The 59,667-nt window shown below is 32.9% G+C and overlaps 6 protein-coding genes and 2 pseudogenes across 9 annotated transcripts; 4 read left to right on the plus strand and 4 right to left on the minus strand.

Annotated features, from left to right (window-relative positions):
- Positions 1 to 929: 929 nt before the first annotated feature.
- On the plus strand, positions 930 to 4,719 carry LOC108333454 (ATP-dependent 6-phosphofructokinase 3-like; annotated as a pseudogene).
- Positions 4,650 to 18,472, minus strand: LOC108333452 (uncharacterized). Its single transcript, XM_017568901.2, has 15 exons — positions 17,559 to 18,472; positions 16,823 to 16,878; positions 16,507 to 16,565; positions 16,334 to 16,405; positions 15,373 to 15,453; positions 14,472 to 14,579; positions 12,828 to 12,890; positions 12,077 to 12,157; positions 11,236 to 11,301; positions 10,603 to 10,758; positions 9,396 to 9,476; positions 9,173 to 9,211; positions 6,145 to 6,227; positions 5,930 to 6,002; positions 4,650 to 4,986 (listed from the first exon to the last, which is right to left on the minus strand). Exons 1-15 carry the CDS (start codon positions 18,092 to 18,094, stop codon positions 4,807 to 4,809), a joined length of 1,734 nt encoding a protein of 577 aa, XP_017424390.1. The 5' UTR covers positions 18,095 to 18,472; the 3' UTR covers positions 4,650 to 4,806.
- A 4,157-nt stretch (positions 18,473 to 22,629) lies between these two features.
- On the plus strand, positions 22,630 to 25,954 carry LOC108333049 (protein CHUP1, chloroplastic). Of its 3 annotated transcripts, none has more exons than XM_017568372.2 (5): positions 22,630 to 22,786; positions 23,092 to 23,366; positions 23,463 to 23,551; positions 24,153 to 24,917; positions 25,002 to 25,954. In XM_017568372.2, the coding sequence occupies exons 2-5, from the start codon at positions 23,168 to 23,170 to the stop codon at positions 25,812 to 25,814; spliced, it is 1,866 nt and encodes a 621-aa protein (XP_017423861.1). In that variant the 5' UTR covers positions 22,630 to 22,786; positions 23,092 to 23,167; the 3' UTR covers positions 25,815 to 25,954. The 3 variants fall into 3 exon arrangements, with proteins under 3 accessions (XP_017423861.1, XP_017423862.1, XP_052726706.1); XM_017568373.2 differs by lacking the exon at positions 22,630 to 22,786 and adding an exon at positions 22,793 to 22,962; XM_052870746.1 differs by lacking the exon at positions 22,630 to 22,786 and having other exon boundaries at positions 22,793 to 23,366.
- A 358-nt stretch (positions 25,955 to 26,312) lies between these two features.
- On the minus strand, positions 26,313 to 28,145 carry LOC108333524 (GDSL esterase/lipase APG). The gene is made up of 5 exons (XM_017568990.2): positions 27,762 to 28,145; positions 27,544 to 27,674; positions 27,225 to 27,458; positions 26,857 to 27,112; positions 26,313 to 26,751 (listed from the first exon to the last, which is right to left on the minus strand). The coding sequence occupies exons 1-5, from the start codon at positions 28,039 to 28,041 to the stop codon at positions 26,555 to 26,557; spliced, it is 1,098 nt and encodes a 365-aa protein (XP_017424479.2). The 5' UTR covers positions 28,042 to 28,145; the 3' UTR covers positions 26,313 to 26,554.
- A 451-nt stretch (positions 28,146 to 28,596) lies between these two features.
- On the minus strand, positions 28,597 to 33,046 carry LOC108333152 (putative leucine-rich repeat receptor-like protein kinase At2g19210). Its single transcript, XM_017568502.2, has 13 exons — positions 32,811 to 33,046; positions 32,103 to 32,649; positions 31,546 to 32,021; positions 31,234 to 31,384; positions 31,085 to 31,156; positions 30,844 to 30,912; positions 30,686 to 30,766; positions 30,421 to 30,572; positions 30,039 to 30,262; positions 29,822 to 29,948; positions 29,650 to 29,712; positions 29,367 to 29,556; positions 28,597 to 29,267 (listed from the first exon to the last, which is right to left on the minus strand). The coding sequence occupies exons 1-13, from the start codon at positions 32,965 to 32,967 to the stop codon at positions 28,871 to 28,873; spliced, it is 2,706 nt and encodes a 901-aa protein (XP_017423991.1). The 5' UTR covers positions 32,968 to 33,046; the 3' UTR covers positions 28,597 to 28,870.
- Positions 33,047 to 37,178: 4,132 nt separating this feature from the next.
- Positions 37,179 to 45,498, plus strand: LOC108333107 (putative leucine-rich repeat receptor-like protein kinase At2g19210). Of its 2 annotated transcripts, none has more exons than XM_052871132.1 (14): positions 37,179 to 37,270; positions 40,410 to 40,552; positions 41,458 to 41,995; positions 42,066 to 42,556; positions 42,646 to 42,784; positions 42,870 to 42,941; positions 43,117 to 43,188; positions 43,269 to 43,349; positions 43,568 to 43,722; positions 43,807 to 44,069; positions 44,155 to 44,281; positions 44,405 to 44,473; positions 44,561 to 44,750; positions 44,884 to 45,498. In XM_052871132.1, exons 2-14 carry the CDS (start codon positions 40,489 to 40,491, stop codon positions 45,281 to 45,283), a joined length of 2,661 nt encoding a protein of 886 aa, XP_052727092.1. In that variant the 5' UTR covers positions 37,179 to 37,270; positions 40,410 to 40,488; the 3' UTR covers positions 45,284 to 45,498. The 2 variants fall into 2 exon arrangements, with proteins under 2 accessions (XP_052727092.1, XP_052727093.1); XM_052871133.1 differs by having other exon boundaries at positions 43,858 to 44,069.
- LOC108332965 (pentatricopeptide repeat-containing protein At1g10270) lies at positions 38,379 to 39,372 on the minus strand. The gene has a single exon (XM_017568264.2). It carries the CDS (start codon positions 39,268 to 39,270, stop codon positions 38,380 to 38,382), a length of 891 nt encoding a protein of 296 aa, XP_017423753.2. The 5' UTR covers positions 39,271 to 39,372; the 3' UTR covers position 38,379.
- A 6,262-nt stretch (positions 45,499 to 51,760) lies between the features above and the next one.
- On the plus strand, positions 51,761 to 57,206 carry LOC108332515 (LRR receptor-like serine/threonine-protein kinase IOS1; annotated as a pseudogene).
- Positions 57,207 to 59,667: the final 2,461 nt, after the last annotated feature.

Genomic DNA, 59,667 nt, shown 5'->3' on the forward strand with positions numbered 1-59,667 from the left:
CATATTTAGCCCGTGTATGCATGCATTTGTTTTTCAGATTGGAAATGATTTTGCTAGTATGAAGTTATTTTCTAAATTTTTATTTGATGATTGTTTATTTTTGGAATTATTCTATTTTTATCCAATGCAAATTTTGTTAATTCATAATATTTTTATGAATTTAATAGTTTTCTTATTATTTTGTTTGGTAAATTTTTAATTGAGATGTATTTTCATGAAACCAAAACAAAACAATAATTAATAAACAATAAATTTTTCCTAAATAGAGTTATTATTAATTCTATTTAAAATAGTAAGTGGACATATTCATCATAGGTATGAATACATAACATGAAAATTATTAGAAAGTAATTTATATATGTGTATTTTCAACTAATTATTACTTTATCTTAATAATAGGCCATTTCAATGAAAATATGTAATAATAAAATTTAGTAAAAACTTAATTAAATATATTGAAAATCACATAAACTTAAAATTTAATCAAACTTTCAAATTCGGACAGACAAAACTAAAGGCGAGAAAGAAGAAAGTTAAAGACTTGTTTTTTTAGTGGATTTAAGAAAACGAATTTTAGAGAATTTGAAAGGATTTAAAGATAAATTTTTTTATCATTTATTTAAATTAATTTAGAGATAAATGGAATAAATTTAAAAATAAAATTTTTAGTTTATCACGAGTAAATAAATGAAGTAGGGGTCTAGGATGGTCCAAATTGAACTCTTTCAGTTAGCACACATCAGTCGTATAAAAATTCAATCTTTGCACTTGACTCTTCACAGCTACTTTTTTCTCAGACTCCATACTTTTACTATTGGATTGGCTACGCAGTCGAAAAGGAAATAATCTTAATTTTCATTGAAGAGGCACGACAGCTGGTGACCTAATCTGTGGTTAAAAAATCAGCAGCCAAAAAACTTGGTTACGTTTATTTATTGCATAAATTATTGATCGATCATAATTTCTGTGGTGCCCTTTCGTCTCAAATAATCGTGAATCACTATTTACTTTTTAGTTCTGTTGTTGCGCCATTACCTATGTCTTATGGTACATACATAGTATTTTTGTTTTGATGTTCTGCTAGGATTTCAGGTCAGTAGCAGAAACCTCCGAGGCCCACAAAAACCTTGCAAATCCAATTGAGGTATATTATCATACAGAATCCGACAACACCATGCAGGATTCTACCACAGCTGCTTCTGGGTTCTTACTTGAAGATGTTCCTCATCTATCTGATTACATCCCTCACCTACCCGTAAGGCTCTTAATTCTCCCCATATTCATCCCCACCTAAAAGAACTTGGTTTCTGGTTTGAGTGGGCGTGTTTGTATTATGACTTTAACTTCTGAGCACTGACAGTGAACAGTTTCTTATATTGTCAATTAATATCTGCTGGGTATGATTTTTAATATAGTCATTATGAAAAAAAATTATATTCTGAATCTGTTAGAGATCATACTAGATATGATTTTTTAGATAATTACTATAAAAGTCAACAAATTTGGTGATTTCTGATCAAAGCTATGGACTATTTACTCTGTGTTTGATTTTTAGCATATGATTCCTTTTTTTAATCATGCAGTCATATCCAGACCCGTTACAAGACAATCCTTCCTATTCAGTTGTCGCGTAAGCCAATCTGTAGTAAACATTTTCAATATTCTTTCTGGTTGTTTACTGTGTTGTGTAGCCACTGTTGGAATGTTCCAGAATCGATTGGTGACTGAGTTGGATAATTTTTTATTCCGCAGGCAATATTATGTGAATGTGGATGATACAGTTGCGCAACAGGTTATTGAATTTTCACCTTTTAGTAGATGGAGTTCTGTTTCTATCATTGTTGCAGTGTTTCACAACTGGTTTCATTGTGCAGATAATTGTACACAAAAATAGTCCAAGAGGGACCCATTTTCGGTGTGCTGGGCAGCTCAGAAGGTTTTACCTTTTTTTTTTTTTTATATATCAAAAGTAAGACCTTGATTTCACCAATGTAATTCACGGTAAAACAACGGTGATTTGAATGTTTGGCAGGTGTATTTTGATTCAGAGGAAGTGTACGCTTGTATTGTCACTTGCGGTGGATTTTGTCCTGGTCTAAATACAGTTATAAGAGAAATAGTACGCGGCTTGTATCATATGTATTGGGTGCTCAGAGTTCTGGGAATACAGGTATCACTTATGGACCAATTGTAACATCACTCATGTATATGTATGTATTTATTATAACTGCACCAGATTAGGAGCTTTATTTGCAATTTTGACAGGTATTGAGTAGTTTCTAAAGTGTAAATCTTGTGTTTGGTTATATGTAGGGAGGATATCCAGGTTTTTATTCTCGAAATACAGTTCCTTTAACGCCAAAGGTTGTGAATGATATCCACAAACGTGGTGGAACCATCTTTGGGACATCATATGGTGGCCATGACACCTCAAAGATTGTTGATAGCATTGAGGACCGGGGCATTAATCAGGTTTATATACTTGGAGGATATGGAACTCAGTATGAAGCAGCTATGGTTTTTGAGGTAATTAATTTACAAACTAACTTGATGATTGCATATGCTTTAAAGTTTTGTGGGTATAATACTTTTCACTGATTAAATTTGTAGTCATAAGATTTAGTTATTCATGCAGGAAGTTAGAAGGCGTGGCTTGAAAGTTGCAGTAGTTGGAATTCCAAAAACTATTGACAATGATATCCCAGTAATGACACTTTAACTGTAAAATTGTACATGTTAAAATTGCTAAGTTTATTGCTGTTTTAATCAAAAGAAAAAGGGATTTGAGTTTAAGGAATCACCTATTTGATGTCATTCTGTATTTGAATTAGGTTATTGATAAGTCAATTGGCTTCGACACTGCTGTCGAAGAGGCACAGCGAGCTATCAGTTCTGCTCATGTGGAAGCAGAAAGCGCAGAGAATGGTATTGGTGATGTAAAATTAATGGGGCGTTACAGTGGTAAGTTTCGTTCATTTCTTTGATAGTATACAACTTTAGCTTAATGGTATCACTACAGTGTGGAAGATCATAAAATTGACTAGCTTAATGGCATCACTAAAGTTTGGAAGATCATAAAATTGACTAGTATGCAGCTATGGTGCTTGATTTTAATCCACAAACCCATGTCAAATTTCTTTTATTTTCCTTTCTGTGGCTACACCAGTATCATCTTGGGTAATTTTCATTCCAGCAAATTGCTTAGTGTCTCTTATCATTTGGCCAACATTTGATCGTCTTTAGTCTCTTATCATTTGACATGCATTTGGGTTATTTATTGATCTCCTCGTATTGTTTCTGAAATGTCGACCCTTTCTCATTTCTAGCATGTCTTTTGGAATACAAGTAAATATGCGATGTTTTATCCAGTACCTTGAAGCGTTATTACCACTACCAATCGTCTATTGAATGCTGACCTAGGCACTTACTCTTTTTTTTCATAACATCCTTCCAAGAATTTCCCTCAAGGGACCTGCCATATTGAATTATTGATTATTTACCATAAATCATGAAAGTTATTGTTTAGTAAAACAGGAAGAGATATTGTTCTTGTCATTCTTATATCTGGCCCTGTCTTGAATTAGTTGTTACAGTCACCAAATACTGAGATTTCATGCAGGATTTATAGCCATGTATGCCACTCTTGCTAGCCGAGATGTAGACTGCTGCCTGATCCCAGAATCGCCATTTTATATGGAGGGTCCAGGAGGACTGTTGGATTTCATTGAGAGAAGACTGAAAGAGAAAGGGCACATGGTTATAGTAATTGCTGAAGGTTCTGGTCAGGAGTTTCTTTCTGGCCACCCGCCCATTGTTAATAAGCAGGAGGCTTCTGCAGACCAATTACTTCCAGATGTTGGTCCGTGGTTATCCAAGAAAATTAAGGTAAAAGTTATGCAAGTTTGGCTTGCTTACGCAACGCATGCAACTGTGAATTCTCTGGAAACTCAACATTCCTTTGATTAATTTTCCATTTTTGGTTTTACATTTAAATGTTTATTTTTTGTAGGATCACTTTTGCTAAATGTCAAAAAATGCCTATTAATCTGGAGTACATTGGTGAGCTCTCTTCTCTAAACAGTATATTTACTAAAGAACAAACATGTGACTAACAAAAAATTGTCTCGCAGATTCTACCTACATGATCCGTGCTATACCAAGTAATGCATCTGATAATGTATTCTGCACCCTCCTTGCCCAAAGTGCAATTCAGTGTGCAATGGCAGGATACACAGGCTTCACCGTTGGTCCAGTCAATGGCAGAAATTGTTACATTCCATTTCATGTAAGTTCTTACGACTCTAACCAAATATATTTGCTACTGTGCCAATTGCTTGGTTCCTTTCATACGTGCCGCAAGAGTCTGTAAATATTGTGAACACCTTTTTTGTTGTTGTTGTAAATATGCTATTTTTTCCCTATATTACTTGCTTACCTTAAACAGAATGCTGTTTTTGTACGTGCAGCTGATAAACGAGGGAGAAAAGAGGGTTGTGATAACTGATAGGATGTGGGCAAGGTTACTATCTTCAACCCATCAGCCTAGCTTCTTGAATCCAAAAGATAGCACAGCAGTGAGAGCGGAAATAACTGAACCAGAGATAGCAGACTAAATTGTGCTGACCATGTTAATTAATGATCAAATTGAATTAGCGTAAGATCAAATTAGATAATTGAGGTCGGATAAAACCAAATCAGTACATCTTTTCCGGTATTTAAGCCACAATGTGTGCATCTACATTTACAAAATTTTGAATTACAGCTTAGATATCAAAAGAAAGTGAGATCTGCATAACACCTTTGGCATCAGTTAACTATTACTCTACTAAATACGGTGTTAATAACCTCTTTCAGATCCTTGCAACCTACAACTTTTATTTCTTCCAGACCTTCGGTTTCTAGAAGTTTTTCAGCTTCCTTTGGTACGACACACATTCTGTAACCCAACTTCGCCACTGTGTTAACCCTTTTATCAATTTTAGGAACCTGTATCAATAAATAAAGAAATTACCAGGCTAAGACATCGATGGAATAAACAAGCAATCTGTTTAATTTGGCTTAATGAACATAAGGATCTTTTCTTAGAAAACACAACAAAAAAGTGTTGTTTCAAATGGGAAGGATGTCTTTGAATTTACTCTATAGGTAACATGGTTTCAATAAACCTTAATCAACCGGCAGGAATCAAGTCCCATCTAACAAAGGAATATTGTATTATTAATGAAACACTCAGAAATAGAATTGCAAGAGTGATAGTACTAGCTAAGCAAACCGTTTGGCCAAAGCTACAGGCTGAAGACTGAAAGAAACATCACCGCTGCCATTGCAAACTCCCCTTTCTAGACATATCCGATCACAATTGTTTTGTCTTTTTTAAGCAAGCATGAATTCATTAATAAAGACAACCTAGAACTAAGCACACGCGTGTTCTCTCTCCTCTAACTGAATCTCACTCTGTAGATGCTTTACACAAGTTGTTCCCTCCTAATTTACCTTTTTGGGCCAACTACAGTAATTAGTAACAATTTAGGTCCATAGTCGTATCACAACCTCAAATATACATATTGTGGACAAAAGAGCAGAAAAATGCTTGACCTAGCCATATCATGTCATTGTTCATCAGAACTAAAAACCGACCAGTTAATTTAAATCTGCATTCCACAACAGAGTTCGACAAGACAATCCTTTCGACCACTTTCCTAACTATGTAGAAATCTGAAAATGCCACTTAATTCAAAACACATGAAACCTCAGGCAACAGATCTGAATTTTCACAAAAAAAGACTTCCATAGATTGAAACGCAAAGCAAATTTAACATCTACAAACCCTTCAATAATCAGCACATTGCTACGCTATTGAAAACTCTAAATTGATTTTCAATATCGTAGTAGTGAGTAGCAACCTTTAACATTCAATGTGCTTACTTACCATGCGAAGCTCTCCACCAAGGCCAATTTCACCAATGAACGCAGTCCGCTCTGGAATAGGGAACTCCAAGAAACTGGAAAAAAAAAAGACAACAAAGATGCTAAACAAAATCTACCAATTTCTAGAATATTGTACTGGAAAAAAAGAAAGCATTCATGCCAATAGTGCCAGACCAACAAGAACGAACATCATTTACAATAAATTAGAACACGAACCTGCTGCAAATTGCAGCTGCTATTGCAAGATCTCCAGCAGCCTCTGTCACTCGGAATCCACCAACAACATTCAAAAACACAGCCTGTTGAACAAGTGGCAAGATGAGAAAATACATATTAGAGATCTACTAGTTATAATTTTTATGTGTATTGTAATTTCATTTAACAGTCATCTGTGGCAGTATTAGTTTCCACGAGGCTTCTTATAGAAACTGGATCAGAAAACTCTTACAGAAAGGAATTCTCAATTGGAAACTGAGAATTATGTATAATTCTTGCAATTGTACAAAAAGTTTACAATACAACCACTAGCACTTTGAGGGCCCAGAAACCTCCCACAACACAGTTATTTCTCCTTATCCCCCACACAGACCCAAAAACACATATATGTATACATAACTTCCCCCTACACACAACTATATAACTAGTAACAGATTTCTCAGCTAAATAAATCAATTAGCTGTATTTATTTTTTCTCTTATTACTTCTTTCATAGACCTTCGTAATAGGGGATCGTATCCTAACAGCTTCCTGTTATGATTCAGTGTCCTGTTGGCTCAGCAATAAGTCATACAGATATGCTATATAAACTACACTACCACTGTGCATGAGGTATAATACAACTCTGACATATTCTCAAATTTCTCTCTTACTGTTTGACTATCTCATCCCTCTGATATCTCTTTTTGCTTCTCTAATATGGTATCATGAGCTTGTAGTTGATCCAAGCCACATATTCTACGCAAGATTCAGTTTTCAATCAGGAAAATTGGCATCCAACCTTTTCTCACCAAATTTAAATCAAACTGAGTTCCAAAATTTTCTGAGACGGTAACAGTAAGTGGAAGGATTCATTCATGGTCATAAACTCTACTGTTGTTTGGTTAAACTTGCCATCATCAGAACCTTACCTTTCTGAGTAGAGCCATGATTGTTATTTAGTAAACCCAGCATATTCAGATTGGGCGCAGTAAGATATTTTGCTGTTTATGTGGCTATTATCAATGCTGTCAGGGTCAATTCTTCCTAGGGTTGTCTGCTGCATTCATTCTTGCCATGTTTGGTAAGAATCCAAATTTTTTTCATTCAGAAATGAATGCAAAAATTGTATCAGATTTGATTGGAACTAAAAACCATCACTGAAGGCAACAAAACCAAGGAAGAATATCTTGCAACAATCCAAGCTAGTGTGGATACTCTCTTGTCAATTGGAAATCTCGTTTCTCAATCGTGACAATAGAAGTTATTCTATAAGGCCTCACTGCGGAATACAGTGCTCTAGCAGCTTTTTCTCAGGATAGATCAGATCCTCGTGATATTATTGATGTCAGATAAGATTGAAAAGAGTAAGAACACTCTCACACAAGGCATCCCAAGAAACATCATTCAGGCACCACCCTCATGGGGATTACCTATGTTTGATCAATCTTTTGACAATTACCACTCACAAGCTCCTTAATCCAGGGAAATGTTTCCCTGACCACTCTTAAGTTAATTGCAAGATTTGCCACGACAAAGGACCTGACATAAGTGTTTGCTACCAGCATCATATCATTGGTTCACACCCGACTTGATCTTTAGCCCAACAGTCCCTTGGGGATTTTCGATTTTCATTTAGTAGCCACGCTCAAATTAGACCGGGCCTTCTCAGTGGACAAACTCAGGTATTGGCCCAAACAAATACATGATCTTCCTATCCTTCTCCAGGCATTAGGGAGCCGACCCATGCTCATCCTCACACCAAAAGGCTCATGCCTTTCTAACTTTAAATATGCACAAAATTCTTACATTGCTTAAACAGTCAAGGTGAAGGATAATATATACCCTCCTCTCTTAACCAATGAGACATCATTTAAGGATAAAAACATAACAAAATCATTGAAGATAACATCTTGGATGTGATGATTGACCCAAACCACTACTACCCCTTAGCTCTCAACTGAAGAGCTTATTCTAAAACACCAAGGTGCTTTTCAATGACAAAAACACTAGGCTCTAAAACGAACAATACTTCAAATCTACTAATTGAGTTTGTATGCACCCCCTTCCCTTGACCCACCAAGACACCTTTGATGGACAAAATAGTGACGAAAACATCAAGCTTCAAAGTGAGCTATATCTTTAATGCAGTGCTTAATTCTAATGATACTATCTTAGCACACTTGAGGTCAGAGTGCTAAGTAATGTTGATTTGGTTACTCTGCTATTACTCAGCTCATTGTATGTTGATTCTGGATCTACCCATAATGAGTGAAATAGTCCTTTGGCAACATTGTATATATACCATATACTATGTAGCATTTTAGACTTTGAAATCCTCGTTACAAAGCCTTAAAAGTGTCTGTCTCATTGTGTAATATTGCTGTCCCTAATTTTTGTGATGAATTCTGTCTAGGTTGTTGAAATAAAAGAGAAAGAGGCTAAAGGGTAAGGAACACATAGGGTTATGTATTTATAAATAGGAAAATAAAAAAGAGATGGGCCAAAGCCTGATACATCTACAATAGTTTACACCGAATCTTTTGAGCTTCAATACTGTGACTTGTAGGGAACAACACCTGCCACTTAATATTGTGGCCACCTATACGAGCTTAGATGCTTTGATGCTTATACCAACTACACTTGTCCCTCTCACTTTAAGGAGCTAACTGAAGTGCAATTCAACACCAAGCTCAAGGCCATACAAACTGGTAGCAATGGAGAAATTCGATCTATAGGAACATAGTTTGCTAAATGCGGAATAGCTCATCACATCAATTTCCCACATACTAATCACTAAAATGATTCACGTTTGTTGGCTCCCCCATATTTACATTCGCACATCTGTTTATTCCCACATTTTTATTTTTATCATATTTGTTGAAAGAGATAAAAGAGATAAACATTGATGCAAGAGATGCTGAAATCGGTATGTATGGGTATACGTATATCATGAAGAAAAAACACATGAAACCTGGTCATAAACATTTCATAGAGATAGAAAGACAAGAAAGTCAAAAGGATATAACATATTTGTATATCAGCTTACATTATCCTGGAGATGAAGACCTGCTTGCTTAATAAGTACCTACAGATCACGTAATAGTGCAATAATCAATACACAACAAATTTCATTGCGGTAGGCTATATTTATAGAAAGAGAACTAATATCACCATCAAGCATCCCTTTCATTCATTTTCTCATTCAAATGAATTACCACATGGGAAGGTTATGAAATATAGTTAAAGAATTACCAAGAAGAGTGACTTACACATTTAATAATATTAGCTTTGGTTTGATGGATCCCATAGGATTGTGAACTCGAAACTGGGCTACGTGTGAGGCATAGTGCCTGTAGAATAAAATTGAAAATTATTAAATATATTAGATTATTAGATATCTTGGATAAATACCTTATCTTTATCTTTTATCTTCGGTTACTTTGTTTTTATTATTTATTTATTTTTTAGACTTAGCTCATATTTTCTTTATTATAAATAAAGTACCCTTTGTGTATTTTCAACACAAAAGAAATTAATCTCATACATAGTTTTTCACTATATTCAATATAATATCAGAGTTAGGTTTAAAGCATATCTCAGCGAAATTGGATATTTGTTGGACTATCAGACTACCTATTAATGTATATATCTCTTAGAGATAAGACAAATTTAGAATATATAAGTGAGAGTACAAACCTCACTTTACAAACCGATTTTGTGGGATTAAGTCAAACATAAAGTCAACTTCTTAACAAAAATCAATAAAATAATTTTCTAAAAGGATATTAGAGCATAAATACCACATATAAGAAGAATGCACAACGATGAAAATTAAGGTGTATTCTTAATCTCTATCACAGACACACGATAACAAGCTTTGAGGATTTGACACAACAATGTCTTATGGAATCTTTGTTGCAGGCATCATACTCAGGATAGTAAGTTTAAGACTTTGGTCTTACAAGATCTCTCCATTGGAATATACTGACATAACATAAAATTTAAGACCCTGAGTGTAAAAATAAAATAATATATTTCTGTCTTGGAAACATATATTTCTATCGACAACCAAATAAAGCATTAATTAGAATGTGAATCTTATAAGACTCCTATGCTGGAATAGAAGTTGTAAAAAAGTCTTAAAAGTGATTTGGCATGATGGAAACCACAAAAAATAAATTAAGATCTCATAAAATGACCCTTTGAAGTCGAGATGGCCTGACAAAAAATCTCTAGATGATAAATAAGGATCATTTCTTCACCACGTATCTATTCACAATTTAAAATCTAGAAGCTGCTATGATTGTATTTATCAGCTAATAATGAAGCCAAACTCATTTTATGAGTCACTGCTTGCAATTACTTATATCCACAATCAATGACAAGGACAATGGTGACGTTTCTCAAGATATAGGATATAGAAGAAAATACACAATGGACTTGGATTCTTAGATTCAACGATAATAGGAAAATTACCTGAATTTCAACTATAAAAGTTCTTTTACCACCCATTATTACAGCAATAGCAAGTCCGGCTAAAACATTTGAATCAGAGTGTTGGTGAGTGAGAAACATTTCACTGGCATTTGAAACAACCTGGAGTCCCGACTGTGACATCTCAAGAACTGCAAGCTGATCATATAAATCAACACAGATAGAACATCAATTTTCTCAGGTCGTTCTAATTATAGAAGGTAATATAAGATAGATGACCAAATGCCATTATGAAATTGACATGATAACGCACAGAAGGAGCTTCTAAATTTAGCTAGATTAAGCAATGATAAAATGTCAACACATTATGATAATATATGGTCTCAGTCCTTCACCCAGCAGGTCATATGCATGCCTCGTACTCCAATAATTTAAACTTGCAGCCAGATATATCAGATAAGGTACTCATTCTCAAAATTAAGCATCACAGAAAAATACTAATGGCAGAAATAGAGCAGAAGAAAAAAGCAAGAAACCGATACTAGTAGTACACTGTTCATGATATTCATATATTAAGAGTACTGATAACATGGCTCTTCAAAAGTATTAGTAGAAACAAAATAGTTACAACCAAGGAAGACATCTTAAATGTAATATGAAATAGTCATAGCATACCTCATCAGTGGAACCAAAGCGATTTTTCACAGCTCTCAGCATTCGATATGCAGACTGCTTCTCACCCTAAGCATTAATTTGAAAAATTAGCACGGAGAAAATTGAAATGAAACCTGGTGATTCGATTAAAATGTTAAACTGCAATATGCAGAAAAAAGCTGTTAAAAAAAATTACACAATCAGTTAAAATGTAATGTTGTAAAAATAAATAACAATGATTTAGGAAAAAGGGAATAAGAAGAATTGCGTGCTGTGATCATAATAAATTTCAGAAAGGAATAAAAAATTTATTGACAATGTAAATATTGTTCCACTATATCTTTTTAACTCATTTTTACAAATAAACCAGTTTCAGTGAAATAAATCAAATAACATAATTTCAGATTGTGAGAGAGTGTATTGAGATCCTACATTGACTAAAAATATGCCTAGTGTAGAATTATATGATAGTATTAAAGCCTATCCTAAATCTATTATTAGACCACCTAAATCCATCTAGACAAATCCTAGGTGTGAAGGGTTGTTGTTGGGCCACCCATATTTATCCACACTCCAAATGTCTGGTCTTGAGCATGAATGATCACATGATGCCAGCAAGAGACTGTTCGCCAACCCTTTTAAGAAAATTGTTTTGATTTAGCAGAATGCAAAACTCGAAATACATACCCCTCGGAAAAATGTTCATATTTTGCCCTGCCAGGATATAGTGCTTTACAGACAAGACACTACAGTAATGTTCCAAAAAAGTAGATAATGAAGCCAAAATATAGAAACCATAATGATGGGCAGCTCTACCAAGTAACGACTATCCAAAAAAAAAATGGTGTAATGAGGTACCAACTTCCATATACAAAACAACATCAACTATATGCTCCAAGACGCGAGGTCCTGCTATCTCTCCAGATTTGGTCACATGTCCAATCTGAAAAACAAAGCAAAAGAGAAAAGTAAATTATTTTTATCACAAATGGTAACACTTCAAAGGCCACAATAAGAGACATGCACACAGATAAATTACAAATGAAATCCACACAAGTAACATCAATCATAATACCTGCCATTTCAGCACAATCATGTGACTTTTACCATGATGGGATCACAAAAACTGTAAAAATTTCCAGTTTTACTATAACGACCTATGTCAATTGCAGACTTGGCTGAATAAGGGGATTAAACTGTTGAAAATTATCTCCTATTACCGGAAAGTATCTTCTATTTGAGGGGCGTATTAATCTGATTTGAATTTTATTTTATTTTCTACTTAATTTCCTCTATTAAGTAAGTAATGTACTCGTTTCTAAGTCATTAATATTGTAGGGAACAATAGTGCTGGAAACGGCTTAAAGTAATCAAGGTCTAAGAAAACCAAATAGGCGGATTCATGTATAGTAGCTTATCATTATCCTACGAAGTTTGATTTTCAATTTATTGTTACTAAATTTACTCCGATGTAAATTATTTTATATAAGGAATGCTACTTAGTACATCAAACACTCGAACAATTCACCAAATATGATGCAAAAAAGGATAGTGCATTAATGGATCAATTTTCCATTTATATATAATTCACAAAAATTGATAGACGTGCTCACCAAAATAACTGAGATGTTAGTTGTTTTAGCAAATCGCATCAAAGCTGCCGTACATTCCTTCACCTGTCACACACCAAGAAAAAAGTCACATCTGATGTACCACAGAACCAGGACACCATGCATCCCAATGACCAAAAAACCAATTAAAAAAATTAAACGGAATTAATCAATCATGAGTTTGACCTTTTAAAAAATCTTTTATTTGACAATGATTAAATACTATGAAGAGAGATTTGGTATGGACAAAAGTTAATTAAATACCAAAGAAACATTCCAAACAACACATGATACACATTTTAATAGAATATAAAAGAGCATTAGGAAGAAGCTATTTTGTCCACATACTCTCCTATTAGTTACAATTTATTAGAAATCACAAAAATTATGGGTCCCACGTCTTATTTAATTATACTCCCTACTGATTTTGTAGTTGTCAATAATTTCTAAACAATAAGCGGGTGTGCTTTCCTAGCACTGCTCTAGAATATAAATGGATGTGCATAGTGCAACATAAAAGAATTCTATGAATCAGAGTTTGAGAGAAAAACTGATAATCTGAGATTAATTCTTTTGGATGTATAGATCATAAAAGTGGATTCTGCCCCTCCCAATAAAGTCATCTCCAATGTCAAGGTTAGGAATTGAATCCTTGACATGTCTTAGGAACCCAGCTATTTACAACTGTTACGTATCCGAGTCGTAACTAACCACGATCGTAAGAAAGAACAGTAACTGAATAAACCTCTTTTATTAACTCGGATACGTAACTAACCACGATCGTAAGAAAGAACAGTAACTGAATAAACCTCTTTTATTGATAAAAATATCTAAATCAAAGAAAGCAAACAATAACGGGAAGCATAACCTCCTTCAGTGACTAGGGAGCATAACCTCCTTTACAAAAACTCAATAATCAAAAGCCTGCCCTGAGGGCTTTATTTATACTATTATTTTCCTATGATATATTTCTAATTACTGTAATTAACTTATATTCAATATTTCCTAGGATATTGCTCTAATTACTGTAATTAACAATAATTCCCTAGGATATTGCTCTAGTTACTGTAATTAACAATAATTCCCTGGAATACTGCTCTAATTACCGTAATTAACAATATTTCTCTAGGATACTGTTCTAATTACTGTAATTAACAATATTTTCCTAGGATACTGCTCTAATTACTGTAATTAGGATAGTTGTGCTCTTCAACCGGCTTTGGTCTTCCTCCTTCCCCCGTCCGGTCTGTCCTTTCCCCTCTTTCTCCCGTTCGGCTTGGTCTTCCTCCTTCCACTGTTCGGTCTTCTTCTTCCCTCCTATACCTTTTTCTCTCATATACCTTCCAACCCGTAACACCAACTTACCAAATGTGCTGAACTTTGTTGGTTGATAGTTTAAAAATTGATATTGAAGCTGTTATTCTCTAAAACAGAGATCAGTATGGGTGCAGTGAATGTTAAACAGATATAACTGGCATTAGCTAACCCTGCTGAGCCGGAAACAGCAGACAGTTAATAAAACTACAACCTACTGTGCACATAAGAGAAATAAACAACAAACCTAAATGCACTCCGCCTAACATAGTTAAAACATCCAACAAAAATGTAAAGTCTCCTGAAGGTAGTTAAGTTTGGTATATTCAAAACCTGCTTAATCCCTCCAGCACTTCCTATTACTGTATTTAGGTAAACAGTTTGTATTGAATCAACCACCAGAGCACAAGGGGATAGACCATGAGTTTTCCTCAATATGTCCTACCACCAAAAAGCAAAAGTAAAGCATAGTTATCAATCGTAGATAGTAATAGCAGTCAAAGCCAAAAAAAAAAAAAAAATAGTGCTATAGTACACAGTGGAATGCCTCTTTATATGTACATAGATTAAATAATTAAGTAATTTATATCATATACATATAAATGCTAAGTGCTCAAAATTCACAACATATTCATAATTAACAATCGGAGGTCACAGGTTTTAAGCACAAACATACAAGGAAATAACAATATAAGTCATTTTAAACATTCAATAAAAAGTGATTGAGTGTTGCTCACGGAAAACAGTAGAGGATGAGGGTTCAAAGTTTAAAACAGAGGTGATTCAGAATAGTAGAGAAATAATGGAGAATGGGTAATCACCAGAAATACTGCATGGCGAGGGTGCGAAACTACATACAATTAGGGATTTTTTAACATTCTAAAAGGAGGGGGAATAATTTTACCCCCGTCCCCCCTTTTGAGGGAAAAAAAAAAGGTTTCCGATCACTCTCGTCTCACTGGAGCTACAGCCACTATTAAAAAAATGCACTGGTATTAAAACTTTGCAGCAGCCTATGGCTATTCTGGACAGAAGAAGTGCATTATCGATAACTATGAAGTCAAACAAAAAAAGAGGACTGTTATTGAGGCTTCATTACACACTGTACTACTATGGCCAATTAAGAATAATATCTTCCGTGAAACAGACTCCGTGACAGTGTTGGGACATCAAAACTCATGTATGAATAAAATACTGGAAGAAAAACTAATCAGCAAAATTCAAGATAATGTACCTCAATATCAGTACTTGAATATAAATAAATATTGGACTTAATCCCAAGGCGATCGGCTCTAGCACAAATTTGCTCAAGGCTCTGTCACATAACAGAGAACAAATGCTTATTAAATTATAAAAGTGTCAGGGACCTAAAGAAAATCAAAAGTTGAAACATCCATCTTCAACAGCAGTGCAATCAGGGATTAACCATCTAAAATTAAAAAAGAAAAGATTATAGGCCAGGAGTTAAATGTCAACAGTATTAAAACATGACATGGCAATAATTTTCTGTAGATTAATTTCGTATCAATATCCAATAGTTTAAATTTTCAACGTCTTTACGTGGCATCTTCTTTTATAAGTCTTGAACAAGTTTTTGATACGAGTGTAAGAATATGAGTACATATTTTATTTTAAGGAATTCTCCTTAGGCCCTCATGCATTGGTCGTGTTCAGAACCCTCAATCTAAACAATCAATACAAAAAAATAGATTAGAACAGTATTTATATTTTAAACTAGTTCTATGTTATACATAAGTTATCACAGACATGTGCAAATGTTCTGACAGTATACAATAAATATAAACCATTTGTCCTGTTAATTTGGTATAAAAGAGATTGGACAAATTATCTGTGTTCTGGAGTTATGTGTCTGTAAAACTAAAACGTGTTTATAAAAACTCCAATTAAATTTGAAATACACATATTTTATAAGCTTATTGATAAATATAGAAATAGTCCATGTCAGTCCCTGTAAATATAGAAATTGTTGGCTTTAGTTCCTTAAAAAGTGATTGCCTTGGTTTAGTCCCTCATTTTTTCTTAGTTGTGTCAGGTGCTTCACCAAAGAAAAACATGTACTTATGGTTATTGAAATAGAGACTACACTCACATTTCCACAAATGAAAAGAGCATATTTAGAAAGATTAAAATCATATTTAACACTAAAACTGTTAACAGGTTCAATGAAAGCAAACCTCTTCACCAGACACATATACAACTGGAGGTGTTTCATCATCACTGCATTTATTTGCTATCATTGCTGAAATCTTCCAAATCAACATCACAAATAAACCAGGCATTAATGACAGTTGACGAGATTGTTACAGAAAGTTGATTCATGAGACTTTATATCCAAATTTATCTGTACCTGTAACAACAGAGTACTTTTCCCGATACCAGGATCACCACCGACTAAAGTTAAAGAACCTTCCAAACCATTGTTAAAGATAAAGTTAGCCCTGGAATACCAAATTTACTTCTTGCAGGACCATCACGAAAACTTGAATTGAAAAAGGTATTATTATCAGACAATCAACTTGAGGAAGCATTCAATCCAATTGAGATTTTAGAGGAAGAAAGCAAAAAATAATGTGTACACCGCCATGTGAAGAAATGTACGAATATCTTCGAACAGGCAAATCCATCATATCCAAACAAACATTAGAAGAAAAATTGGATAGAACCTGGTACAAGACCTCCACCAAGCACTGTAGAAATTTCATTTCCGAGGGAACCAGACCTGAAATTGATGCGAACTGCACAGTATAAATTTGAGAAAAGAACTACGGCACATCTTTTGTAAAAGTCTAGAAGGGCAAATTCCCCCTCACACGCACATCAAGGCATGGTAAAAAATTGTCCTACTAATTAACTCCTTTATGAAGATGAAAAACATTCATAGAAACAGTACATTGCTATATGCTCCCAAACCCTCACATTACTTTTTTTCTACCTTTCTCCAAACAGTCCCGCTACCCCAAAAAACTTTAAAGTAACCCTCTGTTACTTGAGAGCTATGATGCACGGATACAATCCATGTACCGGATGCAACTCGTATCGGATGCGACATATGCCAATACATTTGTTTTGAAAATAATAGGATACTATATTTGATATGTGCATATTGAAAAATGTACAATCTTAAAAACATGATAAATATGTAATTGTTATTATGTGAATCCAAGTATTGTTATATGTTGTCAAAAATAACAAATTATAAGTTATTGTCATCATAAAAATACTGATATATAGATTAGATGTATAGATAAGATCCTAAAATATTAGACACGTTGGAGATGGATAAGTGACTCAAATCGAAGTACATAGAGGAAATCATCCTCAGCAATCACCACATGATCCAAAACAAGCTGAGTCCAAATACACAAACTTTAAATTTTGAAGAAAAAGAAAAGAACTTACAACGGAATTCTCCATTTATCGTGATTGAATCCACGTTGCATATCTTCCAATTTGACGAGGCGCAGTCCTTCAGGTCGTCGTGGGAGCCACGAGCCCACTGCGTCGTCGGTAATGGCTAACCCCCCTCTGGATTCGCCAGTTAATTTGCTCACGTGAAACTCTTGCATTGTGCCAGTTACATCGCACTCGGGGCATGTCCCCCACCATCTCCCTGTCGTGTGCCCACAATCAGAGCACACCCACAGAGCTTTCACCTTCTCCTTTTTCTTCATCACCGCTGCATCATTTCCCCTCAAACCGCTGGGGTTTTCATCTCCATCGCTGCGATCGCTTTGCTGCACAACTGGGTGGGCGTAGATGTTCCCATACCTGCTCCAACCGGTGGTGGTGGTTTCATTTGTTGGTTTGTGTGTGAGGTCAGCTTCGGAAGAATCCGCCGTTGCAGAGTAGTGGGAAAGGAGAGGTCGGAAAATGCATTTGGGGTAGTGAAGGTGAAGCTTGTGTGCGATGAGGATGGTTTTAAGGAGCCTGGTCATGCTATTCGAGTGAGAACAAAATGTTAACGTAGAGTGATTACGTGAGAGAGTTAATTTGATAGAAAATACTGTTCTGTATTGAATGCAGAGATCAGGCTATTAAATAGCCAATACATCAGAAACCAAAACTGAAAAATGCGAGAAATAAGGAATTACTCAACAGATAAAGAATTCCAGAGAAATAAGGAGTTACTCCTAAATCCTTAACTGACAGATAAAGAATCCCAGAGAAATAAGAAGATACTCCTAAATCCTTAACAGAAAAAGAATCCCAAATAAAACAGGATTTTATTAGACTAATTCCTAACACAAAATGCCTCAGCTGCATGAATCCTTGCATGAATCCTTGTTTGCCTTAAGGGATTAATGCGAGGCGGGAACAGTGGAGAACTAGCTCCAAAAACAAGTGTAGCATTACCAGGAAGAGATTTTAGATAATACAAAAATGTCGAATTAATGTATTTTTAAGGAGAGTGTTAAAAAAAATTCATAAAAGTATTTTAAATTACCAAGTATAAGTTGTTTTTTTATTCTCAAACGTTAATTGTTGTTAATAGAATGAGTTGAATCCAAAAAATTTCTTAACTTTTTTTTTTCTAAACTTTTTAAATTAATTTTATATTTTTTAAATTTTATTGTAAAAAATTGAATCACAATCTTTTCACATTCCCTTCTAACTTTTTACTACTAAATTAATTTTATAGTTCATCAGCTTTTTCCAGTAAATTAGTTTTACTTTTTTTATCTCACAAATATTGAGGGGTTTAACGTCTCGGTCCCTATTTTCGGCATGAATCTCAAATAGGTCTTCTTTCTTTTCGATGTCTCAATTGGATCTTTTTTTTGTGTAAAATTGTAGCAATTAGGGATCTGCCGTCAAATTGAACAAACGGCCGTTTAAGTTTGGGTTTGGTGGCATGATGATTGTATTGATTAATCACACGTGACATTAAAAAAACGAGTATGAATTGATTTTTTTATTAAAAAATGGATTCCACAGATGTTAAATCATGTAACTTAAGGACAAACTGGGAAAAAAAATTATGTGCAGCCCTGCAACTGAGAAATCGAAATCAGATTGGGGAAAAAAATTGGACTCCAAATTAGGGTTCGTGGGAGAGAAAAAGAAACCCCAATAATTCCCCAATTCAAGCCCTTCAAAGAAATTTCCAAATCCAATTTCATAACCTAACCCCAAAATTGCAACAGTTGAATTCCAAATCATTTTACAATCTGTAGAAAGGGAATAAAAAACCACCACCCCCAATTCGCGGGCCACACGCGAGAACAGAGAACTCAAAAACCCCAAATGAAAACCCTTGTCACGAAACGCAGAAACCCTCTAAACCATAGAGGCATCGCCGTCGCGAGTGATGAACGTTGCGTGTGATCCGCCGGTTTCGCATCCTCCTCCCTGCAACCAGAACTAAACCAGAAAAAGAAAACGGAAGAAACTCCCTCCCTTACGACACGAATCAGCGCAAGAAAAGAGGGAAAGGGAAAAAGAAGAAGAATGTCCAACGCGCTGTCGCAAACCACCACAAAAGCCGCTTGGTCGCGCCATCTCCACACCGTCGCCGCGCCATCACTACCGGAGTCATCTCTCGTTCCTGCGATACCCAGCCATACCTCGGAGTAAGAGAAAGGAAGAAATCTCTCTACGTTGCGATTAAAGCAAAGGAATAGAAGAAGAATGCGCTTCCAACGCTGAAATTCTTGATTCAAGCAAAAGAAACTCACCTTCCCCAATTTGATTTCGATTTTGCAATTGCACAGGAGAATAGGGCTTTCGGCACTTTGATTTTCCAACTTTGCCCTTGCTTAAATTATATTTCCATTATGTACATTTAATTTTTTAATTCAAAAATTAAAAAAATATAATTGACACACGTTTTAATGCCACGTAAATTAAAACTACACCGTCAGCATGCCACGTAATACTCTCCTTAACGTCGTTTGTTCAATTTGACGGCAGACCCCTAATTGCTCCAATTTTACACAATAAAAAGACTCAATTGAGACGCCGACAAGAGAAGGGACCTATTTGAGATTCATCCTATCATGTGTATATAAACCCTTGACCAGTCCTTATTTCACTCAATGTGGGACTTTGTTTGCACTCCAACATCCTCCCTCAAACAAAGGACTTGTGGTCTTTCCTCCCCCCAACAGTGGTATCAGAGCCCATGGTTCGGGTTTGGTGACCGGGCTCAGACGAGTACGCCCCCCCATGATCAGGTGAGCCAGGCAGGAAGCCAGTGACGGATCACCGGATGAATCTTGAGAGGCGGGGAGAGCAAGAGAAATGCTCATGTTGTGACCATGGATCTTGAAAGAGGGCAAAAGAGAAATGCTCCGTGTTGACCATGGTGTACTCAAGGATTGAGGGAGGTTAACGAGACATTAAACCAATATTTAGGTTAGTTTTACCTTCCTAGGTTCCAAATATTTAGGTTAATGTATAAGTTGATGGTTACGATTAAATTTGTTACTTTAGTTACCCATAACTCAAATAATTAAATAAGAGATTAGAAATATAATTTAAATATTTATTTACAATAAAAAATGCTTTTTATTTGACTCTATTATCAAAGTTTTAAAAACCTTTAAATACACGCCACTAATAAAGAAAGTGTGTATTCAATGTTTGTTTTTAATAACTTTAGCCTGGAATAACCATCTATAATTTAATTTCTTTTTATTTTCAACACCGAATTATAGTAATTTTTAGGGAGTTCATACAACTCAAAAAGAAGTTTTTATTTGTACATACTTTGTTTCTCATAAAAACAAGGATAAATCAAACATCTCCCACTTTTATCACAAACAATTTTTTCTCTATTTTTTTTTTCTCTTTAAATTGAAGTGACAGAAATACAGAAAATTTGTCATAAGAATCATGTTTATGTTCATAAGAATCATGTCCATGTTTTGTTTCTTGAAGATAATTTATTTTCAAATTAATGCCATTGGAGATTTTTTTTTATCAATGTTCTTTGGAACATTGGTTAGCATTCTTCAAATGATATTTCACTAAACTAATTTTAAGGTATTGTATGTGGCATGCACTTAAATTAATCACAATTTTTAATTGGATAAGAATGCATACAAGATGTATTTATTAGTGTATAATTAAATATAATATTTTGGTAGTGTATATTCTTTAGTTCTATCAAACTAAAAATGGTCATATATTTAAAAATATTGATTATATCTTATACAGCCAATACTTTAATAATGTTGTTTACGTTATCGATAGATGATGTATAAATAGTTCTAAATATATTTTTAATCTCTAAATATAATTATTAAATTTTATTTGCTTAACTTCTTATTTACGTGAAAAGAAATTCAGCTTTATTCTCTCTATATAACCGCATCTGAACATCATATTATTCTTTTTATTCTTATAAATATAATTCATCTTGTTAATTTTATTAGTTGTAGAAGAATTATGTAACCATTAACTGCTTTTTTACTATATGCATTTTGTAACTTATTGATTTTTATATGTTTTCAATACAAAATTTACTAATACTTTTATTTTAATATTATTACAATGCTTAAATTTTAAATTATATATATATATATATATATATATATATATATATATATATATATATATATTATCATAAGAGGGTAGATGTACATACTTTCACACAAGTGTTCCACCCCATTTTAGACTAATCTTAAGTTTAATCAATAATTTAATTCATTATCATTTAATTTAGTTTTTATTTTTTTTTTCTGAATTGAATATCAATACATTTTAAATAAAGATAATTTGATCATTTTGTTAGATTGATGTGTTATTTGATCATCTTTCAGATATTGACATTGAAACATGATATCTTTTAAAATCATCAACACCCATTCAGAACAAAAAAAATCAAATTAATCCTGTCCGAAAGATATTGACAAATCAATTGAGTAAAAGTTATAAAAATTAAAGTAAATTATAAATCTAAATGTTAGAATTGAATTACTAATTAAACTCAAAGATAATTGAAAGAGTTACTTTTTTGTTTCACATTTTTGTAATCTAGCAAAAATATAAAAGAAACTAAGTAGATAAATAAAAGAGATTAAAATAAAATAATAGGATCAAAACTTTTTTTTACATAACGAAAAGTTAAATAATAGTTTTTAAAATTCGAAAACAAAATATTGCAATATTTCAAAGAAATGAAATAAAATAATTTAATTTTTATATTAAAATAAAAACATTTACATTAATGCATCCTATCAGTTCTTTTTCCATAACCATAATGTTATATTGCCCTCTCTCTTTCTAATCAGTAATGGTTTCGCTGTTAACCCGTAGAGCCAGAATGGATCGAATCGAATCTTCATTTTTATTTCTTTCTTTTCCTTCATAATTCCAATTTCTTTAATTTCAACTCTGTTTCTCTCGCTGACATGGCCCACCTTCCACGTCGCCTTCACCATTCCTACACACGACAATAATCAATGGCCAACGTTTCTTGGTATAAACTATAAAGACATGATTTTTCAAAAAAATTCCATTATGCCCAATTGCTGTTTGGCCATGATAGGGACAATATCACACGCAACCGAAGCTATTTGCCAAAGGACAACGTCCATCACATTTAAGCAAACCTCCAAATTCACAGATTTTCCTCTACTCACCTGAGTTGTTGCCTTCTCATGTTAACTCCTGTTGGCCTTTGAGTATTCATCTTCATTTACTCGTTTTTTGTTTGTTTCATAATTTGAACGAGTTTTTACTTGATCATGCTTCCTTTCAGACGTTTAGTTTTGACTTTTGATAGCGATGGATTATGTCACGAGCTATTCATTTATTTATTATTTTTTACTTTTACTTTTGCGTGGAATCAATCTAACCAGTAAGTTACTTGTAGGCCGCGCATAATTTGACTTTCTTGTGATTCGTAGTTTCTGGTCAGCTGTATGATTTTCCCAGTAAATATGTGGATTGTGGACTTTGCTTATCTGTGACTTTGTTGTGTTTCTAGCCATAAACCACAAATGAATCTTGTGCTTTTTCCGTGGGTTTGAGATGGATGAGGATGATGACGATGATGGAAAGTTATGAGATGTTTGTCTCTCTTCAAGGCTCAAAGAGAAATTAGATTAATTGTGAGGATGATGATCGGACAGGAAAAGGGTGTGAAGCCTGTCCTGCTTAAATTTGGTTTGGCTTTGGCTCTTTCGTTTGCTGGATTTCTCTACTCACGCTTCAGAATCAGAAGAATCAAGCCCTCCAAGTCACGCAAGAGGGGTTCTTTCGGTTGGTTTTGCCTCACCAATATTTCATCTTTCTTTCCCCCCTCTGTTTTCTTGAATGATGAATATAAGTGTCTTTTTCGTTTGTTATCTTTTTCAGGTCACGAGAGTGAAGTTAATTCAGGAGGAGGTATAGGGGCAGCACTAAGCACTTGCAACACCATTTCAGCAAGAAATTTTCTATGTTCTGTAAGTTGCTTTTGGGTATTCTGTCACAGAGAGAAATAGTATTTTTCTGATTTTTTAAAGCTGTCATTTTTATAAGGTTTTATTTTTGATTCATTACTATCAATATTGAGGGTGGGAATTTATAAATATTGAGGGTTTCCGACAAAAAAAGAAAGTATTTAAAAAGTGTACATCTTTTAGTAAAGTAGTAGTGTTATAGGTACCCGTAGCCACTACTTAGTTAGGTTAATGGACTGATTAGTGTGAACCAGGCATGTTGCCTATAAATAAAGGGAGAGGTTGAGACAGATATCTCTCTTTCAATTTACGAGCATTGTGCAAAAGAGAAATAAGAAAAACTGTTGTTGAAACTAAGAAAATTATAGTAAGTTAAGAAAGTTTTGGTCGGGCAACTGAATTCTAACTTTGAAACCTTTCATATCATGGTGCTGTATCTAACATACTTTTTAGGAAGAAAGTAAATTTGTATGTAAGATATTTTGCATGCAATTACTAATTAACATAACTAATTATACACATTACACAAAGTTGGCCATTTTGTTTTTCTTTTCAGAAAACTTAAAAACTAAAACAGGGTTATTAACTTTTGCTTTGATTGCAGGAAGAAACTTGCACCGACAGGGAGATAACTGGCAATTCTCCTCTTGCTCTCTCTCCTGACAGTACACAAAATGGTGATAGAGATGAGTTCCTCCTACCTGAATTTAATGATCTTCTTAAGGTCATAGACTTTGGAGCCACAGTTGTTAGAAATTCTTCTACAATAAATATGGAAGCACCATGGTTAAAAGAATATGCAGATCCCGAGAAGGATGATTACGAGCAAGAGGTAACTGAACTCCGGAACATGATTAGAATGCTTCAAGACAGGGAACAAAGTCTTGAGGTTCAACTGCTCGAGTATTGCGGTCTTAGAGAGCAAGAAACAGCAGTGATGGAGCTGCAAAATAGATTGAAAGCAAGTACTGTGGAGGTAAAGATGTTCAATCTGAAGGTTAAGACCTTACAGTCTGAGAATTTGAGACTAAAGGAGCAGGTCTCCGATCATGGAAAAGTGCTGGCTGAACTTGAGAGTGCAAATGCGCAAGTCAAATTGCTTAATGAGAAAATTAAGTATGAAGTTGAACAGAACAGGGAGCAGATAATAAGTCTTCAACAAAAAGTTTCCAGGTTGCAAGACCAACAGTGCAAAGATGCTGCTTGTGATCAGGACATTCAAATTAAGCTGCAAAAGCTAAAGGAGCTTGAGTCTGAAGCAGAAGAGTTGAGGAAGTCTAATTTAAGATTGCAGATAGAAAATTCTCACTTAGTTCGAAGATTAGATTCTACTCAAATCCTTGCTAATGCAGTTCTGGAAGACCCAGAGGTACGGAGATTATAATCACCAACACCTTTCGTTCAGTCACTACTTGTTAGACTCTAATCTTTACCTTGTGCTTTTGGGATGCAGGTAGATGCTGTGAAGCAAGAAAGTGAGTGTCTTAAACAAGAAAATGCACGCTTGACGAAGGAAATTGAGCAACTATATTCTGATCGATGTTCAGATCTCGAAGAATTAGTATATATGCGGTGGATAAATGCTTGCTTACGATATGAACTAAGAAACTATGAAGCCCCACCTGGTAAAACGGTTGCAAAGGACTTAAGCAGAAGCCTGAGCCCCACGTCTGAGAGGAAAGCCAAGCAGCTTATACTTGAATATGCAAATGCTGATGGACCAGGGAACATTGTGGACTTTGATATAGATCAATGGTCCTCCTCGCAGGCTTCTTCTCTCACTGACATTGGAGAGTGTGATGATTTTTCTTCTGTAGATAATTCATCTGCTGCCAAAACTAACACCACAAGCCAGACCAAGCTTTTAAGCAAGCTTAGACAACTGATACAAGGTAAAGACAGTTGTCATCACCTTAGTCATGTTTCATCACAAGAAAAATTCAGACGTCAAAATAGCAATCCTCAACGGCAAAGTACTTCAACTGGAATTGAGGGTCTTAGGAGTGAGTTTGCAACTCCCATTGTCACATCCAGAACTTCCCTTGATTTCTCTAGGTTGACGTGTACTCAGGAAGAAGTAAACAGGAGAAATTCAGATAGCGCTTTCATGGAAAGCTCAAAGAAATTCAGTCCACGTAAAAGTGGTTCCTTCTCAGATTCCTTGGGCTTGGAAAAAAATAATTTGGAGAAATACGCAGAAGCTTTAAAAGATTCTAGCGTGAGTGCTAGACAACAAAGACGTAGTAGATCAGCATCATGTAGTTAGTTTTTTGTAACTTATTATCAATGATGCATTAGAAATATATACAGTGAAGTAGTCAATGTAAATTAGCCGTCAGGTGTAGTTCAGACACCATCTGTGTACTAAATAAAAATGCATTTTCAATCGTAGTCATACTTCATAAATAGTTTTAGTTCTGATTACCACAGTACAACATTTTATATGGCTTTGGTAACCCTGTTTTGGTATTAGTATATCATTGCTCAAATCGTTTACATTTGCTTCATCTGCACTTGGCTTTGCGTAACATCATAACTAGTTTTTGGCATTAATTAATTGCATATCCTGGCGTAAAATCTGGATGTACATGTCCTAGCCGGTGATATCACTGTCATGGGAAAAATTTTAAATATCAGTTTAGTGATTATGTCTATCGTGTTCTTCTGATTTTTACCTGCATTATGTAGTCGTGTTGTCGTTTTCTAGGTGATTCCTTGGGTATGTGCTTATGAGTGTAAAACGGAAAGCTTGCGGCAGCAATAATTCATTTCAAATTTGAATTTCATTTGTTCCTTGATTTTCACAATGACCTTGATTAAGGAGAACAGGATAAAAAAGAACAAATAAGTATAAGCATTCCTACATGCATTATTTCCACGATGAGTTAATACGAAATTTCTCAAGATTTTATTAAATACTACAACACTGGCTTCTCCAGAATCGAGAAATAATAAACTTTTGCTTCATTTCCATGAACAGTAGTGGTACAGAGCCATTTGTAGCCCTTATGTGATAAGGGCTATGCCTTGTAAAATCAATGCATCGGCTAGAACTTGGTTAGCAGCTTGTGAAGGATGGACGCTATCCCAAAACACATATTGGGTTGCATTAGAACAAGTTCCTGGTGATTTTGGATTGCACAATAAAGATGTTGTCTCCACTATTCCAGTACCACAGCAACCTTTCCTTGCCTCGGCAAAACCTATTCAATATCAAAAGAAAGTATAGAAGAATAAGAACCATCCTTTTACACCAAGAGGTCAAAGTCATGTGTGATTGTATTCTAGTCAAATTAAGTATTAATTACCAAATTTTGAAGGGGACTGAACAAGGTCATAAAGAGGTTTGAAAATATCAAAGACAACAATCTTAAGACCAGGAAGTTGCTTTTGGAGATTTGCTGCGGCTGTCTTGATTTTGTTGTTAAATCCTTGGGCATCATTGTTGATCTTCGAGACACAACCATTCTCGTGAAAACCAAACAAAGTTCTTGCAGCTGGTAGGCAACCTAGAGGTGGGAGTGAAGTCACTCCAACCCTCCTAGCTCCCAATTTATACAAGTCCTGTGTTCAAAACAAAGCACCTTTAAAAGTCTTTTCCTGTTTTGGAAGATTATGACTCATTTTTCCAGTTACCAGCCATAGCTTGCAGAGTAACAGTAACAAATTAAAATACCTTAACAAAGATTGAAAATGCACCAACAAGGTATGCAGAATACTGATCAGGAGTGAAGGCTTTGCTGATTATAGGATTGACGTAATAGTTTTGAACAAAATCACTACTGCCAGCACTCAATATGTACAGCGCATCCTTAATAATAAACGCTGCTTTTTTACTGCCAGCAACCTTGGCCAGCTTTCCTTGATATTCCTTGAAATATTTTAACTGTTGAGACAGTGGAATCGCATGCTGCAAAAATAATATTGGAAAAACATAAATTTTCAAAGATATGAGTTTGCCGGAGTGTGTACGAACGGTATTCTTCCCAACTTACGTTCAAAATAGCAGCCTTTTCATCATAACCAGAGGCTGCTGAAGCAAAGTTTGCTCCAATGAGAAGATTCTTCCCTGAGGCCTGAGGGCTAAGATATGCAGGTGCAAAACTCTTAAAACCAAGCGTTTCAGCTGCAAAAGGAAACGTTACTTCCACAAGAATGAAACTTTATTTCTAACCAAGCCGAGTGAGTTTAAAGTTTAAATTTATGTCCTCACCAGTAATATCAGTGGCTAGTTTCCCATTGCAGAACCTCCCAGTGGGTTGATGGTTGACAAAGTCCCTTCCATAGGGAAGGTAGTTTGCCTTGAAAAGGGTAGGCAAATAGTCATTATTCCCAACATCCACGGCTGAGTCACCAAATGTTATGATTGCTGGCACAAGGGTATTTTGTGCATTACCCCATCCCAAGAAGACAAATGCAAAGAGTGCAAGAAGCCCTTTTGTGCTATTGATATTCATCTTTGTATGGCTAACAATAACCTTTCTGCTGTGCATGTGTTATATTTATAAGTTGAAGTGTCGAACTAATATGGCAACTGAAATGACCCCTTATCACCCTACTAATGGAGGAGGATTGAAGTTGAGCATGGCTATTAAATGAGAACACATGAACTGGTCACATCCTTCGGTAATTTTCTGTTTTTTGAGACCATACGTTTTAACCTCACACGTGATTTTTCTTTCTAGTCACAAACTCCAGTGTCGTGTCTGTTTACATTGTTTCTTTCATTTACTATGGTGGTCGGTGAGAAAAGTTGTTGAAATTTTGTGCTTAGGAGGCAGCATAATAATCTTGATCACGAGAGAGCTGCATGCGTCAGAGAGTTGGAGTTTTTCTCATTGATGAATTAGCGGTGTATCTTCTTTTTGGTGAATAAAATGGATAATTCAAGTTGAACTTTTTTTATTTTTTGATTAAAAGTTAAAAGTCCTTCATCAAATAAGACCAATTTTCAATATATAAATGAATGTAAACCTCATTTTACTAGTTTTGTGGAAGTTAAGTTAGACTTAAACTTATTTTTTTAAGATTATATTAGTGTCTAGAGATAAAATCAATTTACAATCTATAATTGGATAAAAACAAATATAATGATTTAAATCCACCAAAATGAAAAAAATATATCACATCCAATCATGTTACATTTTTCACACACAGAGATTTGCCTCTCTTGCTAAGCAGTATATGTATGCCTTTTACTTTAGAGGGATAATGGATCTATTCTCTTGTAAATCCACAAGACTATATATAATTGGAGGTTGACAAAAAATTATAAAACTAAAAATAATAGAAAAAAGAAACCAGAAAACACATTCTTGACCACTATCTTGCATCTGGGCCCCAATCAGCTTCAAGATCAACAACGTTCATTTCAATCGAGTTGATGCCTTCTTGTTCTCGAGTTGCTTCCATTTTTAAGGACTCTTTCAGTTCAGAGACAATGTGATTCATTGATGGCCTTTGGATAGAGATTGAAGGCACACAAGATACTGCTGCCTCCAAGGCCTTCCACATAGAACCAAAGTCAAAATCTCCTTGCATCTTTGGATCAACAATTTGTTGTATATCTCCTCTTTCAAGAAAGTGGTTAACCCATTGCACAATGTGAGTGTTCTGATGACCTTTTATTATGGCTGGCTGCCCAGTAATTAGCTCCAAAAGTACAATGCCAAAACTATAAACATCGCTTTTTTCAGTCAGCCTGCTGGATATGTAGTATCTGTAAAAGCAAACTCAAAAAGGTTAAAAACGATATGTTCAACTTAAAACCTTCTTGTAAATATAAGAAACCGCACCATGTTTGTTTGATCAAACTTACTCTGGATCAAGATATCCAACAGTGCCAATAACTACAGTTGATACGTAACTTTCATTTTCAGCTGAGAAAAATTTTGAGAAACCAAAATCAGCAACTTTTGCTTGCATTTTCTCATTCAGTAAAATGTTTGCAGTCTTTATGTCTCTGTGGACTATTGGTGGCTTGCAGCCATGATGCAAGTACTCGATACCTATAAGTACAAGTTCCAATACAGTAATTCAGCATCCTTTAATCACATCAAAGTGAGGAATGAGAAAATAAAAGAGTCTGATACACCACTAACCTTGAGCAGCATCAACTGCTATCTGAATCCTCTGTCTCCAACTCAATGGTTCTCTTTTAGGATCTACTCAGACACAAAATAGAGTATTGTGTCTTGTTTAGTTGAATATAGTCATCGATGAAGTAGATATGCAATGCAAGCATGAAATGAACGGGGAAACAAATTAATATACCTGAAAGATACTCTTCCAAGTTACCATTAGTCATGTATTCGTAAATGATGGCTGTGCGTCCGACTTCATTGCAGTATCCAAGAAAGGAAGCTAAGTTCTTATGATGAACACGCATTAAGAGTTGAGCCTGCAAATACGTGGAAGCATGCCATCTTAGCTATAATATTTCCTTAAATTCAAAATATGCCATCTCAAATTTCTATGGTGAGAAGCATGCCTCTGTCTGAAACTGCTGAGATCCTTGAGGAGATTTAGACGAGAGCATTTTGACAGCAGCTTGTGTGCCATCTTGTAAGTAACCAAGGTAGACAATTCCACACCCTCCCTTCCCAATTGTTTTGTCAAAGTTATTGGTTATAGTCATTATCTGAGAGTACGAGAACTGTTTATTATTTGTCTTCAGCACAACTTCTTCGTTTGATCTCACAGCTTGCTTTGAGGCTAAACAAAGTAATAAAAAAATTATTATTTCTCTGTCATTTGAAGTGGAAAAGTTTAGTTTGTTCTTTGTACAAAAGAAGTTTAGTGCATTTTGAAGTCAATGATTGTGAGGTCCTCAGTTTAGCTTCAAAGTAAGACAGTTTTATCTATTTTCAGACCTGGGTTTTTGTTGCGTCTCCTCCAAATGATAGTCAGCACAATACCCAATACAATGAAAAAGATCACAGCTGAAAGAATGCCTGCCACAAGTGGAACAATATTGTTTTTGTTCTCTTCACATGGCCCTATCGGGCAGAGATCCGGATCCACACTATGGTCATAACAATTTTGTTTCAAAAGATTGAAGAAGAAAAGCAAAATAAACAAAGAAAAAGTAGGTTAGTGAGAAACTTATTATCATCATTATTTCAAACCAAAACAAACCTCAACATAAGGGAACCGTTATTTGATCTTTCCAAGAGAAGTGGAGGAATTTCACCCGAGAGTCTGTTCCCTGATAAATTGCTGCTAACATAGCATATGTCAGATGACTATTTTGATTTCCACTGACAAACACAGATACTGAAATCTCTATAACTTACAGAGTTTTTAAGTACTGCAGCTTTGAAAAATCAGGCAGTGGTCCTGTTAAGCTATTGTTTGATAAATCCCTGAAAAGCAAAGCATTGTTTTTATGTTAAACTAAAATTATGGTAGACTAATAATTGTTTAAAGAATCCATGTTAAATGCTAAGTCCAACTTTAGAGAAGAAATATCATATTTTCCAACCTTTTTTGGGAAGGAACAGAATCTACTCAATCGGTTGTCAAATTAACACTTACAAGAATTCTAAGAATTTGAGCTCCAAAAAAGAATCAATTATCGGGCCATCTAATCCACTGGAGGCTAGGTTTCTGCATGAAATTCAAATAAGTTTTGGTCTGCGGTGATTTAAACAATGCAAATTCCAAATTTGGAAAATATAACTTACAATGCAGTTATTGCGGGTGGATTATATCCATTATTGCTGCAGTTGATACCATTCCAAGAGTATTTCAACGGTGCACAAGGGTCTCCTTGCCAAGATTTACCCAACGACGACATCAACTTGTAAAATGATTTGATGGACATGATAGCCTTAACTATAATTCTCACAAGCATATAATGTCAATGTCTGTTATTTCGTTAACCAACTTTTCTAACTTGTAATGTGATTTATACTTTTACTACCTTTCTAACAGTTGTAGCTGTTACTACAAAAAACAAAAAGGAAATCAAAGAAAGGACAAGGAACAACACTAACCATCTTCTTGATCTGTGGGTGATTGCAAGAATTCTTTAACAACATAAATCTCCATCGCATTTAGAATGGGAGGATGGGTGGAATTTGGTTTCTTGTACATAGAAAACTTGAGCTTACTTCCTCTAATGGCCTGTTTACTTTCTATCGTAGTTGACAGCAAATACTTGGGAGAAACAGATTCAGACAAAATTTGTCCATTCAGTGTAATGTCGAATACCCTGCTTTCGTTTTCCTTAAGATCTTCGATTTCAGCAAAGTGCATATAGACATATGAATCTGAAGTAGGATGCCCAGTGTCAAAATCAAATTCCAGGGAATCATTTTCATTTGTTGCTCTCACAGCAGTTTTCATTACTGCTGGTGGAAGGTGATAAGCAGTATGGTTCAAGGAGTCAATGCTGAAGGAAGTACTGAGTGGTGTAGAATCTGGTAAGTTGTAAGGATACCACATTCGATCATAAGTATCTTCTTCAAATCTACATGTAATCAGACAACATTAAAAGCTAAACAATGTAAAGAAATTAAACTTGTTTAACATCTGTGATTATGCTGCTTACCTCACTATTTCATTGGTTGTTGATCCAATGTCAAAACGTCTGTATAGGGATAAGAGTTTAGAGTCTGTTCTATAACTGGAATGATCAAAGTGCCTCACCTCCAGTGCTGATATAAAAGGAGTTCCCATATCAGTATTCAATAAACAAATATACAATTCATCCAAAGACGGCACATGTAAAATCTCTTTGATTACAACATGAGTGGCATTTTCAAACTTGACAGAGTCCCAAAAATTGACCCCAACATAGAGATCAAATTGTGGCAGCATGTTCAAGTCATCATAGTTTCCATACATAAAAGAAGCTCTTATCAAGTAAATAGTATTTCCGCCTTCTGGATGTCGTAGTGTGTAACAGTTTCTTTTATCCTCAGGGAAGCTTCTCACAGTAGTGAAAACTCCTTGGGGTATTTCAGAAGTGAGCTTGAGGGATATATTTTTTCTTGTTCCAGTGCCAATAAACTGTGCATCTGAAGTGTAATGAATCTGAGTTTTCTCATCAGTGTAGGCCACTTCTTCTGGTATCCCACAGTCAATGGAAATAGAACCTACAATCAACACAAACTGACATCAGAAGAATATATGGATATAATAATAAAAAATTCAGTAACTTTCTTTAACCCTTTCTTTTATATTTAGTATTTAATAAGTACGTATAATTTTTCGGTCAATTTCGTACAAGCTCAGAGAAGTAGCAGAAAATCCTCACCACTGACATCATCCAGTTTCCTTCTTCCTTGTTTGTGATGCATAGAGTTGTTCTCTGTGGCCAGAATGGACTTTCCTGAAATTTGTGAAATGGTATATGCAAGGACACACCATAAGGTGAAGATCCAAGACCAATGGCATCTCCATTTTCCATCCATGAAATTTCATAAAGAGATCACCATTTGCTATTTGGTATAAGCAGATATTATCAAACAGTTGATATTTTTGTGATTAGAAGAAAATGATAAGGCATTTACTCCATAAACTCCTATGGGGTGGTTGGGAAATTTATTTAGGAAGATATTTATGATACCTCGCATATTGATGTTTAAACTTTGAAGTGCATTAATTTCGTGGACCCGAAACAATTCAGGATCAATGAGTAGAAGTTACCAGTTTCAGTGAAATTGTGTGCAGTCACCAAAATTAAGATTCAAGAGATGCCTTGTGCAATGGTGACTGTGAGATGATGACATACTAGATAACAGTCAATAAAGGGTGATTAGATACTTCATTAATACTCAATTAAGGATATTAGAACAATGTGTTATACATGACATCATTTTAATACTCAACTAAATATCGATCTCTTAAAAGTGAGATTTTATATTCAAGTTTCATGTATGAAAAAATTATAGTTGAATCTGACCAAGTTTTCACCCACATAGAGCAGAGAAATTTGGAAGGTTAATCAAATTTTTATCCTTGGAAATTAAAATTTCGAAACGGATATTTTAGGATTACAATTAAAATATTTTAAATTCTTTTTTTCTTCTATCCAAAAATGAGTTGGACTTCAAATGTACGTTAGAATCCTATGTGGGTATATTTTTTTTATGATTAACTTTTATTTGTTAATGAGGATTTTCTCCATGATTATATTTTATATTCCCATTTTAAAAATTAAACCAAGTAACAGAAGTCTAAAAAAAATCCATTTTTCTCATCAATGAAAGTAGTTGAAAAAAAATTAACTATTGAAAAAACCTTATGAATACTCACAACTTACCCATAATATGTAGACCTTCACTTTTGGTTTTAAAACAAGTTTATTCTCAGAAATTCAAATCAGAAACACTATGGATTACTGGAAATTCAACTATACGTTAAATAGAAATAAAAAAATAAAATATTATATAAAGAAAAAGACCTATCAATCTATTCTCTTAAAGTTTTAAATTAAAAGTGTTGGAGACTCAAGTCTCGTGTTATCTTTTTATGGTTAAACATCTTTCTCCACTCAACATGAACATCTTTCGCTCAACAACTACTAAACAGAGAGCACAACGCTAGGTGCCTAGAGTATCTCCTCAGCACCCAAAACACAAAGATCTTACTGACTTCATAGCTCTCAGTGTCCAAACTGGCTGCTTAATGCCCGGAGGCTAGTGGCTTTATGTATTTGTGACACTTAGTGTCACGAAGAAAAAAAATTAAAAATATTATAAATTGTCACTTAATATGTATGAATCCGACATTAAAATTAATCTAACATGAAAAACCTTAATTGGATTTTTTTACAAATACGTTAACTTTACCAAATAAAAATTATAAACCTACTTAAATAATTCAAACGAATATAAGGACTAGGTTAATAATTAAGCCTAAAAATAATAAATAATGTTGTCTTAATAAAAATAAAACTATCTATTTATATTATCTTTATTATTATTAATTTGTTCATATTAAATAATCTTCCTCATAAGAATATTAAACTACTCTCTCAATTCATCCACCGAAAACACATACCTCATAGTAGTATCATAGTAACGATAACACATTTATCACCACTTATCCAACCATAACTTTGAGTAACATGGAACAAAAAAGTTACATGTTAGGACTAAGATTCACTAATCTAGTTCATGGATACAACCAATCAATAATATAAATTATTGATGATTAAAAATTCATCATAGTGGATAAATTTTACTAATAAATTTCATTATCTGTCTATAGTTACAAACTATCACAAATATATTAATAAATATTTGTTGATAAATATTTATCCGTAATTATTATAGAATTCGGATAGTTGGTAAAATCCATTGATAAAAAGTGCGATTTGGTCTTCATTTTATATTCCTCTTTCTTTTTTATCTTTTTCTTCTTTTTGTTGTTGCACCTCCACAATTATTGTTATCACTTTCATGTCAACCATTGTCACTTCTGATTTATCTTTTCTCTTCTCTTTTTCCACCTCCTCCAACTCTAAAGTCATAGTAATCACATCTTTGCATCATTGTTATGCTTTCACATTGTCACCAAGCCATGGTGGTTGTCAATGCACCTCCACTATTAGCATCTATTAATCTATTCTAACATCCTTCTCCTTCTCTTATTCTTTCGATCCATCTTTTTTTTAATATATAAAAAAATTCATCATATTAAACAAAAAAAAAAAATTGTAAAAATATTTATGAAAATATTTATTCATATTATCATTTACAATATTTATGGAAATAATTTGTATAAACTAATAACATTTTTCACATGGACTTATGATAAGATATACAATAACCAACATTACTCATAAAAATTGATATAACATTTTTCACATAATTAGGTTTCTTTTTACAAGTCGTGTTAAGATGTTTCTTGCACCCCAATTTCTTCTTTATGTACTTCAAAACATATATTTTCAAATCTAGAAATATTTTCTAAGATATTTAATTTAGAAAGTATTAATAAAGACATCTTGAAATAAATATTTAGAAAAATATTTTTATATCTAAAAAATTTCTTTATAAGCACCTAATCCAAAATATAAAATAAAAATATTAAATTAAATATTCCAAAAAAATTTCTAAATTTAAAAATATCTTCCTATACGCTAATTTCCAAATATTTTGTCTGGATTTTCCCAATTGAATATTTCAGAACACCCAATCACAATCAGGAAGGTCATCTCACTCGCGATGGATCGCCAGATTCCCCTATTCCGATGTCGATAACATGCTCATTGACGACTTTTCCCAACCAGCTTGCACCGCAAAAACACTGACATGGCTATTGATACCATCTCTCGAAAAAACACTGCATCAAACCACTGGATGATAAAAAAATGATTTCCCAGACCACGCCCACCATCCTCCTCACGCAAACCACCGCATCAAACCAGAAGCACCACCTTCCCCACCTCCATATAAAATGAATAGGTCCAAATCTTGTTTAAATGAGGGAGATGCAGGGTTCTCCATGTGCAAAACGCAATGCCTATTTGGTGAAGGAAGAACCAAGAGAGGGAAATGCATAAGATTCAGCGGCCCAGGAAGAAAAAGGAATGAGAAATTAGGGGTTTTAATAAAATATCTGTAAAGGGTAAAATGGGGAGATAAAAAATGATGGGGTGCAGAAAGTAAAAAAATGGTGAAGCAGGAAGAAACAGCCCTGTGTTAATAGGTCATCGTGCTTTACAAGATTAAATTAATAATAAATCTTAACTAATAATTTCAGAATTAAAATATAAATTTTAATATTTAATCATCATCCAAAATTATGAAAAGTTATTCTGTTCATAAAACCATCTCCACTTACACATAAAGAAAGGATAAGTATATGATAGTCCCATTAATTGACATGAGTGGTGGAACTGAAGCTAATTGACGGAGTCAACAACATCTGATTGTGTGTTTCTGTTGTTTTTAGTTTGTTCCTGCCTAACGAGAATCTTTCTGACCTAGTCATTGATTAACAACATTATAACAAAATCCTTACATTTTTTTCCAATAATAATTACAAGTTATAAGATGAGGTCGAAAGGAAAAAAGAAAGGTTAGTTTAGTCAAGTCATCATCTGTAGTGCATCATATCTTCTACTATAAAGGACAAAGTGTTGTCATGTTAAATACTATTCATCATAAGCATATTAAACCACTCTCCATCATTTATCCACGCAAAAACATGAACCTATTTTAATTTATATAATATATTTTAAAAAATATTCTAAATTTTATATTTTAAAAGTATATAATTATATAATTATAAAATTATGAATTATAATTTTATAATTCATAAATTTTTAATTTTAAATTTAAATAAACAAGTAGACAATTGAATCTGCCGTATCTAATACGTCAGTTCTATTCCTTCCTTCTGTCGTATTTTCTCTATTCCAAACACACGCTAAGAATAATATATAAGAACCAGAATTTGAATCCAAACAATGAAAAATGACACAGTGATTTAGTGCATCATAAGGTTAGGTTTTGACGTCAGTCGTGGAACTAAAGCAAACGTACAACCGTAACCACAGAGTCAACCGTCATTGTCGTTTTTTTGTTTGTTTTTGTTTTCTGACCTAGTCACTCCATAATAGTCAACCTGAGCTTCTTTGTATAAGGAACAAACTCTTATAGTATATTATCATGCTAAATATATAGGTTTGATGGATGGTAAGGTGAGCGTAGTAGTCTTGGAAAACCAGAAATTCAGATCAGATCACAGCGCTGCACTGCATAGGTACCATATATCTGCTCTTTCTTTTTCCTTCTTCTTCAAACATATGCAGCTTTCTTGTTGGCCAAATCTTCATTTCTAATATATATATATATATATATATATATATATATATATATATATATATATATATATATATATATATATATATATATATATATATATATATATATATACAAAGCTTTAATTATAGTTCTAGACTTTCCACACTCATTTTTTCCAACACTTTCTTCCTGGTGATTTACTATTTAAGATAATTCATATGAGATTGTTTATTAGGAATATTATGCATATTTGATTTAGATGATATGAGATTATTTGTGATGAAAGTTGAAAATTGAGTGGGAAGAACCTAAAGGGTTATTAAGAATATGGTCAGTTACATATCCACTCTCATTAATACATAATAAAAATAAGATTTTAAAAATAAATCAAATAACAAAAAAAAAAGTGGTATTTCTTTAATAACTATGAACTGGTGTATAATTTCAACTGTCATTAAAATATTATATATATATATATATATATATATATATATATATATATTTTGTTATAACTTATGTAACCTTTTAAAGTATAATAAATTTTAGTTAAAAAAATTTTTATTCATAAAAAAAGACATATTTTAAACACATGAGTATTTTAATATTTTTTATTTAAAATAAAAAAAATTAAAAAGTCAAAAATTATTCAAATATTTTTAATCTTAAAAATTTAAAATCTAAGAAGATATTTTTGTTAACTAAAATTTGATATACATTTAACAAGTTACATAAGTTAGTAAAATCCACACACATATATATATATATATATATATATATAAAATATGATTTTGAAAACATTAAAACATAATAAAATTTAGGTTTAATTGCTTCCTTTGTCCCCAGTTTGGTTGAATTGTGTCAAATTCATCCTCATTTTTAAAAAAGTTTCATTGTCGTCCTCACGTGGTGTAAAAGTGTCAATTGAATCCAAACATAGAAAAAATTTGTGTCAAAGTAGTCATCTCCGTTAAATACACACTAACGGTGTTAAGTGGCTGATTATTTGGCACCCCTTCGTGGCACTGACCCCTCTGCTCATTCTTCCTCATTCTTCCAGTTCAGAAACTTTCAAATCTTCCTCATTCCCAAACGAGACCAATATCCTCTTAAAGACTTCGAGCACAGTTCTTCAAACAGGGTCTCAGCTTGCGAAAGCATCCCATTCTCACAAAACCTAGCAATGATATTATTGTAGCCGGCAACGTCCATGGCAAATGGCTTAGAATTAGGTTTAGTACCAACCTTCTTAAAAGTTGCAAGGGCCTCCTCAAAGTTTCCGAGCTTAAAGCACTCATTGACCATAAGATTGAAGGTATCAGAGTTAACAGCTTGGAAATTGGGAGGGGTGTGATTGTCGAGCATATGATCAAACAAGGCCCAAGCCTCAGTTTTCCTGGCATGCTTGAGCAAACACTCCAACAAAACGTTGCAAGTGGCAGGGGTCATCCTAAACTGGCGCTCCAACAAGGACCTGTAGGACTCCATGGCTTCCTTATCCCTACCCTTTTTGAAGAACCATTCCATGAAAGTGGAATTCACAACCCCGTCATACACCAGGCAGCGCTCCTTAAGCTCGTCGAAGAGCTCATTGACCTTCTCCAAATTCTCCAGTTTGATAAAGCCTGAAATGAGGTTGTTGTAGACGAGGGAATCCGCGCCGTGGCCCTTAGTGAGCATCTCGCGCAAGAGGTCGACGACTTCGGAAATTCGACCGGCTTGGATCAAACCTTTGGTGAGATGGCGAGGAGCGTTAGGGTCGCGCGGAGGACCCTGCTGCGGCGGAGGACGAATAGCATTCAGGGGAGGCTCGATGCGCAGACGCCGCTTCCGTCGGCGGCGCTCGGCCGCAGCTTCTTCGGCGGAGGAAAAGGCGTAGGAACGGGTTTGGGTGAGAGAGAAGATGGGCCGGGAGGCGGCGATGGAGGACAGGCGACGTAGGAGCAGGCGGTGAAGCGACATCTTGATATGGTAATGGAATGCGAACTGAATCTCTGCGCAGTGTTTCTTTCACTCCTCCCACACCAACAACGCTATGATAAACCCTAACTAACCCCTTTTACATTTGGAAGAATGAGGAAGATTTGAAAGTTTCTGAACTGGAAGAATGAGGAAGAATGAGCAGAGGGGTCAGTGCCACGAAGGGGTGCCAAATAATCAGCCATTTAACACCGTTAGTGTGTATTTAACGGAGATGACTACTTTGACACAAATTTTTTCTATGTTTGGATTCAATTGACACTTTTACACCACGTGAGGACGACAATGAAACTTTTTTAAAAATGAGGATGAATTTGACACAATTCAACCAAACTGGGGACAAAGGAAGCAATTAAACCTAAAATTTAAGGATAAAAGTTTATTTTTAGTTTTTTTTGTTATTTTCTTTTTTCTTTTTATAATTTCTATTGTATTTTAATATATAAAAACTGAATTAACCAAAAGAAGAAAGAGAATAATAAATTATTAACATTTAATGTAAGTGATTTGACTCAAATGTGCTAAAAAAATGACTCATGAAAAATGTGTTTCTAAATATTAATTATGATAACATTAAATTTTAGGTGTTTATTTAAATAATAATAAAACAACAAAATTAAAATTAAATTTTTTTAAAGCTATGTTAAGAATAGTTAAGTACTATGGCATCTTAATTAAACTCAAATATAAAATTCATCACCATAAAAAAATATTATTGAGAAAGAAAAACTTAATAAAAATATGAAAGATCAAATCAAACGCTTACACATAAAAATACACACAGCAAACTTTCTTAATTCTATCTATTATGAAGAAAAATAAATAATTTTAAATTATATAATATATTTATAATGAATTTTATTTTCTAATATAAAAAATTGAACTTATGACATCACTTATATAAAAAATTATCTGTTGGGGCTGCAACTTTTGGTCTGCATATATGAGAATATCTATGCTTAATCATTTAAGTTTTTATGTTAATATTCAGCCTTTTTATGCTGTTTTCTTTAAATAAATTACACTTTGGTCAAAACAATATATTTAATATGTTTTATTTCAATTTACTTTGGATTGATCACAGAGTTCAGCAGTACTATTGTTTTATGACCATATTGCAGATTTAAACATACAAAGAGAAATTAAAGCTTTGCAATTACCTTAGAGTAGTTGACTACGTGATCGAAGTCAACATATACAATGTGGATGAGTTTCTATGTTGCTGTTTTAGCTGTTCTACTTATTCAAGCTCATGCTCAACCAGGTTCGTTAAAGCATTTCTTTTGTCAAACAATTTCATTATATCTTTATTTATTTCAAAGTTTTATGCTGAGCTAAAATAATAGAAAATAAGAGATATAAAAGAGAAAAAAAAATTGATACATCATAACCATATGGAAGTCTTTTTTTTTTTTTTCTCTCTTTTCTATCAATTCAATCAACCAAATTTTGTTTCGTTTTCATTTTTTTTATCATCTAATGCTTTCTTTATGTTAAAACTAAAGCCTAAAAAATTATTAAATGGAACAGCTAGATTTTAGAAAGATAAAGGGGTGATTGATGTGAGTAAATTAACTTAAGAATAAAACAAAAAATTAATTAATGGGTCTTTTAATCGGTGAGAGGTTTCTAGTTTGATTCTTAAAAAACTGATTTAGTTTCTAAATATATAAAAAGACTCCTATACAAAACTATTTTATCATTAAAATATTATTTTAAAGACTAATTTGGTACCAATTCTAAAATTATTTTACCAACAAAATAGGATATTTAAAACTAATTTGTTTTTTTTGTCATAAGTTGTTTTAAAGACTAAATTTTTAATATCACACATTCCAACCAAAACTTCTCAATTACCAAAAGATTATAGATGAGGAGGGTAGGATAGAATTAAGGCAGGAATATGAAAGAGAAACAGACCACAAAGACAATACTGATAAACTCACAGACACTAAAAAACTTCACACTCTTATAACACAAAGAGAGTCACTCACACTGCACTCTTTGTTTCGAGGCACTCACTCTTCTTGTTTTCCTTACACACACCCGTGACCCCTTGCTCTCTATTTTCTCCTTCTCGGTTGTGGAAAACAAGCACTTTCTTCTTCTTTTGCAATATTGAAACCGTCTGGACCAATTTAAGGTTTACTCCTCAATTTCATGTTCTAGGATTCATCAGCATAAATTGCGGATCTCAAGATGGTTATACTGACCAGTCATTACAAATAAATTACGTTTCGGATGCTGATTTCATAAATACTGGTGTGAATGGGAAAATATCATCTGAAGAGAACAGCAGACACAATACTCAACGACAACTATGGACGCTGAGAAGCTTCCCCGAAGGAAAAAGGAACTGCTACAAAATAAACGTCACAAGAGCCTCTAAGTATCTCATCCGCACTACTTTTCTCTACGGAAATTATGATGGCCAAAATAATACACCACAGTTTGATCTTCTTATAGGACCTAACCACTGGGGTACAGTCACTATACAAAATGAATCAATTACCCAAACCAATGAGATCATTCATGTACCTTCAATGGATTATGTGCAAATCTGTCTGGTTGACACAGACAGTGGCATACCATTTATAACAGCCATAGAATTCAGGACTTTGAAAAATGATACATACGTCACACCATTCGGATCATTGGAACTTTACAATTACCTGCGCTGCGATTTGGGTTCAAACACAAGCTACAGGTGAAATCATACTTATGGATTAAATGTGTTGCCTTATAAGATTGATTGTTTTATTCTGATTTTCTCACAGGCACCCGTTTGATGTTTATGATCGTGTCTGGTATGGTCCCTATTACCCCTGTAACTTCGGCAAAAATTGGAAACCACTAAGTGCCTCCATTTCTGATGATTCTTTAAATCAGACGGATTACAAGCAGGGAGCTACTATCATGAGCACCGCAGTTGAACCAGAAAATGATAGTTCTCCGTTGGTAATAAGCTGGGAGCCACAAAAAGAAACTGACAAATTCTATGTGTACATGTACTTCACGGAAATTCATCTGTTAACCACGAATGAGACAAGAATATTCAACATCATGCTGAACGATGAATCATTAGTTCAAAATTTTTCTCCGCGGTACCATATTGCCCATACCATAAATCCGACGGCAGCCATCAGTGGGAAAGAAATTAAATTTTCCCTCGAAAGAACTGGAAATTCAACCCTCCCTCCCATCATCAGTGCCATTGAAATTTACAGAGTAATAGACTCACAGAACCCAGAAACATTCCAAGGAGATGGTATTTTTCATTTTTTAAATCCATTTATTTGGTTTACATTTTCCTACATGAACTTAACTACCTTTTGCACGTTTTTTTGCTTAAAAAAGTTGATGCAATTACGAGCATTAAGTCTGCCTATGGAATGGAAAGGGATTGGGAAGGTGATCCATGCTCTCCTGCAGCCTACTTGTGGGATGGTCTCAACTGTACTTATCTCGGCAATGAGTTCCCAAGAATCACAGCTTTGTAAGTCATGCTTGCCAAATTATTATTATTATAGGTTTATAAAACTGAGATGAAATCTTATATAACTATTCACTGAGCAAAGCAGGAATTTATCTTCGAGTGGATTGTCAGGAAAGATTGACTCTTCTATCTCAAACCTCACCATGTTGGAGAAGCTGTTAGTTTTCTTTTTCTTTTTGTTTGTTTTATTTCACCCGACAGAAAAATCTCTTGTTTTAAATCTTTTAACTGTTTCCGTTATGTACTTATTATTTGTGAATAATCGACATATCTTTTCCTACTTGAGAGGAGATTTAAACATAGTTAAAAAGGTTAAATTGTTTGTTTTCCAGGGATTTATCTAACAATAACTTAAATGGTGATGTTCCTGATTTTCTGTCTCAATTACAACACTTGAAGATCTTGTAAGTTACTTCATTTACTCAAACATTATATAAGTGATGTGATCCTCTTTATCTGATAATAGAAAACTATATTTTTTTAGAAACTTGGAGAAGAATGACCTCTCCGGTTCAATTCCCTCTGCACTTGTTGAAAAATCACGCAAAGGTTCTCTTTCACTAAGGTATAAATCTGATTAAAAAGTCTCAAATTCATAATATGGTTATTTCTGCTGATGATTATTAATTACTTATATTCAAGGCAGTGTTTGAGATTCATATATACATGACCCACCCAATTTCTAAGCACAACCAAAATAAGTTGAAGAATGTATTTAAATTATGGTTACTTGTAAGGTTTACTGACACTTAAAACATAATTTTTGTGTGATTTCCATGCTAGTGTGGGTGAAAATCCATATCTATGTGAATCTGGTCAATGCAACGAGAAGGAAAAGAAAAATACTGTCATACTCATAGTGGCATCAATATGTGGGGTTCTAATTCTTCTAATAGCCGTTGCTATATTGTGGATCATTAAAAGGAAAAAATCAAAAGGTAATTCTGAAATAATTACTAAAAGTTTGTATTTTCCATTAACAATTTACCAAAATTTTTAACCTATTATCTTTCAAAATGAAGTCGAAAAATTTACAGATTCGGTGGCACTAAATCATCAGAGTGATTTTTCAGAGAAATCCACAGAAAAGGATAATTCGTTCCAACAAGGCAAAAGTCAAATGTATTCATACTATGATGTCCTTTATATCACTAACAATTTCAAAAGAATTATTGGTAAAGGAGGATTTGGAACAGTTTACCTGGGTTTTATCGATGACACTCCAGTTGCAGTGAAAATGCTTTCCTCATCAGCAGTTCACGGTTATCAACAATTTCAAGCAGAGGTATAAGTTAATAATCAATTTGCTAGGTTTCGGACTTTGGTAGCGAACCTATACGGTTTAACATGGCTGTGACTTTTATTTCCAGGTTAAACTTCTACTCAGAGTTCATCACAAAAATCTGACATCCCTTATTGGGTACTGTAACGAAGGAACCAATAAGGGCCTTATATATGAATACATGGCTAATGGGAACTTACATGAACATCTCTCAGGTTGGTTCCGAATAAAATTATTTTGTTTTTAATATAGGAGAACTGTTTGTGTCGTATGAATAAGTTCTACCTAACAAAAACAAACATGTGTAGAATAGAAAGTTACAGAAGTTGTTCTTGTAGGTAAATATAGCGAATCACCATTATTGAGCTGGAAGGACAGACTTCGTGTAGCACTGGATGCAGCCTTAGGTTAGAAAGTAAAATTCAAATTGTGAATTTATGTTAACTCCCTTTACCCTTTTAACACGTTTGCCGTGATTATAAATCTAATATCAGGATTGGAATATCTGCAAACTGGTTGCAAGCCTCCTATAATCCACAGAGATGTGAAATCTACAAATATCTTGTTGGACGAACACTTCCAAGCAAAGTTATCTGATTTCGGTTTATCCAAAGTTGTCCCAGATGATGGGGGGTCTTATGTGTCAACTGTTGTTGCTGGCACTTTCGGTTACCTGGACCCTCAGTAAGTACTTTAGTTATTGCCCTTTCCATCATTTTCTTGGAGAATATAAGGAGATTTTCTACCTTAATATTTGAGTTATCATCACAAAATCCACAAAGAATAAATAATTTGGGTTTCATGACTTCTCTTGCAGCTACCACTCTTCCAATAGGTTAACACAGAAAAGTGATGTTTATAGCTTTGGAGTTGTTCTTTTGGAAATAATCACAAATCAACCAGTAATGGCAGGGAATGAAGAAACGGGTCACATAAGTGAACGAGTTAACTTGATGATATCAAAAGGGGATATCAGGGCCATAGTTGACTCAAGCTTAGAAGGAAATTTTGACATAAACTCGGCATGGAAAGCCGTAGAAATAGCAATGGCTTGTGTTTCTCCAAATCCAAACGAAAGGCCAATGATGAGTGCGGTAGTGATTGAACTACAGGAGGCTTTAGCGACCGAATTAGCTAGAACAAACCATGACAGTGGTGCTTCTATTGCATCGATCAGCGTGAAAGTAGACACCGGATATATGCCCTTAGCCAGGTAAATGCTTATTCAACATAAGAATAACAGAATAACTTTGTAACAAGTGAAAGTGATGTTGTACAAGAAGTATGTGATTGGGTGATTTAGTTTGATTAGTTTGCTGAATCTTTGTTGTTTGTGAGTGGTGATAAAAATAATGTAGAATGCATATTAGTATACAAATAAACAATGAGAATTGAATAAATGGAATTGAAAAGAAGTGTTATTATCATTTTTTGTTGGAATAAATTTTTAGAACAATCTATCTTCTTTTGCCCTCTTATATGCAAAGTGAACCACAACAACGAAGAAATGAAGCCAAATAATGTAAAATGATGAAGTAAGAAAAATGAATCAATACGTCGAAGTAAGGAATAATATAGCGGTTCAAATGAACAAAGAATAATGGAGAGTTTGAACAGTACACGGAGGAAGATGATATCGGAAAAAAAGTTTACTATACATAATCCAGAAAGGAACAGTTCTGGATTGAAAGGGAAGTTAATTTATGGTAGCTGTTGCAAAGTATGTGATGAGTAAGCACAATTGACTCAATGGACAGTTTTTAAAGTAGTTTTTACAATTTATGTAATTTTGTTTTATTTTATTTTGGCGTGTAATTGTTATAAAAAAAATATAAATAGGTTATTTAAATGTAAATTAAAAGTAATAAATTGTAGTTACGATTCAAATATTCTAAGTGCTTGATAGGAAATGACAAATGAAATAATGAATATTACAATTTGATCACCATTTTCATATATTCTTCGACTAGTTTTTGTTTTATCCTTTATAATTTATTTTCTTGCAATCTACGTACATTTTTGCAATTTAAATTTCCAATTGATCAATTCAATTCATCTTCATCTTTATCTACATATTCTATACTTTCCTAGTTTTTGTTTTTTCACTCACAATTTCATCTTTATATAAAAAAAATTACAAAAATATGACTTGCATATTAATTTGATTCTAGTTACAGAATCTATAGCCAACATACTTTGAATTAGATTGAAAATGAAAAATTTTCTAGTCTAATCGACAAAAAATCACGTTGAATTAATTTGGTTCATCATAGATATATTGAATTAGTATGGAACCAAAATCTATGAACATTTATAGAATACAAAACAAATTGAGAATGATGCAAGAAATTAAAATGTAATTATGAAACTAAATCAATGGCCAATTGTGTAAGATAGAAAAATAACTTTGACAAAAGAAATAATAAAAAAGGTGGTGATGAAGAAGCCCAGTCCTTCTTTTATGGGTTTCTATTTCCAACGATCACTTTTAGATAATATATATATATATATATATATATATATATATATATATATATATATATATATATATATATGTTGGGAATCTAAGTGTGAGTCTAAATCCCACATTGAATAAAAATGAGAAAGTAAAGTATTATATAAAGATGAAAGACTCATTAACGTTTTGGATAAAAAGTGATGTCCATCCTTTATATAGTTAGACTCAAGTGGTGCTTGTGTAATCCACAGGAAGTCTCTCCTTGATAGACTCAACTATATATATATATATATATATATATATAGTTGGTACATTTTAGCAATGTGTACCGGATTTTAGTAGACAAAAATACCTTTATATATTATGAATTTTAAGTTTTAAGGTTAAGGGCTCAAAACTAAAAAAGAAAAAAAAGCCGCAAACTCTTGCTCACCTCTATCATTCCTCTTAATCTCTCTAAAAAAACGGATTTTAGTTGAGTCATTGACATATTCACCTTCAGGCAAAGGTTAAGATCTCTTCAATTTCACCATGTTCACTAACCTCTCTAATTTCATCATCTGCATATGTTGAATCATCGTCTCTAAAAAAACCCTCCAAGCCAACTACCAATTTCTTCGGATGTCATTATGCTTGTGAAAATTAGATAAAATTGTATACGATAAAAATTATAAAATGAAAACTCATTATAAAATCATTTTTTGTAAGAAATTGTTTAACAACGAGTATTTCTGATTTTTTCCAAGCCAATTACCAATTCCTTTGATGTCATTATGCTTGTGAAAATTAGATAAAATTATATAAGACAAAAATTATAAAATGAAAACTCATTATAATATCATTTTTTGTACGAAATTGTTTAACAAGGAGTATTTTTGATTTTTTTCCTGGTCAATTACCAATTCCTTTATGCTTATGAAAATTGGATAAAATTAGATAAGACAAGAATTATAAAATGAAAACTCATTATAAAATCATTTTTTGTAAGATTGTTTAACCGCCAGTGTTTCTGATTTTTTTCAGTTGGGGTTATCATAGGATGACAAAGAAAATGTTGGAGTGAGATGGATGAAAGAGAAAGGGTTAAGAGGAATGAGGAGCTGAGCAAGGGTTTTGGGGTTTCTTTTTTTTTTTTAGTTTTTAACCTTAAAACTTAGAATCTTTTTTTATATAAGGGTATTTTTGTCTACTAAAACCGGTACACATTACTAAAATGTACCAAATGAAAAACACGCGTACGCGCGTTAGCAAACCATATATATATATATATATATATATATATATATATATATATATATATATATATATATATATATAAATTGTGTAATCTAATTTTATTATGAACCTTTTTTTTCTCTCTTTACTCAAACATTGTGTTCTTAATTGTATCACATTTGTGGAGCATGAGTGTTTTCTACCAACTTTTTTATAAGGATTATTTATAAGAAAAAAAAGTGAAATAATTTTTTGAAAATAATTAAAATCAGGATATATTTTATTCAAGTTGGTAAAGTGAATATGAGCTATAAAACTCTTTTGGAAGCATTTATTAATAGGATATATTTTATGTTTAGTTTCATATTATACTCTAATAGAATTCTCCTACACAACTCCAAAGAAAATTAATAGACTTAAGCTAAAAAGATGTAAAGACTTATTAAGGTAGAGGATGTAAAATTTTTTGTTTTGTTCTTTCTTAACTTTGAAGGTTCTATTTATAATTTATTATTTTCTTGAACTTGTAATTTCATTATCTGAATTAAGGGTTTAAATATCCTAATTTTTATTTTATTTTATTAATTATTATCTTAACATATTTAGTTATAGTCACTTGAATTACGATTTATCAGTTTATTTGTGGATTATCATGTAATATATATTGATTATTGTTTTATTATGAAATAATCTTTATAGATTTATATAAAACAGTTCTGATTTATTTAGCTTATACTCATAATTTGCTATTTTCTAGTTGGGTTTGCTAACAACGAAACATCTTAAACCAACCATGTCGTTATGTTTTGTTTTAATAAGAAACTGTCACCATAAATCATAACCTTTATCTATTACTGTATAATAAATTAATATAAATAGTAATTTAGAATGGCTATAAAAAATCAGAAACGATGAGTGAGAAGCACAGCGTGTAATTAATTGTGAACATATGTATAGAAAGCAATAACTTTAATTCATCAAATTTCTAACAGTTTGTTGTGCTTCCCCAAGACATGGTCTTAGGTTGAGTGGTTTTTCCTCCATTTCACCTATTTCATCTTGCAATTTCATTTTACATATTTGTCATTTATTTATTAAAATCAAATGAAAATTAATGATGAATTAATGATTTCTTAACAACCAATAATCCTTCTAACTATCACCATTCCTAAATTTTAACCCTAAGTCTCCTGTGATGGTATAGATTCTACTCTGTATGTACCTCTTCTCTTCTCATTTTTTCACTTTTATTATATTTTACTGTTAAATTGTTTTTTTGAGTTGAGAATTATAAGATTATATAGTGATGGTTGTGATCGGTGTTAAAAGAGGAAGATTTGGTCTTTGATTTTTATTTTTCAATGTTCAGTTCTTATTTTTTTTAAAACTAAAATATTTTCTGACAAAATTCCAGTAGAAAATATAAAAAAAAGAGAGGTGTAGGGTGAGCTCAGTAAGATGTAAAAAGAACCACTCTTTTATGTTTTCATGAGTGAGAACACATGAAAGAAAAAACAGTTTAAATTATTATATTTTTAATAGAAACATATAACCGAGAAGAAAAAATCAACAATCAAGTAAATAAAATAATTTTAATTATATATAACACATATAAATTTATAATATAATTATGACAAAAAAATATTTTATACTCATATAATATTAAACACGATGATAAAACATGTAAATCCCTGTCTTTTGATATAAAATAAAGTTTAATTATTAATTTAATTTTTATATTAGTTTGAATTATTTAATTAATTAAATTTTCGTATTTGGAAAAATAATTCTATTAAATTATCTCCATAGATCGATGTTCACGTTATATCTATACAATCACATGTTTAATTTTAACTTTTTTTTATCTTTATTAACTTTTTCTGGTTTTTTGTTATGGCAGTAACATGTCAGGTTATAATGTTACTAGGAATGACAGTAACATGTCAGGTGATAATGTTAGTAGGGATGAGAGAGTGAGTCAATTCGGTTTGTTTAAGTTCGGTTTAACTCTGATTCATCAAGAACAGGTTAGGTTGGACTGGCCGCCCCTTAAAAATGGATCAACTTTTACAATTTTTTGAGTCGAGCTGTCGACTTATGATGGGCCGACTTGTTTATTTTTGAGTTTTTTTACACGTAAACAAGTGGATGAGGGGTTTCCGAATTGATTCAGAGCTAAAAGGGTTTAATTGAACGGTTGTCCGAACTTTTTAGATTTTGGTCGAATTGTATTAAATTTTGATTAAGTTGTGTTAGATTTTAACATAATTGTATTATTATTATATGAAATATACTTATTAGAGTTAACAGTCATTTACGAATAATTAGAAGATATATTAAGAAGTATTATAGGATTTGATTATCTAAAAATATATTGTGTTAATGATTGGTTAATCAATGTGTTTGACTACTACAAATCCTGTAAATATATGATTGATGTGCAGGTAAAATAACATTGATCTATCCTAATTAAATAAATACCTCTTTAAAAAAGATTTTTGACTTGAGTGTATGTTATGCAGGTCAACAATTGATCGGAGTATAATGCGTTCTTAGAGATGATTAAACAATTGAAAAAGAGAAGAGTAAGAAAAGATGAATGACCCTTGAACACTTTCAACCGAAACAATATTAAACTTCAACCGAATCATATCAAACTTTTTGTTTTGTCTTTTATTTTAATGTTGCAAAAAAATAAAATATAATTAAAGGTTAAAACATCTTAAATTAACGAAGAAAGCAACAATCAAAAGATAAAAAAAAGTAAGCAACCCAATATATCAACTATCAAATAATAAAGTGTTAAACATCTAAAAGATCTACAAAAGAAAATTAAAATATGAATTGAAACAAAAAACATACTTTTGTCTTTAGAAAATCTATTATATGAAATTATATTATTTTAATCAACAGAGTTAATTATTCTAAATTTTAACATAATGTAGTGAAATCGAAATCGTTAATTATATTAGTGTCTTTAGGATACTGGTTAACATTCTCGTTAAAAAAATAAAATAATTCGTAACTAAATTAGCTAAATTTGTATTATATAAAATACTATTCATCAAGATTTATAAAAGCAAAACTTATTATTATGAATTTTGTAACTGGTTTTTTTAAATATGACTTATTTGATTTATATAATTTGAAAAGAAAATTTAATTTAAATAAACTAGTTGACAATTGAATCTGCCGTGTCTGTGCGAGTTTCTACTGCGTTCTAGATATCTATCGCTCTCTCCCGACCTTCACTTCTCCGCGTTCTTGAGAAATCTTGGAAAAGTGTGAAAACAAATATGCTGTTGTTTCCAATTTGGTATTTTTCTTATTTTTTTTCTTCATTCCAAACACATGCTAAGAATAATATATAAGAATCAGAATTTGAATCCGTACAATGGAAAAGAACGCAGTGGTTTTAGTCATAAGGTTAAGTCATGAACAGGCATGAACCGTGGAACCGAAGCTAACACTGCAACCACAGAGTCAACAGTCATTGTCGTCTTCTTTTGTTTTTTTTGTTCTGACCTAGTCACTCCGTAATACTCAACCTCATCTTCTTTGTATAAGGGACAAACTCTACTAGTATATTATCATGCTAAATATATAGCTTTGATGGATTGTAAGTTGAATGTAGTATTCTTGGAACACCTGAAATTCAGATCAGATCACATCACTGCACTGCATAGGTACCATATATTTTGCTTTTTCTTTTTCCTTCTTCTTCATACATATACATATGCAGCTTTCTTGTTGGCCAAATCTTCATTCTAATATAAAAAATTGAACTTATGAGAACACTCATATAAAAAATTATACATGTATAAAAAATTATACATGGTCTGCAATATCCATGCTTAATCATTTAAGTTTTTGTGTTAATATTCAGTCTTTTTATGCTGTTTTCTTTAAATAAATTACACTTTGGTCACAAAATTATATTTAATCTGTTTTATTTCAATTTACCTTTGGTCATAAAATAATAAATTACACTATTATTTTATTACGCATATTGCAGATTTAAACACGGAAAGAGAATTCAAAGCTAAAAGCTCTTGCAATTACCTTTGAGTAGTTGATTACATGATCTAAGTCAACATATACAATGTGGATGAGTTTCTACTTTGCTGTTTTAGCTGTTCTACTTATTCAAGCTCGTGCTCAACCAGGTTCGTTCAAGCATTTCTTTTGTTAAAGAATTTCATTGTATTTTTATTTACATCAAAGTCTTATGCTGTGCTAAAATAATAGAAAATAAGAGATATAAAAGAAAAAAAATTGATACACCCATAGGAAGTCATGTTTTTTTCTTTTTTCTTTTCAATCAACCAAATTTTGTTTAGTTTTTGTCCTTTTTTTTTCTTTCATCTCATGCTTTGTTTATGTTGAAACTAAAGTCTACAAAATTATTAAATGGAATAGCTAGATTTTAGAAAGATAAATGGGTGATTGATGAGAATAAATTAACTTAAGAATAAAACAAAAACATTAATTAATTGATCTTTTAATAAGAGGTTTCTAGTTTAATTCTTAAAAACCTGACTTAGTTTCTAAATATATAAAAAGACTCCTATATAAAACTATTTTATCATTAAAATATGATTTTAAAGACTAATTTGGTACTAATTCAAAAACCATTTTATCAACAAACTATGATATTTAAAAACTAGTTTATATTTTTTTGTTTGTCATAAGTTGTTTTAAAGACTAAATTTTTAATATATCACATATTCTTGAACCAAAACTTCTCATTTACCAGAAGATTATAGATAAAGGTAGATAGAGTGTAGGCAGCAATATTTAAGAGAAACATAGAACAATTACATCGAATTCTTAAACAAGCGTAATGGTAGTAATTTGTTGAATATTCTATCTTTATTAATATTTAATTGTCTAGAAATTTGAAGCAACTTTAACAGTAATAAACGCAATTTCCGTTGTATATATACATAAATATTGGCTACTGTTAGGAGTGGATTTTAAACCTAACAAAACTGATTTGTAAGATGAGGTTCGTATCCGCTCATAAAATATGAATTGGCTTTATGTACGATGTGAGACTTCCAACAAAAACACACCAGAAACTTACACTCTTAAAATACAAAAACAGCTACTAACATAGCACTCTTCTCTACACTCACTTAGAGGCAAACTCAGCCACTCCACTCTCTCCTTATACAAAAACAGCTACTAACATAGCACTCTTCTCTACACTCACTTAGAGGCAAACTCAGCCACTCCACTCTCTCCTTGTTCTCTTTCTTTCTGTGCACACAATTTCTTGTTTTCCTTACACTCAAACTGTGTGAGACCTACTTAAAGTTTATTCCACAATTTCATGTTTTAGGATTCATCAGCATAGATTGCGGAGCTGAAGCAGGTGTGAACTATACTGATTCAGTATATGGCATAAATTACGTTTCGGATGCAGATTTCATAAATACCGGTGTGAGTCAGACAATAGCATATGAAGAGATGAGCAAAGAAAGTAGTCGACAACTGTGGAGGCTGAGAAGCTTCCCGGAAGGAAAAAGGAACTGTTACAAAATAAGCGTCACAAGAGCCTCTAAGTATCTCATCCGCACTACTTTTCTGTACGGAAATTATGATGGCCGAAATATGTTACCACAGTTTGATCTTCTTCTCGGACCTAACCACTGGGCTACAGTCACTATAAACGATGAATCAGGGCAATACCACAAGGAGATCATACATGTACCTTCAATGGATTATGTGCAAATCTGTCTGGTTGACACAGGCAATGGCACACCATTTATAACAGCCATAGAATTCAGGACTTTGAATAATGATACATACGTCACTCAATTCGGATCATTGCAACTTTACAATTACCTGCGCTGCGATTTGGGTTCAAACACAACCCACAGGTGAAATCATACTTATGGATTAAATCTCTTGCCTTATAAGATTATTGATTGATTATTGGATTTATTCTGATTTTCTCACAGGTACCCGGTTGATGTTTATGATCGTTACTGGTATAGTCGTTCTTCCTGGAACGCCTGTAACTTCCGCGAAAATTGGAAACCACTAAGTGCCTCCATTTCCGATTATTCTTTAAATGAGAATGATTACAAGCCGGGAGCAACTATCATGAGCACCGCAGTTGAACCACAAAATGATAGTGCTCCTTTGGTAATAAGATGGGAGCCACAACAAGAAACTGATCAATTCTATGTGTACATGCACTTCACGGAAATTCAAGTGTTAACCACCAATCAGACAAGACAATTCAACATCATGAACGGTGAATCATGGTTTCAAGAGTGTTCTCCAAAGTATCATGGAATGAATACTATATATTCGATATCAGGCACCAGTGGAAAAGAAATTAAATTTTCCCTCGAGAGGACTAAAAATTCAACCCTCCCTCCCATCATCAGTGCCATTGAAATTTACAGTGTAATAAACTTACAGAAACCAGAAACATTCCAAGGAGATGGTATTTTTCATTTTTTATATCCATTTATTTTGTTTACACTATTCTACACGAACTTAACTACTTTCTACCCTTCTTTTCTGCACTGAAAAAAAGTTGATACGCTTACAAGCATCAGGTCAGTTTATGGAGTGAAAAGGGATTGGGAAGGTGATCCATGCTCCCCTGCAGCCTACTTGTGGGATGGTCTCAACTGTACTTCTCTCGGCAATGAGTTTCCAAGAATCACAGCTTTGTAAGACATGCTTGCCAATTTATTATTATACCTTCATAAAACTAATTAAGATCAAATCGTAAATAACTATTCATTGAGCAAAACAGGAATTTATCGTCAAGTGGATTGTCAGGAAATATTGACCCTTCCATCTCAAACCTCACCATGTAGGAGAAACTGTGAGTTTTCTTTTTCTTTTGTTTCTTTTATTTCTTTTATTTCACTGTTTTAAATCTCTTGTTTTAAATCTTTTTATTGTTTCCGTTATGTATTTATTATTTGTGAAGAATCGACATATCTTTTCCTACTTGACTCGAGATTTAGATATAGTTAAAAAGACTAAATTATTTGTTTTCCAGGGATTTATCTAACAATAGCTTAAATGGTGAAGTTCCTGATTTTCTGTCTCAATTACAACACTTGAAGATCTTGTAAGTTAATTCATTTACTCAAACACTATATACGTGGTGTGATCCTCTTTATCTGATAATAGAAAACCATATCTTTTTAGAAACTTGGAGAAGAATGACCTCTCCGGTTCAATTCCTTCTGCACTTGTCGAAAAATCACGCGAAGGTTCTCTCTCACTAAGGTACGAATCTGATTAAAAGGTCTTAAATTCATAGTATGATTATTTATATGCTAAGGATTATTAATTACTTATATTCAAGGCAGTGTTTGAGATTTATATATACATGACCCACCTAATTTCTAAGCACAACCAAAATAAGTTGAAGAATGTATTTAAATTATGAATTAATTACTTGTAAGGTTTACTGAGACTTGAAACATAATTTTTGTGTGATTTTCATGCTAGTGTGGGTGAAAATCCATATCTATGTGAATCTGGGCAATGCAACGAGAAGGAAAAGAAAAACACTGTCACACCCATAGTAGCTTCAGTATGTGGGTTTCTAATTCTTCTAATAGCCGTTGCTATATTGTGGATCCTTAAAAGAAAAAAATCAGAAGGTAATGCTGAAGTAACTACGAAAAGTTTGTATTTTCTATTAACAATTTACCAATAGATTACCTTTTTAACCTATTATCTTTCAAAATGAAGTTGAAAAATTTACAGATTCGGTGACATTAAATCATCAGAGTGAGATTTCACAGCAATCCACAGAAAAGGATAATTCGTTCCAGAAACGCACAAGTCAAAAGTATTCATACTATGATGTCCTTCAAATCACTAACAATTTCAATAGAATTATTGGTAAAGGAGGATTTGGAACAGTTTACCTAGGCTTTATCGATGAAACTCCAGTTGCAGTGAAAATGCTTTCCCCATCAGCAGTTCATGGTTATCAACAATTTCAAGCAGAGGTATAAGTTATTAATCAATTTACTTTAGGTTTCTGACTTTGGTACCGAACCTATACGGTTAACGTGGTTGTGACTTTTATTTCCAGGTTAAACTTCTACTCAGAGTTCATCACAAAAATTTGACATCCCTTATTGGTTACTGTGACGAAGGAACCAATAAGGGCCTCATATATGAGTACATGGCTAATGGGAACTTACGAGAACATCTCTCCGGTTGGTTACGAAAAAAATTATTTTGTTCTTAAAAGTTTGTGATCAATTTGAAAGTTAGATTTGATTTCTGAAACTCTGGAGATGGAATTTTTAATATTGGAGAACTGTATGAGTAGTATGAATAAGTTCTACCCAACAAAAACAAACATGTATAGAATAGAAAGTTACAGAAGTTGTTCTTGTAGGTAAACACACCGAATCACCATTATTGAGCTGGAAGGACAGACTTCGTGTTGCAGTGGATGCAGCCTTAGGTTAGAAACTAAAATTGAAATTGTGAACTTATGTTAACTCCCTTTACCCTTTTAACACGTTTGCCGTGATTATAATTAAATCTATTATCAGGATTGGAATATCTGCAAAATGGTTGCAAGCCTCCTATAATCCACAGAGATGTGAAATCTACAAACATCTTGTTGGACGAACACTTCCAAGCAAAGTTATCTGATTTCGGTCTATCCAAAATTGTCCCAGATGATGGGAGGTCTTATGTGTCAACTGTTGTTGCTGGCACTTTCGGTTACCTGGACCCTCAGTAAGTACTTTAGTTATTGTCCTTTCCATCATTTTCTAGGAGAATAGAAGGAGATTTTCTACCTTAATATTTGAGTTCATGGCAAAATCCGCAAAGAGTAAATCATTTGGGTTTCATGACTTCTTTTGCAGCTACCATTATTCCAATAGATTAACTCAGAAAAGTGACGTTTACAGCTTTGGAGTTGTTCTCTTGGAAATAATCACAAATCAGCCAGTAATGGCAGGGAATGAAGTAAAGGGTCACATAAGTGAACGAGTTAGCTCCATGATATCAAGAGGAGATATCAGGGCCATAGTTGACTCAAGCTTAGAAGGAAATTTTGACATAAACTCAGCATGGAAAGCCGTAGAAATAGCAATGGCTTGTGTTTCTCCAAATCCCAACGAAAGGCCAATGATGAGTGTGGTAGTGATTGAACTACAGGAAACTTTAGCCACCGAATTAGCTAGAACAAACCATTACAGTGGTGCTGATCCCAGGTATTCTGTTGCACCGGTCAGCTTGGAAGTAGACACCGAATATATGCCCTTCGCTAGGTAAATGCTTGCTCAACATAAGAATAACAGAGTAACTTTGCAACAAGTGAAAGTGATGTTGTACAAGAAGTATGTCATTGGGTGATTTAGTTTGATTAGTTTTCTGAATCTGTGTTGTTTGGGAGTGGTGAGAGTAGTAATGTAGAATGCATATTAGTATACAAATAAACAACGAGAGTTGAATAAATGGAATTGAAAAGCAGTGTTATAATGTTTTGTTGGAATAAGTTTTTTAAAACAATCTATCTTATTTTGCCCTCTTATAGTGAACCAAATGAAGCCAAATAATGTTAAATGACGAAGAACAGAGTCCAATGAGCACAAAAATAAATCGGTCAGTTTGTCAGATTTTAAGGGAACTTTCTAAAAACTTAAATTCTAACCATGTAATAATTTGTTTTTTAAATGTTTAAAATTTTCTCTCTCGAGTACCACTAATTCAATATGTGTGTTTGACCTTGTAAAGTAACTTAAGGTTCTTTCACCTTTAGAGAAACATTCTTCTACACTCTGTCCTAGAAACCCTAATATATATATATATATATATATATATATATATATATATATATATATATATATATATATATATATATATATATATATATATATATATATATATATATTCTTACAAGGTGTTTTTGATGAAAATATTATAGATGCATAAAAACTATAATAAAAGAAATAAAAATATTTTTGAGGATTCTTTCCATGTATACTATCCACCACAGATATATTTATAACAGAAAAAATTTACTCAAACACAACAATGATATTTATAAAATATTTGATTTTTTGAAGCACATAATAGCATATATTGTAGCTATTATAGTAAAAAAAACTCACAATAACCGTTAAGAAGAACTAAAATAATAAATTACAATTGAGAAGATGAGGAAACCAATAATTTAGGTTTAAAAATTCTCCAATAAAGTTCAATACTAGTTTAAACAGTAAACTATAAAATTGGAAATTAAAACGTGAATCATAAATAAGAAGTTTAATTTATCGTTGCCATCGAAAGAAAATATTATATCCAAGTAAGGGCATTGAAGAGATTAATATAATGTAAATAAGAAAAATGAATCAGACGTCGAAGTAAGGACTAATATAGTTTACTATTTAAACTACTATTGAACAAAGAATAATGGAGAGTTTGAACAGTGCATCAAGGAAGATAATATCAAAAAAGACCTAGACACAATCCAGAATGGTGGATTGAAAAGGAAGTTAATTTATGATAGCTGTTGCAAAATATGAGATGAGTAGGCACAATTGACTCAATGTGCACATTTTTTAAAGTAGTTTTTACAGTTTATGTTATTTTATTTTATTTTAGTGTGTAATTGTCATAGAAAAGAGATAAATATAAATAAATTATTCAAATGTAAATTAGAGATGATAATAAATTGAGGTTATAATTCAAACATTTTTAATCTCGAATAAGAAATGACAAATCAAATAATAAATATTACAATTTGGATCACCACTTCTATTTATATATATATATATATATATATATATATATATATATATATAAATATTAGTTTTTATTTTATCCTTCGTAATTTATTTTTTTAATCTACGTGCATTCTTGAAATTTAAATTTTTAATTGATCACTTCAATTTATCTTTATCTACTTATTCTATAATTTCCTAACTTTTGTTTTTCATTCATAATCCCATCTTTATATAAAAAAATACAAAGATATAACTTGCATATTATTTTGATTCTAGTTGAAGAATCCTAAAACCAACATACTTTGAATTAGATTGAAAATGATGTGTTTCTCCAAATCCCAACGAAAGGCCAATGATGAGTGTGGTAGTGATTGAACTACAGGAGGCTTTAGCGACCGAATTAGCTAGAACAAACCATAACAGTGGTGCTGATCCCAGGTATTCTGTTGCACCGGTCAGCGTGGAAATAGACGCCGAATATATGCCCTTAGCTAGGTAAAATGAACAAAGAATAATGGAGAGTTTGAACAGTACACGAAGGAAGATAATATCGGAAAAAAAGTTTACTATACATAATCCAGAAAGGAACAGTTCTGGATTGAAAGGGAAGTTAATTTATGGTGGCTGTTGCAAAGTATGTGATGAGTAAGCACACTTGACTCAATGGACAGTTTTTAAAGTAGTTTTTACAATTTACGTAATTTTGTTTTATTTTATTTTGGCGTGTAATTATTATAAAAAAATATAAATAGGTTATTTAAATGTAAATTAAAAGTAATAAATTGTGGTTACAATTCAAATATTCTAAGTGCTTGATAGGAAATGACAAATGAAATAATGAATATTACAATTTGGATCACCATTTTCATATATTCGACTAGTTTTTGTTTTATCCTCTGTAATTTATTTTCTCACAATCTTCGTACACTTTTGCAATTTAAATTTCCAATTGATCAATTCAATTCATCTTCATATTAATGTTTACTTTCATATTATACTCTAATAGAATTCTCCTACACAACTCCAAAGCAAATTATTAGACTTTAGCTAAAAAGATGTAAAGGCATATTAAGGTAGAGGATTTAAAATTGTGTTTCGTTCGTTCTTAACTTTGAAGGTTCTATTTATAATTTATTATTTTCTTGAACTTGTAATTTCATTATCTGAATTAAGGGTTTAAATATCC

Source organism: Vigna angularis, chromosome 11, assembly GCF_016808095.1.
Source record: "Vigna angularis cultivar LongXiaoDou No.4 chromosome 11, ASM1680809v1, whole genome shotgun sequence".
NCBI lineage: Eukaryota > Viridiplantae > Streptophyta > Magnoliopsida > Fabales > Fabaceae > Vigna > Vigna angularis.

Excerpts from the sequence above, each read along its gene's own strand:
- LOC108333452 (XM_017568901.2), bottom strand. The coding sequence starts at position 18,094 with ATGACCAGGCTCCTTAAAACCATCCTCATCGCACACAAGCTTCACCTT. Across the intron at positions 16,566-16,822 it reads TGGTGGAGGTCTTGTACCAG|GTTCTTTAACTTTAGTCGGT; the intron begins GTTCTATCCAAT and ends ATGGTTTGGAAG. Across the intron at positions 16,406-16,506 it reads AAAGTACTCTGTTGTTACAG|ATTTCAGCAATGATAGCAAA; the intron begins GTACAGATAAAT and ends TTGATTTGGAAG.
- LOC108333049 (XM_017568372.2), top strand. The coding sequence starts at position 23,168 with ATGAGATGTTTGTCTCTCTTCAAGGCTCAAAGAGAAATTAGATTAATT. Across the intron at positions 23,552-24,152 it reads CAAGAAATTTTCTATGTTCT|GAAGAAACTTGCACCGACAG; the intron begins GTAAGTTGCTTT and ends CTTTGATTGCAG. Across the intron at positions 24,918-25,001 it reads CAGTTCTGGAAGACCCAGAG|GTAGATGCTGTGAAGCAAGA; the intron begins GTACGGAGATTA and ends TTTGGGATGCAG.
- LOC108333524 (XM_017568990.2), bottom strand. The coding sequence starts at position 28,041 with ATGCACAGCAGAAAGGTTATTGTTAGCCATACAAAGATGAATATCAAT. Across the intron at positions 27,459-27,543 it reads AAAAGGCTGCTATTTTGAAC|CATGCGATTCCACTGTCTCA; the intron begins GTAAGTTGGGAA and ends TTATTTTTGCAG. Across the intron at positions 26,752-26,856 it reads TCAGTCCCCTTCAAAATTTG|GTTTTGCCGAGGCAAGGAAA; the intron begins GTAATTAATACT and ends GATATTGAATAG.
- LOC108333152 (XM_017568502.2), bottom strand. The coding sequence starts at position 32,967 with ATGGATGGAAAATGGAGATGCCATTGGTCTTGGATCTTCACCTTATGG. Across the intron at positions 32,022-32,102 it reads ACAACCAATGAAATAGTGAG|ATTTGAAGAAGATACTTATG; the intron begins GTAAGCAGCATA and ends GATTACATGTAG. Across the intron at positions 30,263-30,420 it reads GAGACGCAACAAAAACCCAG|CCTCAAAGCAAGCTGTGAGA; the intron begins GTCTGAAAATAG and ends TACTTTGTTTAG.
- LOC108332965 (XM_017568264.2), bottom strand. The coding sequence starts at position 39,270 with ATGTCGCTTCACCGCCTGCTCCTACGTCGCCTGTCCTCCATCGCCGCC.
- LOC108333107 (XM_052871132.1), top strand. The coding sequence starts at position 40,489 with ATGTGGATGAGTTTCTATGTTGCTGTTTTAGCTGTTCTACTTATTCAA. Across the intron at positions 43,189-43,268 it reads TTACAACACTTGAAGATCTT|AAACTTGGAGAAGAATGACC; the intron begins GTAAGTTACTTC and ends ATATTTTTTTAG. Across the intron at positions 43,350-43,567 it reads AAAGGTTCTCTTTCACTAAG|TGTGGGTGAAAATCCATATC; the intron begins GTATAAATCTGA and ends TTTCCATGCTAG.